This window comes from Schistocerca piceifrons, unplaced genomic scaffold (genome assembly GCF_021461385.2).
Source record: "Schistocerca piceifrons isolate TAMUIC-IGC-003096 unplaced genomic scaffold, iqSchPice1.1 HiC_scaffold_1886, whole genome shotgun sequence".
Taxonomy (NCBI): domain Eukaryota; kingdom Metazoa; phylum Arthropoda; class Insecta; order Orthoptera; family Acrididae; genus Schistocerca; species Schistocerca piceifrons.
Genome location: NW_025727774.1, coordinates 414,017 through 486,105, shown reverse-complemented (window position 1 = coordinate 486,105; position 72,089 = coordinate 414,017).

The following is a 72,089-nucleotide window of genomic DNA, read 5'->3' as shown; positions in this document are numbered from 1 at the left end:
GGTGTTTATAATGCAAAAGGTGAACGTTGAATACTTACAGGATCTGTCCCACCCACACGTCTCGTCTTTATTCCATGAGGAAGCCGTTTTGCTAGAAAGTCTGAAGTTGGCAGCAGTGTAAGTTGAGATGCACTCCACGTTGCTGCGCTGGAGTTGTGGAGTGTTTACTAGGGCAGTACCGGTACAGCCCTTTATAAAGCTGGTTCCCGCGGGGCGTGACCACGAATGTGTACCACGCTTTTGTGCCACGACAGGAGTGAAACCATCAGTCGTGGGGCGTGGACAGTTCACACCGTGTTCAAGTGTCAACGAGAGCGTAATTCAGTTGATCGCGCGAAGCCGGCCGTGAACGAGCTCCTTATCGAGAGCTGTGCTGTGGTGAGTTCGGTTTTTGCTACCGTTTTGGCACAGAGAATGAACCGGTTGGTGGAACCCCAAGAAAAACGAAAGAAAAGACGATGGTGGGTCAGGAACTGGACACTTCAAAGAACATCGAGGGCACATAATTTGGTTGACATGGAACTAAGAAACCATTATCCTGAAGATTTCAACATCTTATTACGAATGTCTCGTGCGCAGTTTGACTACCTTTTGGAACGCGTTTCACGTCTGATTTCAAAACCAGACACTAATATGAGACAAGCAGTAAAAGCAAAAATTAAACTTCAAGTAACTTTACGCTATTTAGCCACAGGGGACTAAAAAAGTCTAGAATATTTATATCGTGTTCCAAAGAACACAAGCACTAAATTTACACCTGAAACCTACGAAGCGGTCCACAAGGCACTTATGGAATACATACAGGCAGTTACAATAACATATAGTATGCAACTTTTTCTTTTATTATTTATTTGAATTTTCAACATAGTAATGTATGAGTATTCTAGGTGTAAGTATTTAAGGAATAGAAAGAAACAATAATACGAAAATGGTTGATGAGCACAATAGTATTGATCATTTAAAATATTACCAGCATAGAAAAAAGTAATCGTTTGAGTAATAAAATAAGATCGATCTATAAATTTGTAAATAAATAGTCATCTGAGAAATCAGCTCTCATATTTGATTCTCTCTCACTTGGTAGTGTTGATTTTGTTAGTGTAGGGGATGATGCGTTTCCGCTAAAGACTTATCTGATGAAACCTTACAGTCGGCGCAACATGTTTCGATAGGAAAGGATCTACAACTATCGAGTTTCAAAGGCTCGAAGAGTTGTAGAAAATACTTTCGGCATACATGTGAGTAAATTTAGAGTATTTGAAAAACCAATATCTTTAAAAATACAGTCGGTGGACAAAGTAGTACTATCCTGCTGGTCGTTGCACAACTGGCTGCGGAAAACGAATCCCGCCTACATCTCACGAGGTTTAATTGACTTCGAGGATGAAAACCATCGTATTTTCCCTGGATCGTGGTGTCAAGAGGAAATTACTGGCCTACAGAACCTTCTGCAAACGGTTAACATACATCCACATCGACAGGCACAACGAATTCGGGATAAGTACTGTGATTACTTTAATAATGAAGGTGCTGTGCCCTGGCAAAATGTACTACTCGGCGACGTTCCAAATACAGAACCGTAGAGCACATCAGTGTCAATATTGTGCTCAGTTATTTAGTACATGGTTGTCTTCAATTAGTATGTGTCACAAAGTAATTGCATTGCTAGATATATTTTATCATAAGAATGTATTGTTACAGTGCTAGCTATTGTTGTATTAAAAGAAGCTGGTACAGTTCCTATGATACGCCTACTACTCTGTATAATCATTGTAAAAACTGTTGTAATAATGTAAATGTAAGGAACAATTTTGAAAATGTATAAAAATTTCAAATACGGAAACAAACTTTTATTTCACATACCAGATTTGATAGTGTGGCTCGCTGCTGAACGAATGGGCGAATGAAAGAATTCATCTTGTTAAACCAGAAGATTTTTGGTTTGTAAACCTCGTCAGTGCCAGCTCTAGACCGTTAGCTTTCGATTCTTTTCTTCAGTTCCTGACAATACGAACTCCTCGAGTTTTTAAATTTCACAATTACTTCTTTTGCTCCGACTCCTGGAATTTGGAGCGCATCACTAATTCTTTTGGCAGCAGCCATTCTTGCATCTCGGTCTCTGTATTCTTCTCTGTTTACATCATACAAGACCAGCTCAGTAGCGTAAAGTTCCAGAAATTCTAAAGTTTCACCGTCTTGCAACGTGATCACACGACCTTTAATGGCACTAGTTGCCATCTTGTTGTCCGTAGCACTAGATGTTGTAATCTGACACTGCCGAAGACGAGGCTAACTCACAACTGAAAAACACGTTTGATATGAAGCGTGAGCCCCCACGCCTGCCCGTGACGTCACCGTCAAACTCACGTCTCTTCGTTCACACGGGTAGTGTTCCCCACGACAGCATATCTCACTCCAGCGTGTCACGCCCGGTGGGAACCCGGCTTAAAGGGAAGTATGGCCACCCTATTCTGCTGCGTTTGCTGCCATCCGCAGTTGCCTGAAATCACATATCGTGACATCAGCAGCCATTGTGGGCCCAAACGTTGTGTGTGAAGCACGGTAAGTGCTGCGTATTTTCAAAGTTTTACGTAGAATTATGCCTCAGTGCTGTGCTATCGGCTTTTCGTTTCGAGGCAGAAAGGGAGGAAAACTGTACAGAATTCCTTCTGAAGGGAGTGATGCAACGAGAAGGAGAATATGGCTGATGAAAATCAGTGGAGCCAACTGGCAGCCCACAAGAAACTCTCGCTTGTGCGTGGAAAGTAGTTTTTATTCATTAGTGCAAATCATCTCCTGGTTTGAGAATAGCTGTGTAACAAACTTGCTCTATCTTGACTCACTTCGTGATCAGATTTGCTGCATCATTACACATGGTCAGCCTCAAGCCGGTCAAGTTTTTTTTAAAAGGTGCATTGTTTGCAAGCCTATTTTTTTTGGACAAACCATAGTGAAAGCTATACATTTATAGTAAATCTGTAATGTACTGACTGCTATACAGGCATACTTTTTGCAACACAAAAGATGTAATAGGTAAACATTGTTTTTCGTTCCGTAGTTTGTAGGTCCAACTGTTGAAGACGGAAAGTGCAGTATTTGGATGCTTTAATGTATGTCGTTGTGTCCCCCAAAAAATAATCTATTATGGCTATCTGAACATTAAAGATCAATAACAATGCCTCACTTTCAGTAAATTTCGTGAAAATAACTATTGTGATAATGACGTGCCTCTTTAAAGTAAATATTACTTGCATTTAATAGTGTAGGACAACGGTTTCGACTAACATTGAAATAAATGAAAAAAATAGCATAGTTGAATTCCAAAGTCAGTCGTAACAGTACAGTATATTTATAATTACTTCTTTTAACACAGCATCTTGTATAATCAGCAGTCTCAGATGCAAATACTACACTATGTGATCAAAAGTATCCGGACACGTGCCTGAAAATGACTTGCAAGTTCGTTGCGCCCTCCATCGGTAATGCTGGAATTCAGTATGGTGTTGGGCCACTCTTAGCATTGATGACAGCTTCCACTCTCGCAGGCATATTTTCGATCAGCTGCTGGAAGGTTTCTTGGGAATGGCAGCCCATTCTTCACGGAGTGCTGCACTGAGGAGAGGTATCGATGTCGGTCGGTGAGGCCTGGCACGAAGTCGGCATTCCAAAACATCCCAAAGGTGTTCTGTAGGAGTCAGGTTAGGACTCTGTGCGGGCCAGTCCATTACAGGGATGTTATTGTCATGTAACCACTCCGCCACAGGCCGGGCATTATGAACAGGTGCTCGATCGTGTTGAAAGATGCAATCACCATCCCCAAATTGTTCAACAGTGGGAAGCAAAAAGGTGCTTAAAACGTCAATGTAGACCTGTGCTGTGATAGGACCACGCAAAACGACAAGGGGTGCAAGCCCCCTACATCAAAAACACGACCCCATCGTAACACCACCGCATCCAAATTTTCCTCTTGGCACTACACACACTGGCAGATGACGTTCACTGGGCTTTTGCCATACTCACACCCTGCTATCGGATCGCCACATTCTGCACCGTGATTCGTCAATCCACACTACGTTATTCCACTGTTCAATCATCCAATGTTTACGATCCTTACAGCAAGGGAGGCGTCGTTTGGCATTTACAGGCGTGATGTGTGGCTTATGAACAGCTGCTCAACCTTGAAATCCAAGTTTTCTCACCTCCCGCCTAACTGTCACAGTACTTGGAGTGGATTCTGATGCGGTTTCTGATTCCTGTGTGACGGTGTGGGTAGATGTCAGCCTATTACACACCACGACCCTCTTCAACTGTCGGCGGTCTCTGTCAGTCAACAGACGAGGTCGGCCTGTACGCTTTTGTGCTGTATGTGTCCCTTCACGTTTCCACTTTGCTATCAAATCGGAAGCAGTGGACCTAGGGATGTTTAGGAGTGTGGAAATATCACGTACAGTCATATGACACAAGTGACAGCCAATCACCTGACCACGTTCAAAGCCTGTGAGTTCATCGGAGTGCCCCATTCCCCTCCCTCACGATGTCTAATGACTAGTGAGGTCACTGATATGGAGTACCTGGCAGTAGGCGGCAGCACAATTCACCTAATACGAAAAACGTATGTTTCTCGGGGTGTCCCGATGCTTTTGATCACATAGTGTTGGTAGGCCTAGATTACGTGCATCACACAATACTTGTTGTCACACAGGAAACCTGAACCTAATGAAAATTAAGCTTGTATAAAGATACATTACCTAAAAGATGTTAGTTATGTGATGTAAAATGAATTTTTTCAGTAAGTTTGCTGGTAAAAGCTGAGTGTTACAATGTTCGTGTATAGCTACAGTATCTAATTCATAGGTTTCTGAGCTTCTTGCACTGTATGTAGTTATAAGTAGCATGTGTTCAGTTCTATTGATATTGCATATATTTTATATATAGCAAAACGAAGACAATGGAATGTAGTCGAGTTAACTCGGGTGATGTTGAGGGAATTAGATTAGGAAATGAGATGCTTCAAGTAGTAAAGGAGTTTTGCTATTTGGGGAGCAAAATAACTGACTATGGTCGAAGTAGAGAGGATATAAAATGTAGACTGGCAATGGCAAGGAAAGCGTTCCTGAGGAAGAGAAATTTGTTAACATCGAGTTTAGATTTAAGTGTCAGGAAGTCGTTTCTGAAAGTATTTGTATGGAGTGTAGCTGTGTATGGAAGTGAAACATGGACGATAAATAGTTTGGACAAGAAGAGAATGGAAGCTTGTGAAATGTGGGGCTACAGAAGAATGCTGAAGATTAGATGGTAGATCACATAACTAATGAGGAGGTATTGAATGGAATTGGAGAGATGAGAAATATGTGGCGCAACTTGACTAGATGAAGAGATCGGTTGGTAGGGCGTATTCAGAGGCATCGAGGGATCGCCAGTTTAGTATTGGAGGGCAGCGTGGAGGGGAAATATCGTAGAGTGAGACCAAGAGATGAATACACTGAGCAGATTCAGAAGGATGTAGGCTGCAGCAGGTATGGGGAGATGATGAAGCTTGCACAGGATAGAGTAACATGGAGAGCTGGATCAAACCAGTCTCTGGACTGAAGACCACAACAAAAACATATTTTATGTTATAATATATAGTTATAATGTATAGTTTTGAAATTTTTTATATCGCTCAAATAAGGAAGTTTGTAACTAAATTGACTGATAGTACTGTTTCTGTTTACAAGAATCATTTCACTCCAGACCAGTTTGAAACCAGCAGAGCTGGTGGACTGGTAAAACGCAAACCAAATGCTGTGCCAACCATTTTTGGTGATCACAAGCCACCAGTGGTACGTAAAGGTCCTGCTGAGAGGAAACCTGTTGGCCTACTAGAGAAACATACTGGAATGAAACTAGAAAATAAGGTTCCCTGCTTCAACAGATTTCTACATGCGGTATGCTGTCACTTGCTGCTGAATTATCGCACTTTGAACATCTTGTGTGACTGCTAACAGTTCACATTTATTGTTTTCATCCGCAGGACACACAGAATTTCCCTTCAGAGCACTATTCTTGCCAACAGTGGACTTACTTGTAATGTAGAAGTTGTCGCAGGATCTACTTTGTAAATTGAGTACAATAAGCAAATACTTTTTAAAAGTTGTTCTAAATATGTAGCTTAGACTTTCTTCTTTAGAAATTATATATCGTACTCCCATTCTAAGCATCAGTTGTGTACAGAAGCAGACTCAAGCATTTCATTTATAACAGCTGTATATTTTTCAAACTGACTTGTCCAGGCTCTGTTGATGGTGGGAACAAAATACTTTGTCACACGGTAATTTAGCGAATGGGACCACATCTCTGAAATCCTCTGCTATACCCTCAGGACAGGACAGATAGTTTAATTTGTGGAAAAGGGGCCAAAATGAATGGCTATCAGTTGCAATCAAACATAGTACTTTACTGATTTGACAAACATTACAATAAAAAAGAAAACATTAAATACAGACCAAGCCAAACATTTATTTTAGAACTTAATTCCTCAATAAATGAGCCATTCAATTCCCTCAAGGGAAAAACAAGTTTAATTTAAAACTGACTGAAAGCCAATAACTTAAAACCAAAAACAGGAATTTGAATTTCAAAGGCAGAAGGTCTTATCTTAAAGCATTTCTTAAAATCAGGCTGAAGGCCCAAACAACGTCACTCCTTAAGGGCAAACAACTTTAACTTAAAATGGGCTAGAAGCCATACAGAAACAAAGAACAAGAACAAATAAGGAAAGACAGTACATCAAACTGCACTCAGAAGTTTCCAAGGGCTGGCATGGAATTCAAACACTAACGCTCGCTTAGGGGAGATAGGCAGTCAGCCCAACAATTCTCAATCTGACGGCAACCCAACCGACAGACAGTCAATGGACCAAGTGTTAGGATAACTTACACTCCACCTGACCAGCACACGACGAGGAGTTCAATGGAACAACGCAGAAGGTATTGGCGCCCACAACGAATTACACATTCAGCTGTCAAACTACACGCCGTGCTGGACAGCCACGACACGACGAGGAAAATGCACTGCCCGAATTTACGTCTACGGCCAGGGCAGGTAACTGGAACATTAACGGCCACAATGCAGAAGATTCCGCTGGTGCACTTCGATTCAAAATAATAGAGTTAAGTTAAACTCCACAGAAGGATGGGCTAGAATTTCGCCAACTCGAAAACACACACTGTTGCTCACGGGAAGGTCCTAACAGCCCACAATGAAGTTCAAGCGACACAATGTGAACAGTTGGGGCTGGCGGGTAAATTAAGTAAAGACTCAACTTTCGTGTCCGGGATCGGTGAGCCACGGCCCTCGTAGCAATTGGAGCAGCCCCTCACACTGTGGACGCCGCCAGCGGCCCCGGCCGAACCACGCGCCACGGAGACTTCCTCGACGCTCCTCGTCAACCGACCGACTCCCGCACGTGGCCCAGTCGGAAACTGTAAGCGCGGGGCCAAAGATATTACGAGGCTGCGAATATCACTACAGGCTGCTGCTGCCACTTTGCGGAGAGAGGGGATAACACCACAGTCTCAATAACGGCGGGAGACTAATCACAGAATAGCGACCGAGGTTTAACGCAAAGCATAACACGAGCCAGAAACGGCTCAGTCTCTTACATAAACAGTTCACTTGTATTGGTATCTGATGGAAATAAAAACGAATGTCTTTCCTCATACCTTTCAGCTACATCGTTTCTACAGCTTTCCATTGGACACTGTATATACCGTATTCTAATTTGCAGTTAAACATTATACCTATCTGAGAAAATAGATACTTTGATTTCTTACCACAGCCGTTTAAAGTTTACTTCAAAGTCAGTGGCTTTTCTGTACCATTTATGTTTTTAAAACTCTGCATACAGGGCTTAGGATTTGTTGGCAATATGTGGTACAACAGGTGCTAATACGTCTAATGTTGTGGTTAGGTTTGGTCGTGATTATTTAATCTTTTATTGTAAGTAATATTTATTTGCACTTAAAAATAACTGGCACTACCACCCACATCGGTAAGTACCACTGTTCTCACAGCTCTTGTAATTCAAGTATTCGAGCCTCACGTGTTCCACTGCTATTGAAGTGTTGCACGGTGAAGCTGTGTTACATTCTATTGCAGTCAGATTTATGTGGTGGCTAGCAAAGATCGTACAGATTTTTGGAAACACTATGGTATTGTTTGCTGGGAATTAAATATAATTGGTCACACACAATTTCAGTTTAGTATATGGCATTACTTTCCATTACAACGTAGTAAGAGGACACCTGGAATATTACCACTCAGATTTTCATAATTTGCTTCTGTCCTTCGAAACTAAGTTTTCACACCTTATGAATCTTCAAGTCATATACCACAGCCTACTGAGAATCAATTACGGGCTACTTAAAAACATATTATAGTATTAAATAATTTTTATTTTTGAAGATTGCAATATTGCAGATTTATGTTCCAGATGTTGGACAGCCTTCAAATGTGCCCAATGACATCAGTCCTGCAGAGAACTTGGACACAACAGAAGATGAAGTCACCATCCTGAAGAACCCAGTACAACAGCTTCAGGCTGGAATTGAAGCTTTACAGAGAAAACTCGTCCTCTCTCAGAAAAGGGAGAGAGGAGTGTGTTCAGAAAAAGACAACCTCCTCGCCAGTGTGCATGGTTTATTCGGTGCAGAACAGTTTGCAGTGTGAACAAAGGGGACATGTAAGGGTAGCAAATGGTCAGTGGAAACACTGCAGAAAGGGCTAAAAAATAGACCACCTTGTGGTAGTATGGGGTACAAAGTCCTGCTGGAAAATAAATTTCCATTTCATTCAGACAGAACCCTGAGAAGTTCACTACTGAATGTGAAATTTAGACCTGGTGTGCTGAAGGAGCTAATGAGTTCCCTGAAAGTAGAGCTTGCCCTCATGTTACCAGTGGAGAAACATCGTGCTCCCACGATGGATGAAGTTAGTATCACTCCATCATTCGAATACAATTGAAGCAATGGCTGCTTCATTGGTAATGATATGACACACCTCCATCAAATCTTGCCCTTGCAACTACTATAGCTTCTCATGTATTAGTTTTTATGCTGGGTGGTATCACCTCAAGATGGAAACAAATCATAGGTTACCATTGCCTCAGATGTTAGGTCACATAGTGCTTAGAGCCATTTTACCATTACACGTGGCCATCTTTTTTCCAGTTCTCATGTCAAACACATAATTATAAACATTATTAGAGAATTTCGGGCACTCGAACAATGTTCACTGCATGGTGTCAGATAAGGCAGGGCAAAATTGAGCTGAATAGCAAGAATTTGGAATTGTTGTCGAAAGGTTTTCAAAATTAGTTTCTACCAGTATCCTTTTTTTTTTTGAACTGTTGAATTGGAAGATCCCTGATATCTTGTGGTATGGCATTAAAAAATTTTATGGACTTGTAACTATAAAAAAAACACAAAAGTGCTTCTTATACAAGTCCATCAAAATTTTTAATGCCATACCCCAACATATCAGGGATCTTCCAATTCAACAATTCAAAAAAAAAAAAAAAAAAGTAAAAGAATTTCTTCTTGAGCTCAGCATTTATGAAACTGATGAATTTTTAAGGGAGGCAAAGAATAGGGTATGACTACACTTTGTGATCAGTTTTTATGTGCTTCTATATATGAGTAAGTCTGTAAGTGGCTAAATTTACTATGCAATATCAATTTGTACCAGAAGTTTCTCTGTTTTGTATTTGTGTGAAGGTACCATAATTATTTGTGTAATATTTATATTGTGTAATATTTTTCTTGTTTTTGTAATTATTTGTGTAACATTTATACTGTGTACTATTGACTTTTGTAATGCCTCAGATGATCTCTGAGGTCTCTACAACAATAAAAATCAATCAATGATAATAGGAAACTAATTTTCCTCGCAGATACACCACACATTTTGAAAAATATGAGGAACCACTTATTCAATGGACAATGAGTCTTCCTTTGAGAAAATGTTGTCGAGGAACGTGATCTGCCTCGTAATGAGGTACAAATAAATCGTGTAGAACAGTTGCTTGAGGTGGACAGTGGTTTAAGTCTTTAACTGGCACCACAACTGCGTGAGAAGCGTTTGATTCCAAACCATTACGAGAAAATGAAAGTTGGCTCGCCTACTGCCCTAATTAACAGCCAGACTGCGGCAGCCAGTGAGTATGCTGTCAAGACAGAGAAACTGCAGCAAAATACTTTAACCACAGCACGGTTTCTAAAGCACGTTCGTGAGTGGTTGTGCCTCATAACATACAGAGCTCTAAGTATGATTCCGAGTCGTTCTGATGAACAAACATGCGGTGAGGCTCTCTGTCATCTTAAGGACACTCTGTGTTTATTTCAAAACTTGAAAATTGGGCTAAAGGGTGCCTGGTGTAGTTTTGACAAAAATGGCTCTGAGCACTATGGGACTTAACTGCTGAGGTCATCAATCACCTAGAACTACTTAAACCTAATTAACCTAAGGACACGACACACATCCGTGCCCGAGGCAGGATTCGAAACTGCGACCGTGGCGGTTGCGCAGTTCCAGACCCCAGCGCCTAGAACCGCTCGGCCACCCCGGCTGGCGTAGTTTTGACAGCTGGAGGTATTTTGCAGTCGCAGGACACATTCCTGAATGAGAAGAAATTTAAATTTCTGCTGACAAGATGGCTTAGAAAATCTGTTTTCAATTGTCCGCTACAAACATCCAGTACCAACACCACGAGAATAGAAATCAGCACTGAGGGTTATTACTCTTTCTCAGTTCTTTAACACTGCCACTGATTATTATGGAAATGAAAGCAGTAATTTCCAGGCAGAACTACTGGGGGAATCTGTAAGAGAAGATGATGACAAGTGTGCTGAGGAAGTTGGTGAGCCACTTTGTAACATGGTGTGTGATGGTGAGCACCAGTCTCTATACTATTTACCTGGCCACACTGTTAGGCAAGTTATGAAGCGTCACGCACTTTGCAAATTTTGCGAGGAGCGACTAATAGCGTGCAAAGAAAATCTCTGTATGTGTGTGAATGTGCTTTTACGTCTGAAGTCCTTCAGATACCTCACTTATTGAGCCATCAAGTGAGGTTTTTCAGTGTGTTGCAAAAGGCAGAGATGTGTTTGAGAAGCAACAAGAAGAAATTACTCTCAAGTGAATTGTTGGTCTCTGATGTAGCCACTGCCGTGCCTGCATCAGTGAAGGAGAAAGTAGTTTTCCCAGCCTGCCACAGTGTACAGGAGAAAATAATTCAGTTTCCTGGCAACAAGAATTCATCTGGTTCCAAGGGAGGGAAATAAAAGATATCAGGGTGTAGTGACACAAGGCAGTAGAAGCAGGCCATGAGAAAGTTACTGCAGAAACTGTGATTTCCAAAATCACTCTTTAGTAAATGATTTGAAAAATTGACATCCAAACTTCATTTGGTTGCCATTTTCTCTTCAAGTGGTCACATTTTTGTTTAAATCACAGTCGTTTTTATAAATTTTTGTTCTATGTTTCTTTCTAGGTATGGAGTGTTTTTATTAATTCATATATTATTTGCAAGTAAACTATGTCGCTCTCCAGGTTTCAGATTGATGCATATATAAATAAAAACTTCACACTTCCGACCTGTGTACATATTTGACTTCTGTGCTTTGCCACCAACTTTGTTTCTTCCTTGTGCTTCATTTATGTCGTTTATTTTTTTCTCTGGATTTTAATAGGTTTTTATACATACAATGTACCTATATTTTATATAATATTGTAGAGAGGAAAAAAGTATACATTCACTCAGTAAGAACATTAGCTTGTACTCTATACTCTTTTCTAGCTCAGAATGAAATAGCACATATGCAAAATCTGCTGAAGAATACTTTTTGAAGAATACTTGTTTCCAATCACGGTAAAAAGTAAATGTCATTACAAGTAAATGTCGTGCATATTTTGTATTGTAACTGCTATTTTTATTTATTATCAAAATTTAGCATTTTGTGTTGAAGACCGGGAATATGTGAATGGAAATGCAGTCAACTAGGGGAACTTTGCCCCACTTTAGACCATTTTTTGAAAATACTGCCCACAAAAGATGTTACTCGTTGCAACACATGTTGTAGTTACAGTTACTGATCATTTTTTATAGTAAAAATATAGACAAATTGACTGTTTGCTGTTATATTTTAATATTTATAAAAGTTGCTCTGCTATTCCGGCTAAGTTTATGTCAGTCTTGGACAACACATTATTTTACCTACATAAAATACTCTGGGTAATTTTAAGCCATTCCAAAAGTAAATCGGTGGTTAATAAGAAGCCTAAATAAATTGTTCTATTTCAGTAACACAGGTTTACTTTGAAATTTAAAGATATTTGTATAGACCTGTTATTAACAGTTTTTAGGCTCAGGGGTTGTAAATGTAAAAATGACACATTCGTTAAGGATATTTTTGATAACACGTGTTACAAATAATAGTGCACACATTGTCTTCAAAGTAGAACAACACTAAGTAATACCATATATTAAATACATTCCGTCAAACATTTTCACTTATTTAGCGTAGATGTTCACTGCTATTATGGACCACGCCCCTTTCTGTTAACAGGTATTGGGCGAGATTCAGCTTTTCTGTTAATACACTGTCTTTACAGTACAAGACTCCACCTTAGCTTTGAAGCCAAAACCTATTTCTTTTCCCCTTTCTTGATCCTGCAATTGCAACTTATTTTAAACGAGATATACTTGCATTACGTATCTGCTACGGTGACATTTCCTGCGTATGATTTACCTTCATACAGTGTAATGACATATTTATGTGAAAGCCATACTCAAAGATAAATGTAAATTTAGTGAAGAATTCTATCAGCAAGCCTAGAACCATGTTCCCTTATTGGTAGTGACAGAAATGACGTTTATAAGTTCCCTGTGAGACTGCTGTTTACACCTAATTCAGCTAACTTCATGCTACTGTCAGGAGCATTCCAGGCTCAGTATTTCAATTTCAATGTCTGAACACTGCAGCTAGAGTTTTTATACATTTTCTTGGTTTTGGGTTTATCTTGGTCCCAATGGGAAAGATTGCCGGAACTCGACTTAACCATTCAGTTAATTTTAGTCATTTCTGGCCTTTTGTCTTCTTTTACATTTCTGTTACTTGCTTTCCAATCCATTTGAACAGCAAAGAAAAGTCAGAAGAGGTAATAGGATGGTTTAATAATAATTTAAAAACAAAATAGAAGTCTTAGAGACAAAATTGCCTCTGCTAGCAGATAAAACAAAAATAGTGAGTGGTACCGTACAAAGTCGTAATGACTGGTAAAAATTTAACCTGACTGACTGTAGATTGTTGTTTAAACGTACATTTAGGATGCTCACAGCAATAAATTGTACTTTCTTCAACACAATATAAAGTAAAAAAAAAAAAAAAAAATTATGCAAGATGCAAGTACAACCTTACATTCAGTGAACATTAACGTTACTGGGAGAGTATTATTTGTGGTGCAACGTTGCCGAAGATCTGTAGTATACTAATAAGAGTAGAGTTGTTACTGTTTCCTACAGCCAACTTTTAATCATAGGACTAGTTTTATTTGAACACATTTTAAACATATTGTATTCTCTGATACTTTCGTAATCATTCTCCTAATGCCATGAAGAATATGCAGAAAATATTTTGTGAGGCAGGCATGCGTAATATGCAATGCCTTATTTCGTATAACAAAAGAGACATTGGGCGAATTTTCGTACTACGGAGTAGCAGGAACAAGAAGTAAGTTGATATAGAGCTTTAAATAAGCGATTGATTTTACCCTGCACATGCGACCTAATATTGGTTCCCTTTTGTCCCGACTGTTGGATAGGACCAATTTAACGCTAATTACGAAAACAGGTGTTAAAACTCGATACCGGATCACGAACTGCGAAATCTGCATTCGCTATTAATAAAAAATAGCAGGCAAAAAAAGCTGTTATGCTCACCACAACAAATGCTTTTCGACTCATTTAGCTTTAATTTGTTGAGATTTTTTGTTGCAAAATATCCGACATGTTCCGTTTGAAGCCACTGATCAATTTTAGCACTGCATTAGAGAGCTAAGTGTACTTCTTTAATAAACACGGGCCACGGCTAAACACTCTGCAGCAGTCAATGTATTAGCAGGCGGCCATACTTTCCCAATACGGAGATTCAAGCTCTGAGGCTCGCGCCTACCATCTGTCGGTGGCAGTCTGTGCTACGCGGGTCCGGCTACTGTGCTGCTCTCTCGCGTCAATCCTGTACACTACGTGCAGCTGGACGGGTTCGAATCTCCGCCATTACACCTCCTGCCGTCTTCTGCTTGCTTGGATTTCCAAAGTATCCATTTTGTTTCCCATTTTTCATTAGAGTTCTACATTTTTTCTTTACTTTACTGTATGATACACTTATTTCAATTCGTTTAAATTTCACAACTCATACACGTATCTTTGGGACTGTTACCAAGTGAATAATTAGTCACAGTTTACAATTGTCTTTATTTCTGTTTTCTTTAAGGGATTTCGATTCTGTATAATATGGCCTGCACTCACAATTACATTTCTGTTCATGTATTGCTGTAAAGATGTTATTTGCAGTGTTAATAAATAAATAAATTACAAAAAAAGCGCGACCTTCTGGCTCACAATTTTTGAAAGTCGCGGTGGCGTTCACGCTAACCTAAAAAAAAAAAAAAAATGCTGAGCGCAATGAACAGTCTGACGCCCTAGGCGAACGAAAAAATAGACATATCAATAATGGAGAGAAGAACCGAAAAGTTATGTGTACGGCAATTCCACTGCTATAACTACTGTCATCCCGTGCGTTGCTTTTGATGCACGGGGACCTCCATGACGCTAACGATTGAATTAAACCAACAGGCTCCGATATGATCATCAGAGCCGTCCAAAAATTTACCGCCACAAAAGTGGCGACAAGGACTTCCGATTTACATATACGCGCAAGTTACCTTATCTAAAGCACGCCTTACCAAGTAACTTTGTGGGTATGAAGTATATTGTTCACAGATAATAAAAATACGTGGGCGCTTATTGCTATTTTGTTAGCAAACTACAAACAAGCAAGTGATATACCTGCAAAAATGTATGTTAATTCCAATGTTTTCGTGTTAAACTTGTCGAATCGATGTAAAATATGTAACGCTTCAATACTGTAGTGTTGTTCGGTGTTGCCAACAGATGGCAGCCCAAGACGCTGCCTCAGATAATGTGGCGATCCTTTCAGCCCCGTCTCTTCTCGCCGTCTACGGTTCGTGATTGGCCGAAAACGAGTTATTGGCGGCGTACGGTTTTAGGTTCGTTTAAGCAGTTGCCGGCGGTTCCACGCGCATGCGCAGAGGTGAGGTGAAATTTACAGAATGCTATTCCTTGGCAAATTACGGACTGGCAGCACACTTTTTTTTTTTTTACCATTGTAGCTCCTCACATGGCTTTATATTGATACCCATAGAGGGGGATCCACTACGCGCTGGTCATACGGTACCTTGTGTTCTTTTAATTGTCCCAGTGTGTGGTTTTTTGTGTGCGCTATTCTTTTACGGTTTTTATCTCCATTTTACAGTCGCCCCTGTTTTGTCTATTGTCTTCCATGATGTTCCCCCTTTTTTATATCTATGTTCACCATCTTTTCTCCTTTGTTTTTTTAAATGTCTTCTATCGTTTGTTCTATGCCTTTCGGCTGAAGAGCAGCGCATATGCTGCTGCCAGCCCACCCCGATGGGGAACTGAAATACAATGAAGGGGGGGGAGGGGGGGGGACATAGCGTAGTCAGGTGAATTTCTGTCATGAAAATGATCTAAAAGTCGGTATTGTGCAGGTTTATTAACACGGCAGTAGCTGGAACCGTTTATGACTACTTACAAGTCGTCATTTATCTTCGAAGATATCAATAATACTCTCATATGCCAACGTCTAGCCCCCTCCCTGCCAATCTGTCATAAATAACTTATTATCCTTAGATCTGGTATACATGAGCAACTGCCTCATTACATTTTTAATTTTTGCTAGAAATTCGTAATCCTTCTTACTAGCTTTCTGTAGCGTTGCATGGACATGAACCTGATGGGAATTGCTACATAACAGTACTGCACAGTAAGAATTAAAAAAAAAGCCTATGTTGAAGTCAACGTACCCTGAGCAGTAGATTAGGCGATGGGTAGGAAGAAGAAACCCTTCATGTTCGGACACACAATTAATAGTGTTCCGCTTGACACAGTCCTTTAAATATCTGGACATAAGGCAGTATGGAATGGAACGAGCGTGTGTGAACTGTAGGTGGGAAGGCGAATCGACGACTTTGGTTAACTGAGAGAATTTTAGGAAAATGTGGTTCATCTGTAAAGGAGACCAGTTCTCGAGTACTGCTCGAGTGTTTGGGATCCGTACGAGGTCAGGTTAAAGGAAGACTTCTGAGCAACTCGGAGGCAGGCTGCTAGGTGCAAGTGTTGTGCAGATGCTTCAGGAAAGCAAATAGGACTAACTGGACAGAAGGTGATGTCCTATTCGAGAGCACCGTTGAGAAAATTTAAGCACTGGCACTTGAGGCTGACTGCCGAAAGATTCTAGTTCTGCCCACATACATTTCCCATAAGGAGCACGAGGATAAGATTAGAGACGTGAGGGCTCGTACAGAGGCATATAGACAGCCGCTTTTCCTTCATTCCATTTGTGAGTGGAACATGGAAGGACATGACTGGTAGTGGTACAGGGTAACCCCCGCTACACACTCTACAGTAGCTTTCGGAGTATGTACATAAACGTAGACGTAGAGTCTTTGACAAGGCTGGCGGCAATAAAACACGGGAAGTGACGTTGTTCACAGGAGTTACCACATCCCGTAGAAGGCGTCGTGAGTATTATCTTTGAAGACGAAATTTTTGGCGGGCAGAAAGATCAATGTTTGTTAATGTTCTCGTCGAGATAAGTTGATGCAGCGTTGAACTGTAGTAGTAACACAGCAATAGGCTTTGTACTGAACCGATTTCTAAGAGACGAAAAGCGGAACGCAAAATTGTTGGAGAGAGAATAAGAAATGTTATATACATCCACGTTCTGGGAGGCAAATACACTACTGGCCATTAAAATTGCTACACCATGAAGAAATGCAGATGATAAACGAGCATTCATTGGACAAATATATTATACTAGAACTGACATGTGATTACATTTTCACGCAATTTGGGTACACAGATCCTGAGAAATCAGTACCCAGAACAACCACCTCTGGCCGTAATAACGGCCTCAATACGCCTGCACATTGAGTCAAACAGAGCTCGGATGGCGTGTACAGGTACAGCTGCCCGTGCAGCTTCAACGCGATACCGCAGCTCATCGAGAGTAGTGACTGGCGTATTGTGACGAGCCAGTTGCTCGGCTACCATTGACTAGACGTTTTCAGTTGTTGAGAGATCTGGAGAATGTGCTGGCCAGGGCAGTAGTTGAACATTTTCTGTATCCAGAAAGGCCCGTGCAGGACCTGCAACATGCAGTCATGCATTATCCTGCTGAAATGTAGGGTTTCGCACGGATCGAATGAAGGGTAGAGCTACGGGCCGTAACACGTCTTAAATGTAACGTCCATTCCTCAAAGTGCCGTCAATGCGAACAAGAGGTGACCGAGACATGCAACCAATGGCACCCCATACCATCACGCCGGGTGATACGCCAGTATGGCGATGACGAATACACGCTTCCAATGTGCGTTCACCGTGACGTCGCCAAACACGGAGGTGACCATCGTGATGCTGTAAACAGAACCTGGATTCATCCGAAAAAATGACGCTTTGGCATTCGTGCACCCAGGTTCGTCGTCGAGTACACCATCGCAGGCGCTCCTGTCTGTGATGCAGCGTCAAGGGTAACCGCAGCCACGGTCTCCGAGCTGATAGTCCATGCTGCTGCAAACGTCGTCGAAGTATTAGTGCAGATGGTTGTTGTCTTGCAAACGTCCCCATCTGTTGACTCAGGTATCAAGACGTGGCTGCACGATTCGTTACAGCCGTGCGGATAAGATGCCTGTCATCTCGACTGCTAGTGATACGAGGCCGTTGGGATCCAGCACGGAGTTCCTTATTACCCTCCTGAAACCACCGATTCCGTATTCTGCCAACAGTCATTGGATCTCGACCAACGTGACCAGCAGTGTCGCGATACAATAAACCACAATCGCGATTGGCTACCATCCGACCTTTATCAGAGTCGGAAACGTGGTGGTACTTATTTCTCCTCCAGGTAAGTGTCTATACGAATGTCTCGAGTGACATTCAGAAAATTCGTATATCAAATCAATGTGTACTAAATTCACTCCTTATTATTAGTCACAAGCACAGTTAGGGAGTAAATGGTTTAGGATGTAAGTATAAGAATTTCAGTGTAAGAATGGACAATTTTTAGATTCTAGCTGCGCTGCTTAAAAAGAAAATGCTGGAGGACAGATTGGAATAAAATTATGCTGTCAGTCCTGTTTGTGGGGCAGTACAGTGAGAAAGATTTCCAAGTGCAAAGCAGGCAGTACTGACATTCTTCGGTTGTACCAAAAGACTTACACTCTGAACAAATGTTCCAACAGTAACTAAGCTTCATTCTAGATAATTTGGTGCTGTTTTCTTGCCAATTGGCAGTCATTGTCACCATTTACTATCAGGGGATAGCGTAAGGTTATTCGCACTCGGTCAGGTGCTGATGCTACACCCATCTGCTTAGGCCCGTGACGTAACCATGATGTGGTGTGTGATATCATGCTGAGATTTGATGTTTTCGACTCTGTTTGTGTTTGTAGATGGTGTATTGTAGCATTTGTTGGCCCTCTCTTGTGCTGGATGTTTGTTAGTGAGTTGTTTGACATTAACTGAATGTTTCAGGTTCCTATTGGAAGAATTTGTGCTGGTTTTCTGGTGGGATACTTTGAATTTACATATTACGGCTGATTGATTCATTTTTATGTTTGGGACTATTGTGTTGCTTATGGTCGAAGATTTAATATTAATTTTTCTTTTTCCTCAGTTGTGAATAAGATACAGATATTTGTGAACAGGCCATTGCTGGTTGCAGTGGGAGACGATACGACGGTTGTGATAAAGCTTCTACAGTTACTCGGACACATGGTGGATTGTTTTTATTTTATTTTTTTTTTACTTTTGTGTGTGGGAGTGTGGGGGGGGGTTAAGTACTTCTGTGATTTTTGTTTTATATTCTATGTATAGTATGAGTTTGTTGATTATAGTTTGTTTATAATGAAATTGGTGACGATGCAACTTTTCATGAATTTTACGGTGTTGCCTTTTTAGTGTTTGTTAATTGGGTAACTTCCAAGAACATTTGCCTATCGAAGCCGCAGGGTTCGAACGTTATATATTCAACGCGCGATTCTAAACTGATCACGGGACTGTGTTGTCGGGCGTTATGGTAAATTATTTGTGAGATGCTAGGAAAACCACGGGCAACATATGAGCGACCAAGTAAGTGGTCCCGACAGTCGGGGTACCAGTTACTTTGGAATAAGGCTGGGCATCTCGGACATATTCTGAGTCGTGGTCACCTTTGTGCTCATACGGCAAAGACTACCAAATCCACCATTTAGTCCCTCAACCGTTAGGGGTAAAACCCAATGGGACTCGGGGCAAGTAAGGCTAGCAACCTGCTTCCCTGGTACTTTAAATATGATGCTGGCAACAATCAGAGCAAAATGCCTCGGACCTTTGGAGGTGACGGAGTCCCACCTCTATCTGACAAACCAGGGACTCCTAAGATACGACTTGGCAAACAAATGGTAATGAGATGGGGAGCTATTAATATCAATGGGGGCTACTCTGGGAAGAAGGTAGAGCTGGCAGAGGCTGCAAGTAAGATGGGGCTGGACGTTTTAGCTGTTAGTGACATTCGGGTAAGGGGTGAGAAAGAAGAGGAAGTGGGAGAATACAAGGTCTACCTGTCAGGAGTCAAAGCAGGAATAGCACAATGGGGTGTAGGGCTTTACATCAGGAAAGAAATGGAACCCGGCGTAGTTGCAGTAAGGTATGTAAACGAACGACTAATGTGGATAGATTTGACAGTGTCTAGCAAGAAAATTAGGATTGTGTTAGTATATTCGCATTGTGAAGGGACAGATCAAGATAAGATGGATAGTTTTTATGAGGCACTCAGTGATGTAGTTGTTAGAGTAAAGGACAAGGACAGTGTTCTGCTCATGGGTGATTTTAACGCCAGGATTGGAAATCGAACAGAAGGGTATGAAAAGGTTATGGGTAAATTTAGAGAGGATATGGAGGCCAACAGGAACGGGAAACAGCTCTTGGATTTCTGTGTCAGTATGGGCTTAGTAATCACAAACTCCTTTTTTAAACATATGAACATTCACCGGTATACTTGGGAAGGCAGGGGAACCAGATCTGTCATTGACTATATAATAACATATCAGGAATTCAGGAAGGCTGTGAGGGACACACGTGTATTCAGGGGATTCTTTGATGACACTGATCATGTTATGTCCTAGCCAGTAATGCCAACCGAGCCCGCTGCCAAAAGGTTGGCAGCATCAAAGTCCGGACGCCGTCCGCATAAGCAGCGCCAGCGAGACAGGAAATCGCCGCAAGTCTGCGGGCGCCACCGCTGGCTTCTGGCTTCTTAAGCGCTGGAGTCGCGAGCGCTAGCACAGTTCTGTATTCGCCGCTCAGTTGTATACTCGCCACCGAATTGTGTACTTGTTAGTCAGTTGTGTGTTCATCGCGGCAGAGTTGTTGTTTGTCGTCAGCCGACGCTGACCTAGCCGCTCCGACTCGAACTAGACAGATTTCTGTAGACACCGAGTTCACTACTGTGTTACTGTATCTTCCTTAATAAAAGATAAGTACCGACTTTTATTTAATATGAGTGTTTGGGCTTTCATCTTTCTGTTCCCTGTTCCAGCGGACCGGTCGGCCCGCTATTAAAAGTGTGGCGGTGACTTCGTAAGCCATTTCTACAGCCAAGTGTTTGTCGCTACGAACATCGCCACAAAAGATCATTATTTAATCTGCAGCGAAATTGGGATTGTGAGGCCGAAAGTGCAGGAGGTCAGGTCCATATGTAAGAGGATAAGAGTGGAGAAACTTCAGGATAAGGAAATCAGGCACAAGTACATAACAGCGATCTCAGAAGAAAGGTATCAGTTAGTTGAATGTAGTCAATTACTGTCATTGGAAAAGGAATGGACAAGGTACAGGGACACAGTACTAGAAGTGGCTAAAGAATGTGTTGGAACAGTAGTGTGTAAAAGTAGGATGAAGCAAACAGCTTGGTGGAATGACACAGTTAAGGCAGCCTGTAACAGGAAAAAGAAGGCGTATCAAAAATGGCTACACACTAGAACTCAGGTAGACAGAGAGAGTTATGTTGAAGAAAGAAACAAAGCCAAACAGATAATTGCAGCATCCAAGAAGAAATCTTGGAAAGACTTTGGAAACAGGTTGGAGACTATGGGTCAAGCTGCTGGAAAACCATTCTGGAGTGTAATTAGCAGTCTTCGAAAGGGAGGTAAGAAGGAAATGACAAGTATTTTGGACAGGTCAGGAAAACTGCTGGTGAATCCTGTGGATGCCTTGGGCAGATGGAGGGAATATTTTGAAGAGTTGTTCAATGTAGGTGAAAATACGATCAGTAATGTTTCAGATTTCGAGGTAGAACGGGATAGCAATGATGATGGAAATAGCATCACATTTGAGGAAGTGGAGAAAATGGTCAATAGATTGCAGTGCAATAAAGCAGCTGGGGTGGATGAAATTAAGTCGGAACTCATCAAATACAGTGGAATGTCAGGTCTTAAATGGCTGCACAGGATAATTGAAATGGCCTGGGAGTCGGGACAGGTTCCATCAGACTGGACAAAAGCAGTAACCACACCTATCTTTAAACATGGAAACAGAAAATATTGTAACAACTACAGAGGTATCTCTTTAATCAGCGTTGTGGCTAAAATCATCTCAGGTATTGTTGAAACGAAAGTGCGAGTATTAGTTGAGGACCAATTGGATGAAAATCAGTGTGGGTTTAGGCCTCTTAGAGGTTGTCAGGACCAGATCTTTAGCTTACGGCAAATAATGGAGAAGTTTTATGAGTGGAACAGGGAATTGTATCTATGCTTTATAGATCTAGAAAAGGCATATGACCGGGTTCCTAGGAGGAGGTTATTGTCTGTTCTACGAGATTATGGAATAGGAGGCAAACTTTTGCAAGCAATTAAAGGTCTTTACATGGATAGTCAGGCAGCAGTTAGAGTTGACGGTAAATTGAGTTCACGGTTCAGAGTAGTTTCAGGGGTAAGACAAGGCTGCAACCTGTCTCCACTGTTGTTCATATTATTTATGGATCATATGTTGAAAACAATAGACTGGCTGGGTGAGATTAAGTTATGTGAACACAAAATAAGCAGTCTTGCATATGCGGATGACTTAGTTGTGATGGCATATTCGATTGAAAGGTTACAGAGTAATATTTCAGAGCTAGATCAGAAATGTAAGGACTATGGTATGAAGATTAGCATGTCCAAAACGAAAGTAATGTCAGTGGGAAAGAAATATAAACGGATTGAGTGCCAAATAGGAGGAACAAAGTTAGAACAGGTGGACGGTTTCAAGTACTTAGGATGCATATTCTCACAGGATGGCAACATAGTGAAAGAACTGGAAGCGAGGTGTAGCAAAGCTAATGCAGTAAGCGCTCAGCTACGATCTGCTCTCTTCTGCAAGAAGGAAGTCAGTACCAAGACTAAGTTACCTGTGCACCGTTCAATCTTTCGACCAATCTTGCTGTATGGGAGCGAAAGCTGGGTGGATTCAGGTTACCTTATCAACAAGGTTGAGGTTACGGATATGAAAGTAGCTAGGATGACTGCAGGTACTAGTAGATGGGAACAATGGCAGGAAGGTGTCCACAATGAGGAAATCAAAGAAAAACTGGGAATGAACTCTATAGATGTAGCAGTCAGGGCGAACAGGCTTAGATGGTGGGGTCATGTTACACGCATGGGAGAAGCAAGGTTACCCGAGAGACTCATGGGTTCAGCAGTAGAGGGTAGGAGGAGTCGGGGCAGACCAAGGAGAAGGTACCTGGATTCGGTTAAGAATGATTTTGAAGTAATAGGTTTAACATCAGAAGAGGCACCAATGTTAGCACTGAATAGGGGATCATGGAGGAATTTTGTAGAGGGGCTATGCTCCAGACTGAACGCTGAAAGGCATAATCAGCCTTAAATGATGATGATGATGCTAGGAAAACCCAAACGATTAATGACAGTAGTGAGTGGGGTGTCTGGTATTGTAGATTTTTCTTCGGCCAATTGGCTACCGCTGAAGAATCTAATTCGATGCTTATGCAATGTAGAAAATTGTTTGAATTTTTGTCAGAAATGTGACACTGTACCCATATGTCCACGAGACACTGGCAGAGCCTACCCAGGTTATGGCAAAAAGGGAATGCTTCCCGTAGTGTACACATCGTATGGACTTTCTAATGACGACAACGTTGACGACGAGTGAGGTCAGTCGTTGCCTTTGTAATTACAACTACTTCAGCAACGCTCTTTTGTCGTTGCTGTAGCGACCACTATAAGCATGCTCATAACGCCTGCCACCACAGTCGTGTCATCGATTTAGAATCGCACGTTCGGTATCTACCGTTTGCACCCTGCGGCTTCGATAGGTAAACATTCTTGGAAATTACTGGTAATTGTTTTGGATTGTTATTAGTAAGTATTGTGGGCACTGATGTGCTGTCGTTCGTTAGGATACATTTCTGATGTTAGTCATGTGAGCTTGGTTTGCTTTGTTGTACTGTGGAGTCTGCTTTAGACAGTGTAAGTGAAAATGTGGATAATGGGTTTTACAATTCGAGTGTGTTGGATGTTTTATCTGTGGCCTTCGTTTTTTTTTTTTTTTTTGCTGCTGTATAGATTGAGTGAAATTTTTGTCCTTGGGTTTTGGATTTGCTTGCAAGTTCATGATATCTAGAGCTATGCTTGAGCTGTTTGGGTGGAGTGAAATTTGCAACGCCATGTTTTAGAGTTTTATGTTGGTTCCTGGTATCAGGGGCTTTGTTGGAGCTATGTAGGTCAAGTGAAAATTGTGGTGTTGGAGTTTTTCAGTTGTGTGTGGGTTACTGGTATTGTGGTTTTCATTTGAGATATAGAGGTCACACGAAATTTACAACACCGATAGTTTTCATTTCTGTGATTTTTTTGTGTTAAATTTTGAGGATTTTGTGTGCTTGATTTTTGGGTCAATATTTGTTTTACAGTGATGTCATTAATCTTACTGTCGTATATTTAGCTTGTGTGTGCCCGAAACCATCTTCTTCATCCGGTTACCCTGTTAGTTTCATTCTGTTGCAGGACTTAAATACTTCACATGTCACTTATGTTTGTTCACAGGTGTGACGACGTGTCGTCGTGATCACTACGATGTATGTGTTTGAAACGGAAGTGTACACCACGTTGGAGACATTACTGGTCAAAACCAGTCAGTAGAGTCACAACTGTGTTATGCCAATCTAGCTTTTATAATAGTTAGAGCGGTAGATCCCTTTATATAGACTGATTTTGTTCTTCACATATAGTTTGTGTCTGTTTTGACTAATTAAAAATAATGCTATGTTCCAAGGATCATTGGTCTGTTTCTTTCAAAATGGTGTAGATTATTGATTTTACACTCTGTCTTCTTTGTGTTTAAGGCTGCATACTAGCTACTTACATATTTACAGCCAGCCCACTGGCTGAAAAGTAATAAAACTGTTACTGTTGAGGAATGTTTACATCTACTTCTAAGTAGCACAAGCAATCATTTCAGTCTTTTATGCCACAAGGTTTTTGTTAAATATCCATCTTCAGAGCAGAAGTTGCCAGAAGAAGCAATTTCAGTTCAGATTTAAAATTGTGTGATGGTTTCCAGCAGCCAGTCGCCTTTCGTTTTATTCTTCAGTTTCTATTTATAATTTTTATTTATTTATACGTGTCTAGATGGTGTAATGTCCTGGTGGTCGAAGGATGTGCCGTTGGAACTGCTCCCAACATTGCCCGGGGTCCGCCCGATCGCTAACAGTATTGTTTGTCATATCTTCCCCATGTTGCGATCTTCGGGGAGGCCCCTGCCATGTACCCCTCTATTTACCGTGACTGGTTTTGAATTGACAAGTGATTTATTATCAGGTGTTACATATGTATTACATATATGCAGCATTGTTGTGCCTCATGTAGCTGCGGCAAGAGAACGAAACGTGTACGCACTGAATGTGGTGAGAAGTATGTACAGTTCACGTCTGGCCACAGCTGTGAAACTCCAACAATGCTGCAAAGATGCAATAAATATGTACCATCTGATTATAGTGATTCAAAACTGGTCATGGTAAATAAAGATTGAAAAATAATACAAAAGCAATTTCTGGAGACCTTTATCCATCACAGTTACAGTGTCCCACAAATATATTGGGTAGATATTAAAAGTTTTAAAATTTTTTGGCACCTGTCACATTATATTAGTGGGAAAACAATACGAAACTTTTGTGGCTAATGTTGAACGCTTTCATGAGGCTTTGGCAGATTTAGTGATAAAAGATTATTATGTTTTCTTCAAAATTTGGATCAAAACTACTTCGTAGTTGATAACCAACTGTGGCGGCGCAGGGTTGCTGGTTGTATACATTATTCCACATACTTAGAACGAGCAAGAGCTGCACGTGCAATGCAAATAGAGCAAAAAATACATTCAGATTATTTTTATTGTTGTCGTTGTCAGCAGTTGTGGGAAGTACATCAGTGGGGGTGGTGAATAGGGCAACGGTCGGCTGTCCCCTTCTCATGCGTCCTACTGTGCCTGAGAAATCTGCGTGGTGCCCAGAAAGTCAGTCGTTGTAGTGGGCTCATAGGTGTCAGGAAAGAACTGCAGTCGGCTGACTCCTAGCCACTGCCACAAACACAGAGTTATTTTAGACAAGGAGTAGTGTGGTTGTGAAAAAGCAGTTCAAGCTGAACTGTGATCTGCACTATCAATACAACACAGATATATAACTTTTGTGTAAACTTTGTATTCTTACGTAAGATTTAACAAAGTTATATACTATGGTGTGAAGATATTTGAGAAGCTCCCATCCAATATACAGCAAGTAATTGGTTATCTCAGCCAGTCCAGTGAAATTACATATTTAGGCTACAATTTTCTTGGAAAAATACTTGATTAATGAAGTAAATATTAAGTTTCTGATAAGACAACCTGCAGCTACCTAATGTAACTGAAGTAGCAGCAGTCTTCTTTCTAACTCACTAGAACACATTTAACTGGCATAAACAGCACTAGTGTTAATATAGTGGATGGCTTAAGCAGTATTTGGTTATCTTCTGTTAATGTCTACCTTTCGTTGTTCCATAGCCTAGTATGTTCTCGTCCTTGGTGTTTTGTACAGAATGTCATGAATGAGTGGAAGAAATCGCTATTCTTTTGAAATTGTAATGGTTTATTTATGTCAAACTACATTAGTAAACGTATATATTGTGAAGGTGCTGTTAGAATTCTTAATGCCTTGAAGATGCACCTACAAAGTGACTGTCGGTAAGAACCAGCATCTCTGTCTGCAGCTCCCAATTTACAATGTGAATACAACATGTGATCAGATTAGCCGACTATATGCTTCACCATTTGACAACTTAATATTTGCTCGAAATATTAAAAAACAGTTTCAGGGTTTTAGAAACAGACGAAAGACCAGATGACTTATATGCAAATCAATACACAACTAAAACTGTGTCTATAATTACGATGAGAAAGGTAGGAACGAAATTTCCGAAAGTAAACATACACTCGGATAGCCTTGGGCGTCGACTCGCAAAAATTTTAAGTTATGGACATGGTACAAACGCATCTAGTTACGTGAGACCAGGGGCACCTATGCACGAAATTAGGAGAAAACCATAAAAGCCGGAACTTCATCAAATGCAAATGAATTACAGTGATGGTGGGGGGGGGCCAATGATGTATACAAAAATGAATTATCGAGTGCCGTCGAAAAGTTAAAGGAAACACTGGATACCAATCACAGTAAAACGATGACCATCACTGGAATTCCGCACAGACACGAACTCATAAACGATTCGTGTGTAAATAAAGAAATCAGGAAAGCCAACAAACAGTTCGAGAACATATTCGAAACGTATGAAAACGCTCAATTTCTTCCTGTTGACTACCGAGAGAGAGGCAGTTTTACAAAACATGGTATGCTCTTTAATGGAAAGGGAAAGAGACTTCTCAGGTCTAAAATTGTGGATACGTTGATGGTAACAGCACAACCGAGATTACCATGCCAGCCACAAATAGTAGTACAACAACCACCATCAACTACAGCAGTGAAACCATCCGAAACTACAGCAACAAAAAAAACAAACAAAACAACTATCAATATCAGAAACAAAACCACCATCATCAGCTGATATAGCACAGCCCTCACCAGCGGCAGAAAAACCAGCAAAGACTGAAGCAAGACAATCCTCATCAGATGTGGCAGCAACTTCAGATTCAGCACAATCTCGATGGTCAGCAGAACCGCGATCGTAAGAGGCTGCAACAGAGCCACTATTACAAGTGGTGCCAGAATCAGGACTATCATCACCACATGAACAAGGAACAACAGAAGAACCAACAACATCAACAGAAGAAACAACAGCAGAAGAATCAATAGGAGCCACTCATAACAAGAGAAAAACTTCACCTCCGTGCCATCTTAAGGATTTTTAGTAGAAACTGGGAGGAAAAAAACATTAAGATAAGTAATCTGCAAAAAGTTGTGTCTGGTCAGTTTAGAGTAGATAATTTTGATGACATCACATCTAGTATAGCAAATAATAATCTTATTATGCATTCGGATATTGGAGGTTTATCAGCTAATCTGGTCAGTAAGCTTTATGACAGAAATATGTCTAGAGAGAAGGATATGGTCTGTAAAGGTTATTTGCTTAAGTGAACATTGGCTTAGAGATGAAAATATAAATTTATTGAACAAACTTACCGATTATGAAGCAGCAGCTAGCTTCTGTAGAGACAATGGGTATGATGGTTCATGTATTCTGGTTCATTCATCAGTAAAATACCAAATTAAGCAAAATTTCAATAATTGAAATGAAGAATGCACATTTGAGAGTTGCTGCGTAGAACTTAAGGACTATAATATGCTGATTTTCAGCATATATCGTACCCCTGATTAATTAATCTACTGCAGTTTTCTGGTCAAACTTGAAATTTACTCCACAACTCAAAACTGAAAAATTACGTAAAAAAATGGTTATTTATGCTGATTGTAATATAGATGTGAGAAAAAATGAGAAATTTGCCTTGAAGATGAAGGAGCTGATGTCCACACACGGTTTTATTCTAAATTTTGTAGAAATGACAAGGGTAACTGCTTACTCGGCATCCTGCGTAGATAATGTTGCTAGTAGCTGAATCTACAGAGTGACAGAGAAATGTACAGTAAGCTTAGGGACCTCAGACCACAGTGCTCTCCATTAGTGCCATTAGTCTGTGCTTGTCAAAGCACAAAAATAAGAAAATCAGAAATTTTAGAGATGAAAATATAGGAATGGTCGTCAGCCTCACCTCGTGGCCATTTACCGTCAAGTCCTCAGTAAATGAAAATTTCAATAACTTTCTGGAGGCTTTCTTGATGGAATTCAATGAATGCTTTCCTTCTGTGGCGCCGATAGGTCACTTCAACCACACGAATTACAAACCTTGTAACATGAACTGCTCTGACGAGCCGCCATATTTAATTCAGTCTGCCTTTGTACTTCATGCACTGTTCATGTCTATCAGTCTTTATGGTAAAATATGTGTGTATATAGAAAACTTGGGAACTGTTTATTACGTATTTTACAATCCGTATCCAGTATCCCATATTGGTGACCCCGGACAGAAAGTTGTACGTCCTCCGCGCCGGTCGTATAGAATCGACAGGTTTCACGTCCGACGCCACGGCTACGTAACCGAACATTCTTTACGACCAGGTCAACACATCCCACCGCCGTCAGTTATTTCATAGCTAACAGACAACGGTCTACGATCTTCGACGAGGATAACCTCTGCTTTAGCAACTCCACAGTCACCGAGTGTTATGCAGTTACCTCAGACAATGGACTCGGGCTTTATTTCGCCAGATTACGCACAACAAGAAGTGAAGTGGACGGTCTACTAAATAGTGTGACGATTGATCACTCGTACAAAGTTCAAAGGGACCAAAATTCGCACACGTGCTTTGATCCTCTACGCGCCATGACGTCGGTTACAGTAGAGCCGTGTGCAATGCCGCCATTTGTGCAAAACGCACACACAGTCAACTGTCACCGAGCTACGCCAGCCTCGCCTTCCTCGCAAATCAGCAACAGACATTTTTTATGCATCCAGTTCACCAGGACAAACCACCGGATCGGCGGCCCAGTCTGGCGACCACGTGGCTACCGACTGCACCCGACACGGCCTCTTCGCCCAGCAACGTTGCACTGCGACACTGCGACCACCGGCGGGTTTCACCGGTGTTTTTGGCCCTACCACGAAGGGTGCGTGGCCAGCGTGCGCGGAAAACTCTCGTTGTTGGCACTTTAAGCTTGAGGCCACCCCCCCCCCCCTTAACCGCACTCACCCACGGGGGGCCTCGATTCTGGCCATACGACCGCTCGCTGCTTCCACAGTACCACCGGCATCTGACGTGCCGGCCTTCAGCGTCATTTCCGAGTTGGACAATGTCAATGCTATTCCTACAATTTCCGGTCCAGTTTACGGGCCCTCATTACGCGCCAGTCGCCCGTTCGCTCCCACGGTACGTACCGTACCTGCCGTGTCGTGTTTTCGGGCGTCTTCAGAGACATTGCGAGCAGTCGTCGTTCCGAACGTGTGTGCTAGTAACATTTCCGCTCCGGTGATGCCGGATCCCGGCACGAACTCTTGTGCAGGCCTTCCGAGACACGCTGAAGCCACCTCCGTCTCCAGCTCCAGGCCGCCTACCCGAGCCGCCTCCCCTGTACGAGGCTGATCCTGTTTCACGGTTCGCACTGGTGGAGCACCTCTTCGAGCTCCATCGAGTGGCTGATGACAACTGCAAGTTCCTACGTTTGGTCACACACCTTCACGACCACTAAGATTTAATTTGTGAGCTCCTACTTTTGCCTCCACCGCTACTGAAGTACGAGTTCACTGTTGTTGTTCTGGTCCTCAGTCCTGAGACTGGTTTGATGCAGCTCTCCACGCTACTCTATCCTGTGCAAGCTGTTTCATCTTCCAGTACCTACTGTGGCCTACATCCTTCTAAATCTGCTTAGTGTATTCATCTCTTGGTCTCCCCCTACGATTTTTAACCTCCACGCTGCCCTCCAATACTAAATTGGTGATCCCTTGATGCCTCAGAACATGTCCTACCAACCGATCCCTTCTTCTAGTCAAGTTGTGCCAGAAACTCCTCTTCTCCCCAATCCTATTCAATACCTCCTCATCACTTATGTGATCTACCCACCTAATCTTCAACATTCTTCTGTAGCACCACATTTCGAAAGCTTCTATTCTTTTCATGTCCAAACTATTTGTCGTCCACGTTTCACTTCCATACATGGTTACACTCCATACAAATACTTTCAGAAACGACTTCCTCACACTTACGTGCATACTCAATGTTAACAAATTTCTGTTCGTCAGAACCGCTTTCCTTGCCATTGCCAGTCTACATTTTATATCCTCTCTACTTCGACCATCATCAGTTATTTTGCTCCCCAAATAGCAAAAATTCCTTTACTACTTTAAGTGTCTCATTTCCTAATCAAATTCCCTCAGCATCACCCCACTTAATTCGACTACATTCCATTATCCTCGTTTTGCTTTTGTTGATGTTCATCTTATACCCTCCTTTCAAGATGCTATCCATTCCGTTCAACTGCTCTTCCAAGTCCTTTGCTGTCTCTGACAGAATTACAATGTCATCAGCGAACCTCAAAGTTTTTATTTCTTCTCCATGGATTTTAATACCTACTCCGAATTTTTCTTTCGTTCCCTTCACTGCTTGCTCAATATACAGATTGAATAACACTGGGGACAGACTACAACCCTGTCTCACTCCCTTCCCAACCGCTGCTGCCCTTTCATGGCCCTCGATTCTTATAACTGCCATCTGGTTTCTGTACAAATTGTAAATAGCCTTTCGCTCCCTGTATTTTACCCCTGCCACCTTCAGAATTTGAAAGAGAGTATTCCAGTCAACATTGTCAAAAGCTTTCTCTAAGTCTACAAATGCTAGAAACGTAGGTTTGTCTTTCCTTAATCTTTCTTCTAAGATAAGTCATAAGGTCGGTATTGCCTCATGTGTTCCAAAATTTCTACGGAATCCAAACTGATCTTCCCCTAGTTCGTCTTCTACCAGCTTTCCATTCGTCTGTAAATAATTCGCGTTAGTATTTTGCAGCTGTGACTTATTAAACTGATAGTTTGGTAATTTTCACATCTGTCAACACCTGCTTTCTTTGGGATTGGAATTATTATATTCTTCTTGAAGTCTGAGGGTATTTCACCTGTCTCATTCATCTTGACGAGTTCGCTAAGAAAACGATATTGGACCGACTTGCCTGCTCGCCACCGGAATTGATAATCAAGATTCTGTTCAAGGAGCACCTGGGGGACCGCAGTCCCTCACAACTTTGGCCCCGCCTCAGGTTACTCGTGACTGAACACACAATGCCAGACCACACTGTGTGCCAAGTTACCTACCGACCCACAGATGCACCTACCGCCGCACTCTTTGGAGGCTATCGGTTCTCGCCTACGCACTGCCAGACGGGCTGTATGCGCCCCTGCGCCGGATACACGCAGCTCACCCCCATCGCTGTGTGACGCCACACCTCCTGTCTACCGGCCGTCTGCAGGCAGGGGCAGGGCCAGTTCCGCTCCCACGCCTTCTACGCCGCCAGGCCAGGCAGTGCCCGCTTGCTGCCTCCTCTTCCCGAGCACTCGGCACTCGCCCACGCTCCCTACGTCCCGGTTTACATCCCAGGACGCATCTACGAGGACGAGCCTCCCGCGCTGTCGCAGTCACCGCCACCGCCACATTCGGCTCATCTGTGCTGTTGGTACCGCTAGAGTTTTGGGGCTGAGGCCGAGAACTGCAGGTTACCTTGCCGACCGCAGGTGGCTCCGAGTCCTGCAGGGAACTTCACAGGCGTCCCCCAACACTGCACTCGTCACCTCGGCCGAGGGTCGTTTATACGTGACAGACATTTCATCACAGTCTGTCCACCTATTTGACACTGGCGCTGACGTGTCTATCGTACCTCGATCGTTGGCTCCTACCAACTTTTCACTGACGAAGTCTCTCCTACGAGCTGTCAGCGCATCAATGTTACAAACTGTCAGTTCCTTGAAAGCGATGGTGTAGCTATCCCCTTCTCTCCATTTCCTGTGAACCTCCTACATCGCCAACATCGACGAACCAATTCTGGGTATGGATTTTTTTGTCCCATTGCAAGCTCTCCCTGGACGTAGTTCAGTGTTACAACCCCCTCTAACACTCAGATACCGTGCTCCAGCACCCATACTCCTCGTACTGTTTGCGCCACAACGTGGGATTTACTTTGCGAGAGTTGCGCCCTCGTGGGCAAGATTGTGACCTGTGTCACTGACCTACTTTCAGAATACGACTCACCGGTGCACCTCTGGCGGCAGAATGACGAGCTGAAACAACGCATTGCTCCCACTAACAAGGAACTCGCTGCGACCCGCACCTCGCTCTTGAGACTGCAGTCCGCAGTTCCTTCACCAGATCGAACTTCACTGCCGAGCATCAATTCGAAAACTCGTCAGGTTAGTTCAAAAACATTCATTGCGAGAGACAATTCACGTTCAGTGTTGTTACTCGTCCAAGGACACTATTTTTTCTGAGTTGTTTACGTTTTTTCAAAACCAAAACTGTTTAAAGTATGAAACTAAAGTACTTTGTGGTTCTGCGTGGAATGTTGAATGTTTTGTTATAATATATTCAGTTATCCAGAACTTATTCGCTTACTGTGAACTATTAGACAACAGCTGTATTAGGTATAAATGTAATACCTATTAGTGACACGTGAAAATTTCTGCCGGACTCCCACTTGAACTCTCGTGTCGAGAGGAAATATTCCATCAAGTTCTTTTGACTGCATAACTTCCAGCAATCCGAACGTGAATGCGATGAAGAAATACTGAATATTCATCTGTCCTGGAAACCTCATCAAAAATTCACTGTGCATACGTTTAGAATAAGGTATAATGAGCCACTTGTAACACATTCAGCCAATGACACACAGCTTCTTATATGTCGTGTGTTCAGGGCTTTTTCCTCGATTCTTTTCACACATCACCTCTCCCTCTGAATGCTTTTCCCTTATATTTGAACGCTCACCATTGCGCGATTTGAAAGTTGGTGGTAATAATATTCAGAGGACCCACTCGTATATTGTGGCAAAGATATGATGTCACCAGGTCACGTTATATGCTTTTCGTAAGTAAGAAAAGACGGCAACAGGCGTTGGCGTCTGGAAAAGGCTGTTCGGATGGCAGACTCGAGGGACACGAGATGGTCAGTGGTAGAGCGACCCCGTTGGAAGCCGCCCTGACGTGGAGCCACGTGACTCCAGGACCCAGCCCAAGTGCCAACTGGTGAGGCTGGTGGGCCGATAGCTCTACACGTCAACCGGGTCTTCACCTGGTTGCAGCACCGGAATAGTGGTGCCCTCCCGCCATTGCAATAGAAAGACGCCATCACACCACGTCCAGTTGAAGATGACAAGGAGATGTCGCTTGCAGCCAGGTGGGAGATCCAGAATGAAACTTTCAATCTGCAGCGGACTGTAAGCTGATATGAAACTTCCTGGCAGATTAAAACTGTGTGCCAGACCGAGACTCGAACTCGGGACTTTTGCCTTTCGCGGGCAAGTGCTGTACCGACTGAGCTACTCGAGCACGACTCACTTACCATCCCATGATTGGAATACAGTCTTTTTTTTTAGCACTGCCATAACATACTCTTCCTGCCCATGTATCTTAAACCAGCCAAAAATCTGCAGTCACTCTTGAAGCACTTAACGATGTCTTCTGCTGTATTTTATGCGCATTCCTCAAACGTGCACAATCAGTATTTGAATAGAGGTATGCTGTCAGCCCTGTTTGTGGGCCAGCACAGTGAGAAAGATCTCGTAAGTGCAAAGCAGGCAGTACTGGCCATTTTGGATGAATTTTCGTAATATGGTGTAGCAAGAACAAGAAGTAAGTCGAGACAGAGCTTTAAACTAGCGACTCATTTTTCTCTGCACTTCCTAACTAATATTGGTTCGCTTTCGTCCTGCTGACTATTGGATAGGGCCAATTTAACGCTAATTACGAAAACAGGTGTTCAAACGCGATACCGCAACAAGAACCTCGAAATTTGCTTTCGGTGTTAATAAAAGATAGCAGGGGAAAAAACTGTGTTTCAAGCTCGCCGGACCAAATGCTTTTCGACTCATTTAACTTAAATTAATTGAGATTTTTTGTTGCAAAATATCCGACATGTTCCGTTTGAAACCACTGATCAGTTTTAGCAGTGCATTAGACGGTTGAGTGCACTTCTTCAATAGACACGGTAAATGTACTGAGGAAGTCAATGTATCACCATCGGCGCAGTGTGCCGATAATTTCGACTTCTGGCAAGTTGGCCGTAATCCCCCAACACAGAGAATTATTCTCTGCAGCTCTCGCCTGCTATCTGTCGGTGGCAGTCCGTACTACTCGAGTCCGGCTACTCTGCACTGCAGGCAGATGCTGCTCTCTAGCGTCACTCCGGTACACTACATGCAAGCTGGCTGGGTTAGAATCTCCGGCACTACACCTCCTGCCGTCTTCTCCTTGCCTGGCTTTCTAATAGAGGTGGGCCAAACGGTTATTCTGGAGTAACCGTTATCACATTTCCAGTTATTCTTTGATAACCGTTATCTTTAACGGTTATTAATAACTGCCAAGTTATTTTTCGCTAGCGAATACCGAATACTCCGACAGTTAAATAACGACATAGTTGGAATCCATCAGTTATCAGTATAACTGCGAGTAGTGTGAAATAGCAGGAATGTCGTATGAATCGTGTCATAACCTTAGCTTATTAACTCCGGGTACATTTTAGTTGATGTTAGAACGATTATTAGTGTTTCATATTATATGTTTGTAGGTTATCGGTCGCTATTAGAAATATTATCTTCGCAGCTGCGACAGAAAGTACGCGGATCTTCGCCAAAGCACTGTTTAAGTAAAATGTTAACAACGTGCGTTTTTAAGTATGAAGTAATATGTAAACTGAGTACTGTAGGTTAAATTCGAAGCTTAATTTCTTGTGCTGCTCGCATAATAGAATAAAGTGTACAGCCTTATAACACAACAAAAAATTTACGTAATGTGACAGATTCGTTTACTCCTGTGCTGTAAAAGCTAGTCCTATTGGGGAAAGTGTGAGTACGCTAATCCAAGTTTTATGTCAAATTTGCAAACTGCTCGATTTCTCCAGCGACAGCATGTTTATAACATATGAAGACATGCAGATCGAAAAGGTTGACAGTGTTACATTTCTGGGACTACAACTCGATAATAAATTCAGTTGGGAAGGGCATAACACATTTTTTCATTCTATTATTTCATAAGGGAGCATATTCTGTGGTAACTTATCAAACGTAGCAAAAGTTTTTCGCATGTAAAAGCGTGTAATAAAAATCGTTTGTGGTATCAATTCAAGAACATCATGTAGGAACCTGTTCAAGGAACTTTGCATTCTAACCACTGCTTCCTAGTATATTTATTCCTTTATGAAATTTGTTTCAAGTATTTCCAACCAATAGCTTAATACATAATATCAGTACTAGAAATGGAAACAGCAATCTAAATAAAGACCTAAAATTAGTTACCTTGGTCCAAAAGGGGTCCAATATTCAGGAACATGCATTTTCAATAAACTGTCAGCAAGTCAGCAACCATTAAAAACTTGGTTTCAGATAAGGCACGGTTTACAGTGTGTTTGAAAGACTATTTGATACAGAAGTGTCTGATTCCACCCATTATCAATATGCTGGAAATGGCTATTTTAAGTGTCTATGACGTCACTACATACACATGGCAACAAACACGAAGTTACATATAAATAATACAATAACATTTCCCACCAAAAATACAATCAAACATATGGGACAATTGTGGGAAGTTGGGGGTTTTAGGGTGAGGACAAGCTAGTAAAAAAAAAAACACACCATGATCTCAAAACACAAAATGAAGAACAAAAAGAAAAAAAATACAGCATTCTGCTACACCAACAAAAATCTGCAGGAATCGGACACTTCCCTTGAACAATATAGGTCAACTATAGGTGACCATATCAAAACACCAATACCCACAACTAAAAGTACGAAAATTGGAATCAGACATTTCCCTTGACCTACATAGGGCAACCTCAGATGACGATACTAAAACATCAACACACACAACTATGAAAATGGGAATCGGTCATTTCCGGTGACCTATATAGGTCCACCACAGCTACTGATGCCAAATACCAACACCTACAACTGCGAAAAATAAAACCACAATCCCAAAAGTCCACAAATCAATCATCCCTACATAAATTAAATCACATTCAATACTTCATAAATACACAAAACATCACAGCTAGAAAAAAAAAAAAATATTAATTACCACCAGCAAATTCCGGCACTGCAACCTAGATCGACAGCCCCCCCCCCCCCCCACACACACACACACACAGACACACAAAAACCAACTCATAAACACCGTGCCGTAATGACATTCACACACCACAACACCTTTACGTCGAAGCAGACGGGTGGAATCAGACGCTTCCACTGACCCCTCCTTCTACTCTGCAGATGAATATCGCAACAGAGTACGATAAATTTATTAAAAGTACGTAACTGTGTTTTATTCTGTCAGTGTACCAATTCTGTAAATATTAGCAGTTACTGTGATATATTCACATATTTTGACAATCTCCAGACAAATGATGAGGATAATAATTATTATATTCCACTGTATTATGTTATACTGTCTGACATGTTATTTGTCATTCGCGATGGCCAGCGGCTATTTCCGTAGCAGGAGTCAGGAACGTCTACACACACAGTTATTCCGTTACCAGCTTCCAGGTTATCTGTGGTGGTAGCCCGATAACTACCAGAGAACTAGAACTACGAGCCAATAACGATAACTGCCAGAGGAGAATACCGGTCTCTGACAGTTATTTCCATAGTCGCTCGAATTCCTAAGTAACTTTCCTTGTACTACCCGTCCAAGCTAAATTAACACGTAAGGCGGTGGCTTAAGGGAACGACCGTACTTGTTAATGCCTGTACTGCAGCTCCTATCAGCCACGGCTTGGACATTCACTTTATTTAATTGTTTATGCTAAAAGTAACGAAGGCCCACGAAATAGTACACAGTTCTTCTCAACAGATGGCACGCAGTCTCACAGTTATTCCCATGGTCTATAGAACGCCTTCCAAATGCGCAGTACGATCTTTCGGTCAACAGATGGCGCGAGGCACTGTTGACACTAAACAGTTATTGAAATAACTGCCAGAATCAGAGGAACGGTTATCGCAGTAACCGTTACTTCTCAGTAACCGGTTATTTCTATCAGTTACGTTATTTTTTGCCACCTCTACTTTCCAAAGCTGAGCGCAACGGACAGACTGACGCCATAGACAAAAGAAAAAATTGTCTTTTCACTACTGGAACGAGGGAAGCCTAATCCCGACCCAGTTGGTAAGAAAGCAGATATTCATGGCACTTCTCGTCATAATTCGAGAGTTCCATTGTGTGATACGAAACACAGGAAGAATATTTTTTTCGCTGACGGCATTGTGCTGTTTACATCTAGTCCACATAAATCTGGAGGATAGTGGAGGTGAGAACCTGAAACAGCAAGTTTGAAAGTATGCTTGAAATTCGATGCAAAAAACTAACATGCAACGAACAAATCGATAAAAGTTACGGGTTGGGCAGAGCAGAAAAATAAACAGGAAAACAAAAGTAAATTGGACTGCTTTACTGTAAACACGATATAGGCTTTCCAAAACTAACGTTTCCTGCTTGTTTCGAAAGGAGAAAGACGCAATTTGCAGCTGTAATGAAGATGTGTTGGAAGTAGGATATATGTGTGTGTGGATTAGTGGTGGGCAGGAAATCGCGTATCTGTTAGAAATCGCAGTGACTGAGAAGTCACAGATATCACAGTAGCAACTTTACAGAATCTAACTGCGATTTCAGTCACAGTTAGCAGTCGCAAGTAGTATTTCACATTCAAAGACGTGAGCCATCTATTGGTCGAATTTAGCACTGCTTTCTGCGATTTCAGTGACAAGTCGCAAATAAGAGTCGCAAGTAGCAACTAAAAAGCGCGGTTAACAGTGGCATCTGTAGGCCGAAGTTCGTACTACGTCCATCTCTGCGGTACGCTATGGAGTCTAACTGCGATTTCCGTGACAAGTCGCAACTAAGAGTCGCAAGTAGCAACTATAAAGCGCAGTTAGCACTGCCATCTGTTGAGCAAAGTTCATACTACGCTATTCGCTACCGAGTCAAACTGCGATTTCTGAGACAAATCGCAACTAAGAGTCGCAAGTAGCAACTAAAAAGCGCAGTTTACATACTCTTCCTAGTGTCATCTGTTGACCGACGTACGTACTTCGTTATGAGAGCCTTGTGCCTCACGAGATCGATGTGCTGTGTGTACGTATGAAGGGCTTATTTCAATAGTGGTACAAGTCCATTTTTGTTAATTTTGAGATATAGAGTCGTAAAGTTAAATGAGTGCTGTTCATCTCCGGCGGTACACCGCAAGGTTACCGCCCTTCGATTGTGCCTTTTTCGCGCTAATCGAAGTGTTAGGGGTTCCAGGTGCCAGCCAGCCAGCCAGCCAGCCAGCAGTTCCCGGTCCCGGCCTGCAGCAGTGGTCCCGCAGCCAGCCAGCCAGCCAGCCAGCCAGCCAGCCAGCCAGCCAGCCAGCCAGCCAGCCCTCCGGTGGCAGCAGCAGTCCAGCCAGCAGCAGTCCAGCCAGCAGCAGCAGCAGCAGCAGCAGCAGCAGCCGCAGCCGCCCCGGCCCCGTCCGCGGCAGCAGCGTCCCTGCCTCTCGCCGTCGCCGTCGCCGTCGCCGTCGCCGTCGCCGTCGCCGTCGCCGTCGCCGTCGCCGTCGCCGTCGCCGTCGCCGTCGCCGTCGCCGTCGCCGTCGCCGTCGCCGTCGCCGTCCGTCGTCCCCCAGTGTGTGTCCTGTCCTTTTAGTGCTGTGTTTTTCTTTCTTCTTCTTGTCGTCATGTCCGCCCCCACCACCACCGTCACTACTACCACCACCGCCATCGTGTATACGTCCCCTTCCGCCGCCTCCACCACTATCACTTGGTGTGCCCAATCCCACCCCCCTCCTTCCATCCCTCCCCTCCTCTCTATCCCTTCGCCCTCGCTCTTTGTCTCCCCGTCTCCCGCCTCTTCCTCTCGTTCTGATCCTTTCCCCCCACTCCCCCAGCCTGTCACTGCAGCTCCGGCTAGGGTGGTGGCCCGTCGGGCCACTGCCCACGCCCAGCTCTCCCCATCGCCATCGCCATCGCCATCACCGCCACCACCGTCATCATCGTCACCATCACCATCACTGCCACATTCGCCTGCACCGTCACAGTCACTATCTCCGGCGCCGCCTGCTGCGTCCGTGCCGGGACCTGTCCCTTCCCACCACCTCCCCATCGTTCCCGTCCCTCCTGTCACCACCCGCCCATCTGCCGCTGTCAAACGCCCTAGTGGCGCCTCCACTTCCTCTGCTCCTAAAAAGGCTCCACCCCGCCCGCCATCCCCACCCCAAAATGCCATGGACGTCTCCCCACCAGGCCCCGCTCCCTCCTCCTCCTCCTCCTCCTCCTCCCCACCCGGTCTCTACAAATATCTCCTGTCCCGTCCCGATCCTTCCTTCCTCGAGGCCCGGAATCTCTCCCTCCTCCTCCGCCAACATTTCCCTGGCGTCCCCATCTCTCTCCTTACTCCCAGACGGGATTCTGTTCTTATCTCCTCCCCCAGCCCAACCCTCCATACTGACATCCTCTCCCGCCTCCCCATCACCCGTTTTGGTCCTCACGCCTCCCTCACCCCTGCTCCCTCCCCATCTCCTACCCGCCAACCCCAACCCCCGCGTCGCCCGCCGACCCTCACCGCCGTGATCACTCGGCTTAGCCCGTCGATCACGGAGGAGGAGGTGCTGGCGGAGCTGAAGGCCCATCCCACCCTGGAGGTGCGGGCGGTCCGCCGCATTTTCAACGCGACCGGCCCCACCCGCCTTATGCGGGTTTTCTCTGAGGACGCCCCCTCCATTGACCGTCTCCTGAAGGAGGGTGCCCTCCTCTTCAATCAGCGGTACAAGGTCGACCCCTCCCGTTCCCCCCCTCAATCCCTGCGCTGCCAGAGATGTCTGCGCTACAATGCACATCCAACAGCAGAGTGCCGCGAGGCCCCCACCTGCCCACATTGTCGGCAAGCGCACTTCCTCCGGCAGTGCCCCAACCTCCAATCCCCTCCCTCCTGTAATACCTGCAGCCTCCCCCACCCCACCTACTCCCAAAAGTGCAAAGCCCGACCCCCTCCCACCACTCCTGAACTCACCGTACCTGTCCGTCCCCTGGACGCCCCCACCCCTCCTGGCAATTCCCTTCGTCCCCCCCCCACTGCTGAGGACATCATCAGGTTCCTCACCATTGTCCTTCAAAACGTCCATCCCTTTCAGCGCCCCCACACCTTACAACAGATCTCCCTCGCCGCCCGTTCCATATTCCACCTTAAAATGTACGCCACCTTTTCCAATAACCAGGCCCATTTCACCTTCTCCCGCCTTGACACCCTCGTCTAAGTCCTTATCATGGCGCGACAGCATCGTATCCTTTTCAACAATATCCGCTCCCTTCCCGCCAACAAGAACCTCTTCCTGCACACCCTTGCTACCCACCGTGTGGATGCCTTCCTCCTCAATGAAACCTTCCTCCAACCCCACCACTCCATCCACACCTCCCCCTATCTCCTCCACCGCTCCGATAATCCCCTCCCAGTTGCACGTGGCGGAGTTGCCATTGGCCACCACCGCCAGATCCCCGTTCGGCTCCAGCCTCTCCTTCCCGACCCCACCGAACACCTGATCCTTAGTCTCTTCTTCCCCGGCCTTACCATTACCTGTGCCACCATCTATGTCCGCCCCAACGCCCCTCTTCCTTTCGACTTCCTCTCCCACATCGACCGTACCTTCTCCTCCTATGTGATCGCCGCCGACCTCAACATCCATAGTCGCTCCGCTGCCCAGTTACGGCGGTGGCATCGGTTCCTCTCCTCCCTTCAAGGCGACCTCATCCCCATCCCCCAGCATACTCGTCCCGAATCCAACTCCACTCCCGATGTTATCCTCTCCTCCCCCAACCTCCTTGGTCGCATTACGGTGGATGTCCTGGAGCCTATTGGTAGCGACCATCTCCCTGTCCTCCTCACCGTTTCAGACGGCCGTCGCCCCCGCCCCGACCCTTGTCATGACCCTCCCCCTAAGTACATCCATGACTATTCCCGTGCCAACTGGAATGCCTACCGGGATACCCTCTCCACTCAGGTCGATAGCCACCCTCTCGCCTACCGCCGTCCTGATGATGTCACCCATGCCGCCTCCTTTCTCCAGCAGACCTTGTCTGAGGCCGTGGAGGCCCACGTCCCTACTGTTGCCATCCACCCCCACCGTCCTACCTTACCACCACAGGCCGTCCTCCTCCTCCGTGAATCCCGTCGTCTCTACCGTGCCTTCCTCCGCACGCGTGACCCGGACACCCTACGACGCCACCGGCAACTACAGCGACACATTCGAAATTTGCTCGCGGCCAAGAAACGCCGGGACTGGCGACAGACATGCACCCGTTTAACTGCTACCCTCCCTATAAACTCGTCCAAGTTCTGGACCGCCTTCCGTCGCCTTACCGGAACTAAACCCTCCCCCTACTATCCTCTTCTCCACGATGATCGCCCCTTTCCTGACGCCCTTAGTAAGGCCAATCACTTTGCCTCCTACCTGTCCGATGTGTTTTCCATCCCTGATGATCCCCAGTTCGATTACTCCCTCTTCCCAGATATCCGCGATCGAACTGATACCTCTGTCCCTCCCCTCGCTCCTGGTTTCCAGTACTTGGACAACATTCCACACACGGACCTTAATGCCCCCATCACCACACAGGATCTCATCAATACACTCCGCACCAAACGCAACACCGCTCCTGGTCACGATCGTGTCACCTACCGTCACCTTCGTGAAGCTCCTGTCTCTTTTCTCTCCACCCTGGCCAGGCTCTACAATGTAGTCCTGTCCACCGGTTACTACCCCGACCTGTGGAAAACCTCCCGTATCCTCATGTTCCTCAAACCTGGCAAACCGCCGTCCGCCGTCTCCTCCTACCGTCCCATCAGCCTTACCTCGGTCTTCAGCAAGGTCCTGGAATCTATCCTCACCCGCCGCATCCACCAGCATCTCCGCCAGCACCGCCTCCTCCCCGTTACCCAGTGTGGCTTTCGGCCGTCCTTCTCTTCCGACGATCTTCTCCTTCACCTCACTCATCTCCTTTCCGAACAGCTCAATTCCCGCCGCTCCGCAATCTTCCTCTCTCTTGACCTCGAACGCGCATATGACCGCGTATGGCATTCCGGTCTCCTCTTCAAGCTCCAAACCTTCGCCCTTCCCATTAACTACGTTCGTCTGATCGGTTCCTTTCTCTCCCGCCGTCCTTCCTATGTCACCATCCATAACACCGATTCCTACACCTTTTTCCCCTCCGCCGGTGTGCCCCAAGGCTCCGTCCTCTCCCCCCTTCTGTACCTGTTGTACACGGCGGACATGCCGCCGCCGTCACCCCCCATCCACCTTCTCCAGTTTGCCGATGACACCGCCTTCCTCGCCCTTGCCCCCACCCTGCGACGCTCCCAACACCTTCTCCAATCCCATCTTGACCGGTTCACCGCTTGGTGCAACCAGTGGTTGCTCAAGGTCAATCCTTCCAAAACCCAGGCGATCATTGTAGGCAAAACCACTCCCTCCTTCCGCCTCCTTGATTTCTATCTCACCGTTTATGGCCGTCCCATCGCTCTCACCCCCACCCTTAAGTACCTTGGCGTCACCCTCGACCGTCGCCTCTCCTGGACTCCCCATCTCCAGACAATCCAAGCCAAGGCACGTTCCCGACTCCGTCTCCTCAAGCTCCTTTCCGGCCGAACGTGGGGTCTGGACCCCTCCACCATCCTCCACACCTATAAGTCCCTCATCCGCCCTATCCTCTGTTACGCCCATCCCGCCTGGATCTCCGCCCCCCCTTCCTTTTATAAATCCCTCCAAATCCTTGAACGCCATGCTCTCCGCCTTGCCTATCGCATCCGTCTCCCTTCCCCCACGCGGATCCTGTATGACCTTATCTCCTTCCCCCACCTCCTCCTCTTCCTCGAAAGGATACGAATCCTATACACCTCCCGTAAACTCGATCCTCCTCACCCGCTCGTCTCCCCGATCCTCTCCCACCCCCGCCCGCTGCCGCGCCTGTACTCCCACGTCCCACCTGGTCTCCATCTCTCCACCCTCCTTACCCTCTCCCAAGGTGGTTTCCGCCAGCTCCCCCTCCCTGATGATGTCCTCCTCCCCTGCATCTACCCCTCCTATCAACTTTGATCCTCCCCCCCCTCCTGTGTCCTTTCCTTCAGGCACCCTCCCTCCCCCCCTTTTCCCTTCCCTTCTCTTTCCTTTCCCCCCTCCCTCCTACCCTCTCCTCCGGGCTTCACTCCCCCTACCTTCCTCCCCCTCTCTCCTTTGCCCATGGCATCTCTGCTCTCCCCTCTCCCATTTCCCCTTCCTCCTCCTCCACCTCCTCTCTTGGCAGGTCCCCGGACTCGTACACGCTGAGTGGACATTCGCGCGCCGGAGATCGTCGCCATCAGTGTCTCGTGAGTGCCGTCGTGTTTCGTGTTCAGTGTTCCCGTCATCCTCCATCGTTCACCTGTGCCATCGCCATCTTCCGTGTTAGTGCGTCGTGACAACAGTTTGTAGTGAATTTTCGTCAAGTGTGAACGGCTCCGTGTTTGTCTTTATGTGTCTACTGTTTTATTACCCACCGTTATGTCACATTTGTGTATTCTTTCTGTTCTATCTTTATCTCCTCTACGGCTGAAGAGCGGCGTACCATGCTGCTGACAGCCTGCCTGTTTGTACGGGTTTGAAAATAACAATAAAGAAAAAAAAAAAAAAAAAAAAAAATGAGTGCTGAATTGGACAACATTACACACACGGAACTCAATACCCCTATCACTACACAGGATCTCATTGATACACTCCGCACAAAGCGCAACACCGCTCCTGGTCACGATCGTGCCACCTACCGTCACCTTCGTGAAGCTCCTGTCTCTTTCCTCTCCACCCTGGCCAGGCTCTACAATGTAGTCCTGTCCACCGGTTACTACCCCGACCTGTGGAAAACCTCCCGCATCCTCATGTTCCTTAAACCTAGCAAACCGCCGTCCGCCGTCTCCTCTTACCGTCCTATCAGCCTTACCTCGGTCTTCAGCAAGGTCCTGGAATCTATCCTCACCCGCCGCATCCACCAGCATCTCCGCCAGCACCGCCTCCTTCCCGTCACCCAGTGTGGCTTTCGGCCATCCTTCTCTTCCGACGATCTTCTCCTTCACCTCACTCATCTCCTCTCCGAACAGCTTAATTCCCGTCGCTCCGCCATCTTCCTCTCCCTTGACCTCGAACGCGCTTATGACCGCGTCTGGCATTCCGGTCTCCTCTTCAAGCTCCAAACCTTTGCCCTTCCCATTAACTACGTCCGTCTGATCGGTTCCTTTCTCTCCCGCCGTCCTTCCTATGTCACCATCCATAACACAGATTCCTACACTTTTTTTCCCTCCGCCGGTGTGCCCCAAGGCTCCGTCCTCTCCCCCCTTCTGTACCTTTTGTACACGGCGGACATGCCGCCGCCGTCACCCCCCGTCCACCTTCTCCAGTTTGCCGATGACACTGCCTTCCTTGCTCTTGCCCCCACCCTACAACGCTCCGAACGCCTTCTCCAATCCCATCTTGACCGCTTCACTGCTTGGTGCAACCAGTGGTTGCTTAAGGTCAATCCCTCCAAAACCCAGGCGATCATTGTAGGCAAAACCACCCCTTCCTTCCGCCTCCTTGATTTCTATCTCACCGTTTATGTCCGTCCTATCGCTCTCACCCCCACCCTTAAGTACCTTGGCGTCACCCTCGACCGTCGCCTCTCCTGGACTCCCCATCTCCAGACAATCCAAGCCAAGGCACGTTCCCGACTCCGTCTCCTCAAGCTCCTTTCCGGCCATACGTGGGGTCTGGACCCCTCCACCATCCTACACACCTATAAGTCCCTCATCCGCCCTATCCTCTGTTACGCCCATCCCGCCTGGATCTCCGCCCCCCCTTCCTTTTATAAATCCCTCCAAATCCTTGAACGCCATGCTCTCCGCCTTGCCTATCGCATCCGTCTCCCCTCCCCCACGCGGATCCTGTATGATCTTATCTCCTTCCCTCACCTCCTCCTCTTCCTCGAAAGGATACGAATCCTCTACACCTCCCGTAAACTCGATCCTCCCCACCCGCTCGTCTCCCCGATCCTCTCCCACCCCCGCCCGCTGCCGCGCCTGTACTCTCATGTCCCACCCGGTCTCCATCTCTCCACCCTCCTTACCCTCTCCCAAGGTGGCTTCCGCCAGCTCCCCCTACCTGATGATGCCCTCCTCCCCTCCATCTACCCCTCCTACCAACTTTGATCCTCCCACCCTCCTCCCGTGCTTGCTCCTCCGGGCACCCTCCCTCCCTTCTCTCCCTTTTTCCCTCCCTCCTCCTTTTCTCTCCCCTTCTCCCCCGGGCCTCCCCTCCCCTGTACCTCTCCCTCTTGCCCCCGTCTCCCCCGCCGTTGGCATCCTTTTCTCCCCTCTCCCCCCACCTCCCCCCTGTTCCACTCTTGGCAGGTCCCCGGACTCGCACACGCTACGTGGACTTTCGCGCGCCGGAGATCGCCGCCATCAGTGTCTTGTGTGTGCCGTCATGTTTCGTGTTCAGTGTTTCCCGTCACGCTCCGTTGTTCACCAGTGCCATCGTCTTCTTCAGTATCTGTGCGTCGTCTCAACAGTTTGCAGTGTGGTTTATCGTCAAGTGTGAACGGCTCCGTGTTTGTCTCTCTGTGTCTCCTATTTTATCGCCCACCATTTTGTGACTTTTCTGTTTTTCTCCTGTTTTTTTGTGCTTCTGTCTCATTTGGCTGAAGAGCAGCGTAGTGTGCTGCTGCCAGCCTGCTTATTGTATAGGCATTAAAATGACAATAAAGTAAAAAAAAAAAAAAAATAAATAAATAAAAAAAAAAATGAGTGCTGAAAAATCTGCAGTTGAGATACCAGAAATATTCAGGCATATGGCTTCTTGCTAGAGATGAACCTTTATTTATGTTTGTTTGGATCACTAATTTCAGAAGCATTATAGACAGAAAAGTGTAGGTAATGGACTTGTACCACTATTGAAATAAGCCCTTCATATTATATGACGACATGCACATTCAGCATCAGTTATGGTTGGTCAAATACTGCTGTGACTCTGAATGTATTATATTAATAAGAAGCAACATTGCCTTTTTCTCCTGAAAACATCAAGTAACGTAACAAATGTGTTTGATTCTGCTTCCAATATGACAGTTTTGGTTAATACTCCACATGCCTACAGGACTTTGCAATGTTAACACAGCAGAACTCAGACATCTGTAAAGTGTAGAGAAATGAAAACAGTCATATGAATGCCTCACTTTTGTTCCGACACAGTTCAAGACTCGGGAGAAAAGTTTTACACCTGGTGTTCTACGTGGCAACTTCACACACAAGAACTTTTTGCCGACACTACTACCACCTACATAAGTAAGCTTTTCCTGTGTCACTTTCAAGTAATGCACTTAAGCTATTCCTGATTTAACTGGAAGATCTGTACTTCCCACTTTCATATCAACAGCCTCAAAATGCATATTGTAGACTTCGGGATATGTTACAGGTCAGTGTCACACCAAGATTGTGGAGAAAGGGGGGGGGGGCGGCACGTCGGTATCCAACAAGTGTTTACCAATAAATAAGTGGCGGAAAATTACGGGTATAGGACGGCTTAACATGTGGAAAATGAGATTTTTATTATTCACTCAATGTATTTAACATTTATAATTCCTTTAAAATCGCACAACTACTTCAATAAAACACTTTAATCAGTCACACACTTATTTCATAATTATTTCACTTTTAAACTGCAAATCCTCTAAGAGCTGTCTTGAATCTTCACGAGTCTCTCTCAACAGCCTTGATGTGGATAGATATGTACAGCAACCAGTAATCAGTCAGAACTGCGTCTGCAAAAACACAAGGATTATTAAACAATTTTTGCTGTCACTAATTACTAGCAATATAATTGACAGAGTAGATTGCTAATATTTGCTATATCACATTTGCTAATATTTGCTATATCACATTTGCTAGAACGATCTCACTGAAGTAATTAAGTCCATCGAAACACTTAGAAACTAACCTCTCGTCTGACGAAAACGGTCTAAAGACTGGCAATTTCTTCAGATCTGTTGACAATGATATTTTGAATTATCACTTTACCCCCAGTGACTGAAATGTAGTTCAGGTACCTATGAACATAACAATATGTTAGAATTCATTTTCTAAACACGAACTATTACGGTACTGTGCGGCTACTTACATATTAATTACACTATTAATATTTTCACAGTTGTTTCTTTAATACAAAATTAAAGCCAACGGAAGAATAAACGTAAAACATACTTACCAATGACAGGTTTGTTGAGATGCAATTTTCTGTGTGGACAGATGTAACTTTTTCATACAGTGGTACGTCGCAGAAATCGCAGGAGTCACAGAAATCGCAGAAGTAGCAGAAGTCACAGAAATCGCAGAAGTAGCAGAAGTCGCATACTTACCAATGACAGGTTTGTTGAGATGCAATTTTCTGTGTGGACAGATGTAACTTTTTCATACAGTGGTACGTCGCAGAAATCGCAGGAGTCACAGAAATCGCAGAAGTAGCAGAAGTCACAGAAATCGCAGAAGTAGCAGAAATCGCGGAAGTAGCAGAAGTAGCAGTGGCGGAGGGATACACGACCTATGTTCCTTAACTGCGACTCTTAACTGCGACAAATCACAGTTAAGAATAACAGATACTGAAAAGTAGCATTCACAGAAATCACTGATATCGGAAAATCGCAGTTTAGCCCATCACTAGTGTGGATATACCGTGAATCGCAGATCGATCGAGGAAGTTCGTGGCTGCAGTTGAAGGCATGGAAAATTATGGGTACAGCAATTCTGCTACTATTTCCGACGCCGCTCCGTCCTGTGTTGCCATCTGCGATGACTGAGGGCACACGTCCGTTTACTACTAACTGTTCAGCCACGGCTTAAACTATCCGTGCCCCCCAAAAATTGAAATAAGAACACAAACAACACGCTGGCGTCGAAACTTTCACTTTTTTTTTTTTTTTTACTTTATTGTTATTTTAAAACCTGTACAACTCAGGTAGGCTGGCAGCGGCACACTACGCCGCTCTTCAGCCATAGCGTTTTACAAGAGTATAAAAAAATCGTGAATGACAATGAACAAAGTGACGGGCAAAAGAGAGAGGTCACAGAGACAAAAAAAACACGGAGTCGTTCACATGTGACGATAACAACACTGAAAACACGTTGGCACGGCGCACAAAACACTGATGAGTCCGACGGCACAAGTGAACGTAGGAGTGGGATGGCGGACACCAAAAACACTATACGACGTCACACACACGAGACACAGAAGGCGACGATCTCCGGCGCGCAAATGTTCACGATGCGTGTGCGAGTCCGGGACCTGCCAAGAGAGGAGGAGGAGGAAGGGGAGTGGGAGAGCGAGAGGGGAGAGCAGAGATGCCACGGGGAGGGAGGAAGGGGGAGAGGAAGCCCTGGGGGAAGAGGGGGAAGGGAGGGGACGGGGAGATGGAAAAAGAAGGGAAGAGAAGAGAAGGGAGGGAGAGTGCCGAAAGGAAAGGACACGGGAAGTGGGGGGCGGGGCAGGGTCAAAGTTGATAGGAGGGGTAGATGGAGGGGACGAGGACATCATCAGGGAGAGGGAGCTGGCGGAAGCCACCTTGGGAGAGGGTAAGGAGGGTGGACAGATGGAGACGGGGTGGGACGTGGGAATACAGGCGCGGCAGGGGGCGGGTGTGGGAGGGAGACGAGCGGGTGAGGAGGATCAAGTTTACGGGAGGTGTACAGGATCCGGGAGGTGTACAGGATCCGTATCCTTTCAAGGAAAAGGAGGAGGTGGGGGAAGGGGATGAGATCGTACAGGATCCACGTGGGGGAGGGGAGATGGATGCGATAAGCGAGGCGGAGAGCATGGCGTTCAAGGATTTGGAGGGATTTATAAAAGGGAGGGGGATCTGAGCTTGAGGAGACAGAGGCGGGAACGTGCCTTGGCTTGGATTGTCTGGAGATGGGGAGTCCAGGAGAGGCGACGGTCGAGGGTAAACTTTCACCTTTTTTTTTTTTTTTTACTTTATTGTTATTTTAAAACCTGTACAACAGGCAGGCTGCCAGCAGCACACTACGCTGCTCTTCAGCCATAGAAGACACAAGCAGCAAAAACAGTGAGAAGACACATAAGTCACAGAGCGGTGGGCAATAAAACAGGAGACACATAGAGACAATCACGGAGCCGTTCACACTCGTCGATAATCCACACTGCTAGCTGATGAGACGACGCACAACCACTGAAGATGATGATGGCACTGGTGAACGATGGAGGGGACGGTGAACACTAAACACTAAACACACGAAACACTGATGGCGGCAATCTCCGGCGCGCGAATGTCCACGTAACGTGTGCGAGTCCGGGGACCTGCCAAGAGGGGTAGAAGGGGGAGGTGGGGGAGAGGGGAGAAAAAGGATGCCAATGGCTGAGGAGTCGGGGGCAGGAGGAGAGGAACAGGGGATGGGAGGCCCGGGGGAGGAGGGGGGGAGAAAAGGAGGAGGGAGGGAAAAGGGAGAGGAGGGAGGGAGGGTGCACGGAGGAATAAGTACAGGAGAAGGGCGGGAGGATCAAAGTTGGTAGGAGGGGTAGATGGAAGGGAGGAGGGCATCATCAGGGAGGGGGAGCTGGCGGAAGCCACCTTGGGAGAGGGTAAGGAGGGTGGAGAGGTGGAGACCGGGTGGGACGTGCGAATACAGGTGCGGCAGCGGGCGGGGGTGGGAGAGGATCGGGGAGACGAGTGGGTGAGGAGGATCGAGTTTGCGGGAGGTGTACAGGATCCGTATCCTTTCAAGGAAAAGGAGGAGGTGGGGGAAGGGGATGAGATCGTAGAGGATCCGCGTGGGTGAGGGGAGACGGATGCGATAGGCGAGGCGGAGAGCATGGCGTTCAAGGATTTGGAGGGATTTATAAAAGGTAGGGGGAGCGGAGATCCATGCTGGATGGGCATAACAAAGGATAGGGCGGATGAGGGATTTATAGGTGTGGAGGATGGTGGAGGGGTCCAGACCCCACGTACAGCCGGAAAGGAGCTTGAGGAGACGGAGGCGGCAACGTGCCTTGGCTTGGATTGTCTGGAGATGGGGAGTCCAGGAGAGGCGACGATCGAGGGTGACGCCAAGGTACTTAAGGGTGGGAGTGAGGGCGATGGGACGGCCATAGACGGTGAGATAGAAATAAAGGAGGCGGAAGGAAGGGGTGGTTTTGCCTACAATGATCACCTGGGTTTTGGAAGGATTGACCTTGAGCAACCACTGGTTGCACCAAGCGGTGAACCGGTCAAGATGGGATTGGAGAAGGCGTTGGGAGCGCTGTAGGGTGGGGGCAAGGGCAAGGAAGGCGGTTTCATCGGCAAACTGGAGAAGGTGGACGGGGGGTGACGGTACAGAAGGGGGGAGAGGACGGAGCCTTGGGGCACACCGGCGGAGGGGAAAAAGGTGTAGGAATCGGTGTTATGGATGGTGACATAGGAAGGACGGCGGGAGAGAAAGGAGCCGATCAGACGGACGTAGTTAATGGGAAGGGCGAAGGTTTGGAGCTTGAAGAGGAGACCGGAATGCCATACGCGGTCATATGCATGTTCGAGGTCCAGGGAGAGGAAGATTGCGGAGCGACGGGAATTAAGCTGTTTGGAAAGGAGATGAGTGAGGTGAAGGAGAAGGTCGTCGGAAGAGAAGGACGGCCGAAAGCCACACTGGGTGATGGGAAGGAGGCGGTGCTGGCGGAGATGCTGGTGGATGCGACGGGTGAGGATAGATTCCAGGACCTTGCTGAAGACCGAGGTAAGGCTGATGGGACGGTAGGAGGAGACGGCGGACGGCGGTTTGTCAGGTTTAAGGAACATGAGGATACGGGAGGTTTTCCACAGGTCAGGGTAGTAACCGGTGGACAGGACTACATTGTAGAGCCTGGCCAGGGTGGAGAGGAAAGAGACAGGAGCTTCACGAAGGTGACGGTAGGTGACATGATCGTGACCAGGAGCGGTGTTGCGTTTGGTGCGGAGTGTAACAATGAGATCCTGTGTAGTGATAGGGGCATTAAGTTCCGTGTGTGTAATGTTGTCCAAGTACTGGAAACCAGGAGCGAGGGGAGGGACAGAGGTGTCAGTTCGATCGCGGATATCCGGGAAGAGCGAGTAATCGAACTGGGGATCGTCGGGGATGGAGAAGACATCGGAGAGGTAGGAGGCAAAGTGATTGGCCTTACTAAGGGTGTCAGGGAAGGGGTGATCATCGTGCAGAAGAGGATAGTAGGGGGAGGGTTTAGTTCCGGTAAGGCGACGGAAGGCCGTCCAGAACTTGGACGAGTTGATTGGTAGGGTTGCATTTAAACGGGTGCATGTCTGTCGCCAGTCCCGGCGTTTCTTAGCCGCGAGCAAATTACGAACGTGTCGCTGGAGTTGCCTGTGGCGTCGTAGTGTGTCCGGGTCACGCGTGCGGAGGAAGGCACGGTAGAGACGACGGGATTCACAGAGGAGGAGAACGGCCTGTGGGGGTAAGGTAGGATGGTGGGGGTGGATGGCGACAGTAGGAACGTGGGCCTCCATGGCCTCAGACAAGGTCTGCTGGAGAAAGGAGGCGGCATGGGTGACATCGTCAGGGTGGTGGTAGGTGAGAGGGTGGCTATCGACCTGGGTGGAAAGGGTATCCCGGTAGGCATTCCAGTCGGCTCGGGAATAGTTGTGGACATACTTAGGGGGAGGGTCAGTACGAGGGTCGGGGCGAGGGCGACGACCGTCTGAAACGATGAGGAGGACAGGGAGATGGTCGCTACCAATAGGCTCCAGGACATCCACCGTTATGCGGCCAAGGAGGTTGGGGGAGGAGAGGATAACATCAGGAGTGGAGTCGGATTCAGGACGGGTATGCTGGGGGATGGGGACGAGGTCACCTTGAAGGGTGGAGAGGAACCGATGCCATCGATGTAACTGGGCAGCGGAACGACTATGGATGTTGAGGTCGGCGGCGATCACGTAGGAGGAAAAGGTACGATCGACGTGGGAGAGGAAGTCGAAGGGAATAGGAGCGTTGGGGCGGACATAGATGGTGGCGCAGGTAACGGTAAGGCCGGGGAAGAAGAGACTAAGGATCAGGTGTTTGGTGGGGTCGGGAAGGAGAGGTTGGAGCCGAACGGGGATCTGGCAGTGGTGACCAATAGCAACTCCGCCACGCGCAAGTGGGAGGGGATTATCGGAGCGGTGGAGGAGGTAGGGCGAAGTGTGAATGGTGTGGTGGGGTTGGAGGAAGGTTTCATTAAGGAGGAAGGCATCCACGCGGTGGGTGGCAAGGGTGTGCAGGAAGAGGTTCCTGTTGGCGGGTAGGGAGCGGATGTTGTTGAAAAGGATACGTTGCTGTCGCGCCATGATAGGGATTTAGACGAGGGTGTCGAGGCGGGAGAAGGTGAAATGGGCCTGGTTGTTGGAGTAGGTGGCGTACATCTTGAGTTGGAATATGGAACGGGCGGCGAGGGAGATCTGTTGGAGGTTGTGTGGGCGCTGAAAGGGATGAACATTCTGGAGGACGGTGGTAAGGAACCTGATGATGTCCTCAGCGGTGGGGGGGGGGGACGAAGGGAATTGCCAGGAGGGGTGGGGGCGTCCAGGGGACGGACAGGGACGGTGAGTTCAGGAGTGGTTGGAGGGGGTCGGGCTTTACACTTTTGGGAGTAGGTGGGATGGGGGAGATTGCATGTATTGCAGGAAGGAGGGGATTGGAGGTTAGGGCACTGCCTGAGGAAGTGCGCCTGCCGACAATGCGGGCAGGTGGGGGCCTCGCGGCACTCAGCTGTGGGGTGCGCGTTATAGCGCAGACACCTCTGGCAGCGCAGGGATTGAGGAGGGGAACGGGAGGGGTCGACCTTGTACCGCTGGTTAAAAAGGAGGGCACCCTCCTTCAGGAGACGGTCAATGGAGGGGGCGTGCTCAGAAAAAACCCGCATAAGGCGGGTGGGGCCGGCAGCGTTATGTATGCGGCGAACCACACGCACCTCCAAATGGGGATGCGCCTTGAGCTCCGCCAACACCTCCTCCTCCGTGATCACTGGACTAAGCCGAGTGATCACGGCAGTGAGAGTTGGCGGGCGACGCGGAGGTTGGGGTTGGCGGGAGGGAGGTGGTGAAGGAGCTGGCGTGAGAGAGGCATGAGGGCCAAAGCGGGTGACAGGGATGCGGGAAAGGAGGTAGGTGTGGAGGGTTGGGCTGGGGGAGGAGATGAGGACGGAATCTCGGCGAGGAGTGAGGAGGGAGATGGGGGCACCAGGGCAATGCTGGCGAAGGAAGAGGGTGAGGTTCCGGGCTTCAAGGAGAGAGGGATCAGGATGGGAGAGGAGGTAGCGGTAGGAGGAAGGGGGAGAGGAGGAGGATGAGGGGGCAGGGACAGGCGGGGAGACTTCCATGGCATCATGGGTGGGGGAAGGAGGACGAGGCGCAGCCTTTTTGGAAGCAGACGTAGCAGGAGTGTCACAGGGGCGCTTGACGGCGGAGGAGGAGGTGTGGGGGACGGGAACAACGGGAATGTGGCGGGGAGGGGCAGGTCCCGGGGCCGGAGTCGGCGCCGGAGATGGGGACGGTGACGGTGAAGGCGAAGGCGACGGCGGCGATGATGATGACGGTGGCAGTGGCGGCGGTGATGGCGAAGGTGACGGGGAGAGCTGGGCGTGGGCAGTGGCCCGACGGGCCACCACCCGAGCCGGAGCTGCAGTGACAGGCTGGGGGAGAGGGGGGAAGGGATCAGAACGAGAGGAGCGGGAGAAAGAAGCGGGAGAGGGGGCGACAAAGATAGAGGGTGAAGGGAGAGTGAGGAAAGGCGGAATGGAAGGAGGGGGGTGGGACTGGGCACACCAAGTTATAGTGGTGGAGGTGGCGGAAGGGGAGGTATAGACAATGGCGGTGGTGGTAGTAGTGACAGTGGTGGTGGGGGCGGACATGACGGGAGAGAGAAACAAGAACGAACAGAACGAAGAGGAAAGGACAGAAACTGGGGACAGACAAAGACGAAGACTGATGAAGACGAAGACGGCTGTAGACCAGGGTCAGGACGGCGGCGATGGCGGCGACCAGGCCGCACCGGATGGCGGCGGCGGCGGCGGGCACCGGCGGCGGCGAGCCCCGGCAGGCGGCGACCAGGCGGGGGCGGCGAGCCCCGGCAGGCGGCGACGGCGGCGGCGGCGGCGGCGAGGACCGGAAGGCGGCGACCAAGCGGCGGCGGCGGCGAGTATCGGCATGCACTACGGACGGCAAGCTGAAGACACGGCAGGGAACCGGCGGGGATCTTCCACGTTGAAAGTGCACCCTGAGAGTAGCCCAGGCAGTGAAACTCTTCGATGAAGATGAGAGGGAATTCAACCCTCGAATGTGAACTTTCACCTTTTTTTTTTTTTTTTTTTTTTTTCCTTTATTGAATTTCAATTCCCCCCCGAAGGGGGCGGATTGGCAGCAGCTTAGGACGCCGCTCTGCAGCCTACAGGTTTTCTGACAAAGAGCAGGAGAATAAATAATAATAAAAAACAGGCGATAAAATCGGGAACTCATTGAGTAACAAGGTGAAAAGAAAATGGGGAAATGAAAACAAACAACAGAGGGATGATGAAGCGAATAAAAATACATACGGAGCAGACAGGGGAAACAAGAGACAATTAAAAAAACACGGCGACAGTCTGGATTCTGTTCACAAAGTGTATAAAACGCACACCCAGCGACAGCATGGTTTCTGTTCGCAACACAACACCGAATAGTCACTAGAACACAGCACGAAAAAGTCGGCAAAGGTGACACCACAGTCGAGAGCAGGTGGGGGGAAACTGAACAGGAGATGGGAAAACAAAAAGGGGGGGAAAGGAGAGTAAAAGCGAAGGGGGGGGAACCGGGAAAGGAGCTGATGGAGGATGAGGACCCATAAGAGGGGTGGGGGGCAGACGCGACAGGGAGGGGGGTAGGCAGAGGAGGGGAATACAAAAGGACTGGGGGGGGAGAAGGGAGGTAGGGAGAGGTGTAGTGGGGAGGAAACAGGACGGAAGGGGGGGGAGGAGGGAGCCCAGGGAAAGGACAGAGGAAAGGAGGGGGAGGGAGGATCAGAGTTGATAGGAAGGATAAATGGAGGGAGAGAGGGCATCATCCAGGAGGGGGAGTTGACGGAAGCCACCTTGGGAAAGGAGATGGAGGGTGTAGAGATGGAGGGTAGGGGGGACACAACGGTGAAGACGGGGCAGGGGGCGAGGATGGGAGAGGAGAGGAGCAACCAGGGGGTGAGGGGGTTCAAGACGGCGGGAGGTGTAGAGGATGCGGATATGTTCGAGGAAGAGGAGCAGATGGGGGAAAGGAATGAGATCATAGAGGAGCCGCGTGGGGGACGGGAGGCGGATACGGAAGGCGAGGCGGAGTGCATGACGCTCAAGGATCTGGAGGGACTGATAGAATTTGGGGGGGGCAGATATCCAGGCAGGACTGGCATAACAGAGGATGGGACGGATTAAGGATTTGTAGGTGTGGAGGATGGTAGAGGGGTGCAACCCCCATGTCCGGCCAGAGAGGAGTTTGAGGAGGCGGAGGCGGTTGTGGGCTTTGGATTGGATGGATCGGAGATGAGGGATCCAGGTGAGGTGACGGTCAATGGTGAGGCCAAGGTAGGTGAGGGTGGGGGTGAGACGGACAGGACGTGCGCAGATAGTAAGGAAGAAATCCAGGAGCCGGAAGGAGCGAGTGGTACGACCTACGATGATTGCCTGGGTCTTGGAAGGATTGAGTTTCAGGAGCCATTGGTTACACCATGCAGCAAAAAGGTCAAGGTGATTCTGGAGAAGGCGTTGGGACCGTTGGAGGGTAGGAGCGAGGGCGAGGAATGCGGTGTCATCAGCATATTGCAAGAGGTGCACTGGAGGGGGGGGTTGGGGCATATCTGCTGTGTACAGGAGGTAGAGGAGAGGGGAGAGGACAGAGCCCTGGGGCACACCGGCAGAGGGGTAGAAGGTGCGGGAATTGGCATGATGGATGGTAACGTAGGAGGGGCGGCGGGAGAGGAAGGAGGCCACCAGACGGATGTAGTTGATAGGAAGGGCGTAGGTTTGGAGTTTAAACAGGAGACCGGGATGCCAGACACGGTCGTAGGCCTTTTCAAGGTCAAGTGAGACAAAAATGGCGGAGCGACGGGAGTTAAGCTGGAGGGAGAGGAGATGAGTGAGGCGGAGGAGTTGGTCATCAGCAGAGAAGGAAGGTCGAAAGCCACATTGGGTGTTTGGGAGGAGGTGGTTTTGGTGGAGGTGGAGATGGATGCGCCGGGAAAGGATGGATTCCAAGAGCTTGCTGAACACCGACGTGAGACAGATAGGACGATAGGAAGAGGCATCAGATGGAGGCTTATTGGGTTTGGAGAACATCAGGATACGGGAGGTTTTCCACAGGTCGGGATAGAAGCCAGTGGCAAGGATGACATTGTAGAGGGCGGCAAGGAGGGAAAGGAAGGAGGGAGGGCAGTGTTTGAGGTGGCGGTAGGTAACGCAGTCGTGGCCGGGAGCAGTGTTGCGTTTAGTGCGGAGTGTGAGGCTGATGTCCTGTGTAGTGATGGGAGTGTTAAGTGCAGATGGTGGGGTGTGGCCCAAGTACTGGAAGCTAGGAGCAAGGGGAGGAACAGAGGTATTCGTACGGTCCATGACATCAGGGAAGAGGGAATAATCAAAGTGGGGATCATCTGGGATGGAAAAAACATCAGAGAGGTGGGAGGCAAAGTGGTTGGCCTTACTGAGGTTGTCAGGAAAGGGACGGTCATTAAGGAGGAGAGGGTACTGGGGGGTGGGGCGGTTCCCAGTAAGGCGGTGGAAAGCAGACCAATACTTGGAAGAGTTGATGGGGAGCGTGGTGTTGAGGTGGGTACATGTCTGGCGCCAGGCTCGGCGTTTCTTCGCAACAAGCAGGTTGCGGATGTGTCGCTGTAATTGCCGGTGGCGGGTAAGTGTATCCCGGTCACGAGTGCGGAGAAAAGAGCGGTAGAGGTGGCGGGACTCCCGAAGGAGAAGGACGGCCTGTGGAGGCAGGGCGGGGCGGTGAGGGTGGACGGCTTTGGTGGGGATATGGGTGGCGACGGCGTCAGACAAGGTCTGGTGCAGGAAGGCAGCAGTGCGAGAGATGTCATCAGGAGACTGGAGGGTAAGGTCGTGGCTGTCAACCTGGGTGTGAATGGAATCCCGGTAGGCATCCCAGTTGGCACGGGAGTAATCATGGACAAGTTTAGGAGGGACGTCAGGGCGAGGAGCGTGGCGGGGATGGCGACCGTTAGAGATAGTGAGGAGGACAGGAGCATGGTCACTGCCAATGAGGTCAAGGACATCCGCGGTGATGCGCCCAAGGAGGTTGGGAGAGGCAAGGACTACATCAGGAGTGGTGTTGGATTCGGGCCGGGTGTGCTGGGGCAGGGGAACCAGGTCTCCCTGGAGAGTGGTGAGAAACTGATGCCACCGCCGGAGGTCGGCAGGATCGCGGCTGTGGATATTGAGGTCGGCGGCAATCACGTAGGTGGAGAAGGTGCGGTCAATGTGGGCCAGGAAATCATACGGGATGGGGGTGCGAGGGCGGACATAAATGGTGGCACAGGTGATGGTAAGGGCGGGGAAGAAGAGGCTGAGGGTGAGATGCTCGGCAGGATTGTTAAGGAGAGGTTGGGGCCGGACAGGGAGGTGCTTGAGGTGGCCTATAGCAACTCCGCCACGTGCCAGAGGGTACGGGTTATCGGTACGATGTAGGGTGTAAGGGGCAGTGGAGACGGAGATACGGGGCTGAAGGAAGGTTTCATTGAGGACGAAGGCATCCACGCGGTGCTGACGTAGGGTGTGGAGGAAGAGGAGTTTGTGGGTGGGCAGGGAGCGAATGTTGTGGTACAGGATACGGTACGGTTGTTGTACCATGGGAGTGGAGAGTTAGACGAGGGTGGTGAGGGGGGTGAAGGTGAAGTGGGCCTGGTTGTGGGAGTAAGTGGCATAGGTGGTAAGATGGAAGATGGAACGGGCAGCGAGGGCGATTTGGGAAAGAGTGTGGGAGCGCTGGAAGGGGTGGATGTTTTGGAGCACAATGGTGGTGAAACGGATGATGTCCTCAGCAGTAGGGGGAGGGCGGAGCGAGTTGTTTGGGTGGATGGGGTCATCAACAGGACGGACAGGGACGGTGAGCTCAGGGGTTACTGGTGGAGGTTTCGCTTTACACTTCGAGGAGTAGGTAGGATGTGGTTCATTACAAGTGTTGCAGGAGGGGGGAGAGGTGAGGTTGGGGCAATGCTTGAGGAAGTGGGAGGCTTTGCAGTGGGGACAAGTAGGGGGGTTCTTGCAGGCAGAGGTAACGTGGTCATTGTAGGTTAGACAGCGTTGGCAGCGGTAGGATTGGACAGGGGAACGGGAGGGGTCCACCTTATGGCGCTGATTGTAGATGAGGGCTCCCTCGGTGAGGAGGCGGTCAATGGAGGAGGAGGATTCAGTGAATATCCGCATGAGAAAAGTCGGCCCGGCATCACTGAAGATGCGACGGGCCGAGCGGATTTCGATGTCGGGCCGGGAGTTGAGTTCCGCCAACACCTCAGCCTCCGTGATCACGGGGCTAAGCTTCGTGATCACAGCGGTGAAGGTCGGCGGACGTCGGGGAGGTTGAGGCTGACGGGGAGAGGACGGGGTGTGGTAGGGGGTGAGGGTTGCACGTTGGCCAAATTGGATACGAGGGATGCGGGAGAGGAGGTCGGTGTGGAAGGAAGCATTGGGGGATTTTATGAGGACCGAGTCCTTGCGAGGAATCAGTTGGGAGATGGGAGCATTGGGGCAGTATTTCCGGATGGCGAGAGTGAGGGAGCGGGCATCAAGGAATTGAGGGTCAGGATTGGAGAGGACAAAGGTGTGGGTGGCAGGCGTGGCGGGGGTGGGGGTCGGGGCCGCGTCCATGGGAGTGGGTGGGTCACGGGGATTGGGGGTTTTTTTGGAGGAGACTTCGGGGGAAGGGTCAGCATTCGGGCGCTTGGAAGGTTTCGTGGACACCACTGGGTGGGGAGGGGGCAGGGGGACGGGTTGCAGGGGGAGATGGCGGGGGGCAGGACCACCCTGAGCAGCGGAAGAAGCAGACGGTGGGGGCGTGGGTGTCACTGAGACTGTGGAACGTCGAGCAGAGATCCGTGCTGGCTTGGGGCCTGTCGGAGGCGGTGCGGGGAGCGGCGGAAAGTCAGTAGCTGTCGATGGGGCGACAGTGATAGGGGAAGAGGAGTTGGGGGTGGGTACAGCCGAAAGTGGCGCAGGGGTGGGGTGGACAGGGAGAGAAGGAAGGACGGGAAGTGGGGTGGAGGACGAGCTCCATGTGATGGTGGTTGGAGCAGCGGAGGGAGAGGTGAAAATGATAGTGGTAGTGGTGGTGGGTTGGGACATGGTGGCGGCGGCGGCGACCAGACGGCGGCGACGGCGGCGGCGGCAGGCGGCGACCAAACGGCGGCGGCGGTGAGGACCGGCAGGCGGCAACCAAACGACGGCGGCGGCGGCGGCGGCGGCGGCGGCGGCGGCGGCGGCGAGCACCGGCAGGCGGCGACCAGGCGGCGGCGGCTGCGGCGGCGGCGGCGGCGGCGGCGGCGGCGGCGAGCAGTACTGACGACGAGCAGACGGCAAGGCAAGTGTGGGGATCTTCCACGTCGAGGGTGCACCCTGAGAGTAGCCCAGGCAGTGAAACTCTTCGACGAAGAAGTGAAGGAATCCAACCCTCGAATGGAACTTTCACCAAGATGGTAACACATTTAAGGAACACCTTACCAACAATCTTTGTGGGTATGAAGCACATCCTTCACAAATAATCAGAAGATGTGGGCGCTTATTGCTATTTCGTTAGCAAACTAGAAATAAGTAACTGATATAACTGTGAAGATGTTTGTTACTTCCAATATTTTCCTGCTAAACTTTGCAATGAAAAGTAAACTTAGCAGCGCTTCGAAAACTGCTGTGTTGCTCCGTGTTGCCAACAGATGTCAGCTCAACACGCCACCTTTGAAAATATGGCGACCCGTTTAATGCCGTCTCTTCTCGCCGTCTAGAGGTCGTCATTGGCCGGAAACGAGTCGTATTGGCGGTGTACGGTTGGGTTCGCTTAAGCAGTCGTATGCGGCCCCACGCGCATGCGCAGAGCTGAGGAGGAACTTGCAGAATGCTGTTCTTTGGCAAATAATGGACTGTCAGCACACGGTTTTTTTTTTATTGTTGTACCTCCTAGACAGGAGTCTAGCGTAGAGGTGGCAAAAAATAACGTAACTGATAGAAATAACGGTTACTGAAAAGTAACGGTTACTGCGATAACCGTTCCTCTGATACAGGCAGTTATTCCAATAACTGTCTAATGTCAACAGTGCCTCGCGCCATCTGTTGACCGAAGATCGTACTACGCTTTCCCGTCAACTCATCGGAGATCTGGCTAGGAACTAAGGTGAGGGTAGACCATTTGGAAGGCGTTCAATAGGCCATGGGAATAACTGTGAGACTGCGCGCCATCTGTTGATACGAACTGTGTACTATATCGTGCGCCTTCGTTACTTTTAGCACAAACAATTAAATAAGGTTAATGTCCGAGTGGTGGCTGATAGGAGCTGCAGTACAGGCATTAACAAGTACGGTCGTTCCCTTAAGCCACCGCCTCATATGTCAATTTAGCTTGGACGGGTTGTATAAAGAGAGGTACCATAAGAAATTCGAGCGACTATGGAAATAACTGTCAGAGATCGGTATTTTCCTGACGCCCCCACCAGTTCACCTTCTCCAATATGCTGATGACACCGCCTTCCTGGCTCTCTATCCTACCCTTCAACGGTCTCAACGTACCCTCCAAACCCACCTTAACCAGTTCACCACTTGGTGTAATCAGTGGCTCCTCCGTCTCAACCCCTCCAAAACCCAGGCAATCATCATAGGCCGTACCACTCGCTCCTTTCGCCTCCAAGATTTCTACCTCACCCTTTATGGTCGTCCTATCCAACTCACCCCCACCCTGAAATACCTTGGCCTCACCCTTGACCGACACCTCACCTGGACCCCTCATCTCCTGACCATCCAGCAGAAAGCCCATTCCCGCCTCCGCCTGCTGAAACTCCTGTCCGGCCGGACATGGGGATTGCATCCTTCTACCATCCTCCACACCTACAAATCCCTCATCCATCCTATCCTCTGTTATGCCAGCGTCGCCTGGATCTCCGCCCCCACCCGCTTTTACAAGGCTCTCCAAATCCTTGAACGCCATGCGCTCCGCCTTGCCTTTCGTATCCGCCTTCCTTCCCCCACACGGCTCCTGTATGAACTGATCCCCTTCCCCCACCTCCTCTTGTTCCTCCAACATCTCCGCATCCTTTACATTGTTCGCAGGCTTGATCCCCCCCACCCTCTGGTTTCCTCCTTCCTCTCCACCCCCCGCCCGTTGCCGCGCCTCTATCGCTGTATCCCTCCCTCTCTCCACCTCCACACCCTCCATCTCCTTCATCAGGGCAATTTCCAACGCCTTCCCCTCCCGGCTGACGAACTTCGCCGTGACATATACCCTTCCTTCCAACTATAACCCGGCCTTGTTCCCCCCCCCCTCCCCAGGGCCCCCTTCTCCTCTTTCTTCCTTCTCCCAGAGCGGATTTTCCTCCATCCCCCCCCTCCCCTGAGACCCTGCCCCCCATACTTGCCTCTCTCCTTCCCACATCCCTCCCTACCTGGCCCTCTTCCGAGCGCCCCCCATTCCCCTCCCCCATCTCTTCCCCTCCCTCCCTTCTTCAGGTCTCCCTCATCTCCTTGAACCTGGCAGATCCTCTGTATTGCTCATCAACAGTGTGCCACGTCAGTGTTGTGTTTCGTGCTGTTTCCCGTGTGCGTCAAGAGGTAAGATTTTAATTGTGTACTGCCTTGAGGTTCGCCGTCAGTGTTACGCTGTGTGCTATGCCATCCGTCAACACCTTTATGCTCCAGTCATACTGTGCCTTGTGTTCTTTTAATCGTCGCAGTGTGTGGCTTTTTTGTGTGTGCTACTTTTAAACAGTTTTTTATCTCCATTTTACAGTCACCCCGTTTTTTTGTATATTGCCTTCCATGATGTTCTCCCTTTTTATATCTATGTTCGCCTTCTTCTCTCCTTTGCTGTTTTTAAATGTCTTCTCTTGTTTTGTTCTATGTCTTTCGGCTGAAGAGCAGCGCATATGCTGCTGCCAGCCCGCCCCGATGGGGAATTGAAATACAATAAAGAAAAAAAAAAAAAAATATTTTCCTGACGTGCAGTTACAACTCAACTGTTCACATGTGCCATCACAGTTCTCCGTGTTTTGTGCGCCGTGTCAACAAGTGTTAGTGTTTTTATCGTCCAACGTGAACGGCTTCTTGTTTTTTGTTTTTTTGTAACTACTTTCTTTGCCCACCATTTTTTGTATTTTCTGTGTCACCTATCTCATATTATTGTACCCCATAAGGCTGAAGAGCGGCGTATTAAGCTGCTGCCAGCCCGCCTTGTATGAGGTGCTGAAAATTACAATAAAGGAAAAAAATATATATATTCCTGCGGCAGTTATCGTTATTGGCTCACAGTTCTCACTCTCTGGCAGTTATTGCACTACCATTACAAGTAACCTGGAAGTTGGTAACGGAATAACAGTGTGTCTGTGTCCCTGATACAGACTCCAGTCTTAGACCCCGGTGATATTACAGAGACGATAGTTACTGGAGCGAACAAATATTTACGTACTTCTTCAGAAATAGCCGCTGGCCATCGCGAATGACAAATAACATGTCAGAAAGTATAACATAATACAGTGAAATATAATAATTATTATCCTCATCATTTGTCAGGAGATTGTCAAAATATGTGAATATATCACAGTAACTGCTAATATTTACAGAATTGGTACACTGACAGAATAAAACACAGTTACGTACTTTTAATAAATTTATCGTACACTGAATACCCGATCTTGACTGTTGCAACAAAGTGCTGTCAAAACTGAAATATAGCAGAATTTTTACCTAAGTTGGTCTATCAGGCTCTGTTGCGATATTCATCTACAGAATAGAAGGAGGGGTTAATGGAAGCGTCTGATTCCACCCGTCTGCTTTGACGTAAAGGTGTTGTTGTGTGTGAATGTCGTTACGGCACGGTGTTTATGAGTTGGTTTTTGTGTGTGTGTGTGTGGTTGGGGGGGGGGGGCTGTTGATTTAGGTTGCAGTGCCGGAATTTGCTGGTGGTAATTAATTTTTTTTTTTTCTAGCTGTGATGTTTTGTGTAGTTATGAAGTATTGAATGTGATTTAATTTATGTAGGGATGATTGATTTGTGGACTTTTGTGATTGTGGTTTTATTTTTCGCAGTTGTAGGTGTTGGTTTTTTGGCATCAGTAGCTGTGGTGGACCTATATAGGTCACCAGAAATGACCGATTCCCATTTTCATAGTTGTGTGTGTTGATGTTTTAGTATCGTCATCTGAGGTTGACCTATTAGGTCAAGGGAAATGTCCGATTCCAATTTTCGTACTTTTAGTTGTGGGTATTGGTGTTTTGGTATGGTCACCTATAGTTGACCTATATTGTTCAAGGGAAGTGTCCGATTCCTGCAGATTTTTTTTTTTGGTGTAGCAGAATGCTGTATTTTTTTTCTTCTTGTTCTTCATTTTGTGTTTTGGGATCATGGTGTGTTTTTTTTTTACTAGCTTGTCCTCACCCTAAAACCCCCAACTTCCCGCAGTTGTCCCATTGGTTTGATTGTATTTTTGGTGAGAAATGTTATTGTATTATTTATATGTATCTTCGTGTTTGTTGCCATGTGTATGTAGTGACGTCATAGACACACTTAAAATAGCCATTTCCGGCATATTGATGACGGGTGGAATCAGACACTTCTGTATCAAATAGTCTCTCAAACACACTGTAAACCGTGCCTTATCTGAAACCAAGTTTTTAATGGTTGCTGACTTGCTGGCAGTTTATTGAAAATGCATGTTCCTGAATACTGGACCCCTTTTGGACCAAGGTAAGTGATTTTAGGTCTTTATGTAGATTGCTGTTCCCATTTCTAGTACTGATATTATGTATTAAGCTATTGGTTGGAAATACTTGTAACAAATTTCATTAAGGAATAAATATACTAGGAAGCAGTGGTTAGAATACAAAGTTCCTTGAACAGGTTCCTACATGATGTTCTTGAATTGATACCACAAACAATTTTTATTACACGCTTTTACATGCGAAAAACTTTTGCTACGTTTGATAAGTTACCACAGAATATGCTCCCTTATGAAATAATAGAATGAAAAAATGTGGTATGCCCTTCCCAACTGAATTTATTATCGAGTTGTAGTCCCAGAAATATAACACTGTCAACCTTTTCGATCTGCATGTCTTCATATGTTATAAACATGCTGTCGCTGGAGAAATCGAGCAGTTTCCAAATTTGACATAAAACTTGGATTAGCGTACTCACACTTTCCCCAATAGGTCTAGCTTTTACAGCACAAGAGTAAACGAATCTGTCACATTACGTATATTTTTTTTTGTATTACAAGGCTGTACACTTTATTCTATTATGTGAGCAGCACAAGAAATTAAGCTTCGAATTTAACCTACAGTACTCAGTTTACATATTACTTCATACTTAAAACGCATGTTGTTAACATTTTACTTAAACAGTGCTTTGGCGAAGTTCCCCGTACTTTCTGTCACAGCTGCGAAGATAATATTTCTAATAGCGACCGATAACCTACAAACATATAATATGAAACACTAATAATCGTTCTAACATCAACTAAAATGTACCCGGAGTTAATAAGCTAAGGTTATGACACGATTCATACGACATTCCTGCTATTTCACACTACTCGCAGTTCTGCTGATAACTAAACTGATGGATTCCAACTATGTCGTTATTTAACTGTCGGAGTATTCGGTATTCGCTAGCGAAAAATAACTTGGCAGTTATTAATAACCGTTAAAGATAACGGTTATCAAAGAATAACTGGAACTGTGTTAACGGCTACTCCAGAATAACCGTTTGGCCCACCTCTAGTCTAGCGACAGCGAAACACGGGAAGTGACGTAGTTCACACAAGTTACCATATCCAATTACGTGCGTCTCGCGGGCCCCGAGGAATCGCTTCATGACGTCATCAGTAAGGCTGAATGCGTGACAGCGCTGCCTGGTGACTAGACCTGTAAACAACTCTGTTGACGTAAGTGACATCACACGTTGGCCACAGCGTTTATACAGACTTGCGATCAGCTATTGTTTTGGAACGTCAAATCAATCCAGATTGTTTGAATGAAGCTTCCATTAACAGAATTAAATGTAGAAAGAAGGTTTGAAGGCGAATAATCTGGATTATGGTGACATAATAATCCGCAGCCTAGTCAAAGTTACACATTATAGAGTCTTAAGTGATTGATTGAAGCCAACTGATAACAAATTATTGGTCGAAAGGCAGAGTGATTTATAGCATAACACATATTACACATTGAGGACAATGTGTATAAATGTTTTTAACGCATTAACTGCAGCTTACCAATGTAGGCTAACTACCACTGAGGCATTTGCAGCACGAATTTGTCTTTGAACCCATACCAGCAGTAGCAAATGCGGAAAAACAAATCCAATATGGTAAAGGATACGTAGTGGAACGCCCATTGCATTTTTCCAGTTTGTGTACGATATCTGTAAGTAATATGCATCAAAACACGTCGGATGATTGTTCATTTTCTAATATATGTTTTTTGGGGATGACCCAGTAGTTTTATTTTTTTATTATGAGAAATGCATTAAATGTGGGAAAGTGCATTTAAATACGCCGCAAACGAATATTAGGGAAAGCCACACGTCTGTCTGTTATCACAACCGTTATTTCTCATTCGCTGTGTCCCACAACTGTCGACGAAATTATCGCTTTTCAACGTAATGTAGACCTCAGACTATGCTACAAATAGTTATTACTCCAGCCAAGGTTTCTAGGGAAAAGGGGGGGAAGGGGGCGAAATCCAGTATAGTGTTCTAGCCCAGATATGTGCTCTTGCCGAGTGTGCGTTACCGATATGCTTAAATTTTGATCGCTGTTTTTCTGTAAACAAACAGCTATATGCCAATCACATCTCCCTGTATATAGTTTCTCAAAAATCCAGTTTATGTGATCTTAAGATAAAAAGAGCTCAATGATGGAATATTAATAGATCTAAGCAGTAAGCCTACTGACATCTCCAAATTGTAAGACTGCTATAGATGCAAGTCACTGATTGTCAGAGTGTATCGGTGGGACAAAACATTTGAAGTAAATCACAAAGCTTAGGTTAGTTCAACTATTACTTCTTAATGTAGTAGGCAGTCACAATTTTCTTCCATATTTTGATGTACATACATACTACACAAGCAACCAAATGGTACCTGGTGGAGGGGTACCTTGTACCACTACAAATCATTTTCTTTCCTGTTCCACTCGCAAACAGAGAGAGGGAAGAAAGGCTATCTACCATCTATAGCGTCCCCAGTGCCAAATTTTTTATCATGTAGCCGTAAAATAATAATTTCTCTGTGTAGGTTTAGATTGCAAAGAAATAATTTATGACAGAATGATCTAAAGAGACAAGATACGCTCTTTTGTTAATTTTTTAGTCGTCTTCACTTCTTCTTTTGTCTTGAATGTGTCTAGAGGGACATCTTACGTGTGCTGACAAATGTAAGCATATTTGTATGAGTTAAACATATAATATAACGATTTAATATTATTGTGCACTTTTAATTTGTAAGAGGTGATCCCGATTTCATGTCCACCTTCCTTGAATTAACCTGCATTCAAGTAATTTACAGCTCAACAATCGCAGCGGCCGATGCAGCCAACGACGCCATTACGTGGCGATATTAACTTACGAAAAATTAGCGGAAGCGGAAAACTCGCCAGCTATTAACATAATATTAATTTCTCTCCACAGCCGCACGAAGTTGCAGAAATACTTAGCTTTAAGATTCTTATTTTCAGTACCATAGCTGAGAGCCAGAGCCAGGACTCCGACTACAATACAATGGTCAACGGAGGTAAGAAAAATACTCTCGCGCGTGTGTGGGCCGCAATTTTAATTAATAACTAAAGATTTCTTGCTCTAAAGTGAACTGACTAGCCGAGTTTATTACATTGTTCAACTTAAATATCATTTTTATTAAGGCCCACCACGTAAGTTGGCAACAATCAAAAAATAATAATAACAATAATAATATATACATTAAATTACGACGGCCGACGGACGCGAGATTGGCGCCGCAACTTTGGGGCCCGATTAATATGATTCTATTGTAATGAATGTAATTATGTATGTGTCTAATTGTTGTAAAATATTAATGCTTGTATGAATTCTTTTACATGTACAACAACAAAACCACACCCTGAGGAGATCTGGAGAGGAAAAAGGGTAGAAAAGAAAGAGGATTGCGAGAAAGAAAAATAAGTAAGGTAAGGCCTATTGTGCAAGCATCCTGTGTAGCTCTGTGCGGAATATCGAACCCATGTGCACATGAGATACCTTCGGTGTTTTGTGTATTTATGTGTTTATTTTTGGAGGGGATAATTATTCGTTTTGTGTATTTAATGTTTATTTTTGGAGGGGATAATTAATCATGTGTGTATCAGTGTTAAAGATTTGTCAGTGGTTTAAAGTGAATTTAGTATGGGTAAGATAGGACAACCTAAAGCATCCGTACCAGAAGAACAAAATTCTGTTAATATGGAAAGTGAGGATCATTTGCAATACGTAAACGAATCCCAAGCCACCACCTCGGATAACATAATTTCCGGAGTGGGGGGCGAGGATCTGTGGTCGGTGAATGACGCTCCACAGCAGAATGGGAATAGAGTAACAACTCCACTGCCTGGGCAGGGGGGCCAATCGAGTGCTAGATTAAGCGGGGCACCAGTATGCTCACCGATTGCAGACCCTTTTGCTGAATTTCTGCGCAGGTTAGAAGAAAGAGATAGGGAAAGAGACGAAAAACTGGCTCAGATGCTGCATGAGCAGGAGAAAAAATTAACGCAAAAGCTCACTGAGCAAGAGCAGCGCAGTGAAGCAAAGCTAGATAGTATCCAAAGCGAACTAGCCGAGATGCGGGACGCGTGCAAAGAAATCCCCTATCTTTTGCAAAGCTTAGCCGGCGAAATGCAAAAATTACAGATATCGCAGGCTAGGCTTGAAGATAATGTCCAGACTTTAACCAACCGCGTGGATAATGTGGAGATAGATGCACGGAAAAGTATTGACGCATATTTGGAAGTGCAAGCTCAAAAAGTAGAAAAAGAATTAAATGAATGGCTAGAAGTAAAGGATCGCGAGATATCTGCAAAGATTGAAAGCGACGTAAAAACAGCTGTAGAACAAGCGACTGCGGCCGCGAGTGTAAATATTGACGCTAGCGCTGCCGCACTACGTGCCGAATTAACACAGATCAAATCCCGTGTGACTGCGGAGTTGCCAAATTGGCAACAGGAGGTCGCGCGGAGACTGTCTGCGTCGGAAAGCAATGTAAACAGTGGCGGACAGATCATGAATCCGACTCCGCGTACTGATTACTGTAATAACGCTGACGGTAGGCAGGGTGCGAGGGCGCAACCGCAACCTAATGCGAATTATGAGCACGAACAACACGCGATACCGTGCAGCGCACATCACGAAGTGATGAATGTCCCAGAATGTAGCAATCAGATGTGCAAAAAAGAGGACAATGTAATAAAACACAGGACATTCCAACCTTTCAATAGCGAAAAACGAAATGTCCACCCTGTTGTATTTATTAAGAGCTTTAGGAATGTGTTTCCCAGGACATGGACGGAAAGACAAAGAATACAGTTCGTGGTCTCCCTTATTCAAGGTGACGCGGCACTGTGGGCCACCGACGTGTCCGAAAAATGTCTAACGATGCAACAGTTTGAAGGTGCATTCTTGCAAAAATTCTGGTCCGATAGCGTCCAAGAAAGACTACGAAAGGAGTTGTACAGTCCAGAAATGTACAATCCTAAGATGGGAACGTTACGCAAATATTTCGAAAAGTATATAAACAAAACCAGGTACTGGGACGAGCCAATGTCCGATCGTGACATAATCAGATTAATAAAAATGAAGTTGCCCAGTGAAATTAAAAGATATTTCATCAATGTGCCGGAATACGATATAGAACAATTCATGGAAATAGTGGATTCTGTTGACCTATTGATCGAAGATATGAAAACCGAAAACAAGTGGAACCATGCAGGCTATAATCAACACAAAGCCGATTACAATAGCAGCCACAGTGACAGTAGTAACTTAGTACCAAATGGTAACGGGAGTAGGCAAGAGCACCGGCAACAGAATCAAGGCACAAACAATGGCAATGGTTATAACGGCAACGGTTATAATCGTCAAAATCGAAAGAGACATCATGATGGGCGCATGAGTAATGGATATAATGGTAACGGCAATCCGCAATGGCGGAAAAACCGAAACCAGTGGCGTGGTCGTAACGAACCGACACCACAGTGGCAACAAAACACAGCGCCACAATGGAACGCCAACCCAGGTCCGTCACAGAACATGTCAGGGAGTTACAACCGACCACCACAAAACCAGAGCCATACACAATATCAAAATACACCATCGGGGAGGCAGGGCGGCCAACCCAACAGTAGCAACAACAACAACCAGAACCACAATGTGAGGTTAGTGGAAGTGACAGACAACTGTCAACCCACTTATGCTCATCCGTTAAACTAAAGACAGCCACAATACGCTCTCCGTTGTTGGCTGCAGGATGGTGTAGTGAGGGCACGTTCACGGATGACAGCCATAAACTTTGTATGCTGAGATACAATGAAGGAACAAAAACAGAAAAGGAACTAGTAGACATACCGCAGAAATGTAACCGAACCGACAAAAGTGTTGTGCAGGCTATATTGCAAGCAGATATGTATGGAGGACCAATACAGATAATAGTCGATACCGGTGCGTCAACCAATGTCATGAGTGCAAATTTTTACAAGTACTTGAGTCAAAATAATAGAATACCAGTATTGCCAGTGAAGAATTGTCGTGTAACAGGTGCAATAGGTGCACAATCTCATAGCATAAAGCACCAGGTGCAAGTCGAGTTTACGGTAGGAAATGAAGCAATGAAAAGCTCGTTCCTAGTAGTTAAGGGATTAGGTGTTGCTTGCATCCTGGGGATAGAATTTTTACGCCAGAGGGACGCAAAAATCGACCTCTTGTGCGGGGAAGTAAGCCTTATGAATGAGGATAGACGTGTAGTATTGCCGTTGTTGAGGACAAGGGAAGTGCACGGTAAATATTGCCGGAGCTTTCCAACGAGATTCGAAGGAATACAGGTAATGAATTTATATTCTGACTTAAGTACAAGACAAGCGTATTATAAAGAAGTTATTACTGAAGATAAAGAGGAAAAAAGGAAACTGATAGCCATGAAAGTTAGGGAGTCAGAACATTTGACTGAAGCACAACAAAACGAATTGACTCAGCTACTTACAGATTATGAGAATGTGTTTTCGGAAAAACCCGGTGTTATCGAGGGCTCCACCTATAACATCGAAGTGGTACCTAACGATACTTTCTTGTCACGCAAACTACACCATTCCGTGGTCAAATAAGGAGGCAGTTACCAAGGAAATAAGAAAAATACTTACAAAGACTTAAAGAAGTTCGCTCAGTAGAGCAACGTTTACATTTGTGTGTAGTAGGTTAAGTTTAGAGTGTATTTTTTTTCTGTGTGTAAATGTTAAGATTTTAGTGTAACATTTAAAGACAATGAGGCACACAAGATTAGTGCGATTCAATTTTGTAGTTGTTAAGGAATAATAGTATTTTCAAGCAATTGTATTTTGAAGGAAAAAATGAACGTAGGTTTAAGATTAATTTGCAAACTTCATGTTTAAAAATGCTTTAAAAATATTTTTAAAAAATTCAATAGCATGTAATGATGACAGATTTTTTCATTAGAGTGTCATGAATATTTTTGAACTGTAGTAGTAATGAAACTTATGAAAATTTAATATTATAATGTATATGTTGTTCCATGTATTTATGTCTATACCGATCTTGAAATATGCTCAATCATAATTTACTAAACACCTTGAGTGCAGGGTGTACATCACCCAAGGTACCTCATGTGTTGTGGACAAGGTACAAAGCAAATCAATAAACGCGACTACCGCTAACCACTGTTAAAATATATTGCCATCTGCTAAGGCAGAGATTTGCACGAATTTGTAGTGCATACAAAAGTCACAAATCTAACATTAATCTAGGAACTTGCACGCTAGGCCTAGATTATAAAATGTCTACAATAATGCGAGAGGCAAAGTTTTGTAAAGTCGAGCCTGGCTCTGGAGGGCAAGTACGCAATGAGTGGGCAGACATGACATGGGGACTGACCTC